Raw genomic sequence first — 72089 nt, forward strand, 5'->3', positions numbered from 1 at the left:
AGCATCACTCTTTCACTGGAGCCAAACTTATTCCTGCTTTTCCTAGCGGTTACCTATTAGACTGATATCTTGGTTTTGTACCTCAGATTCCATATAGGTTAGGTGGTCCATCAGTTAGAAGTGCATATGGTTGCACGTTATAGAAAACCCACCTTAGGAAAGCTTAATCAAATAGAGGTTTCTTTTTCCCACACAAGAAGTCTGGTGGTAGGTGGCTGCCGGCAGTGGTTCACTGATACCACTGTGATTCTCTTGGCTAGCCCCTCATGGTTTCCCTAGGTTTCCCTAGGCATCACATCCACAATCAAGGCAGACATCACAGAGGAGGAGGCAGCATCAGCCAGATTTGCCCCCCTTTCTCAAAAAAGCAAAATCTTCCCCAGGAACTTCCCAAAAAACTTACGTTTACATCTTATTTGCAAAGAAATATGTCATGTGGCCACTCTAGCTGCAGGGGGGCTGCAAACGTGCATATTTAGGTTTTCCAGCCTCTAGGGTAAAGGCAGGCAGGGGAGAATGAGGCTGGGAATGGAAGTAGAGTTAACCAACCCAGTGTCTGCCACAGATCGCATGCTTATTGTTCTTAAAGGATAAAGAGAAAATAATGTGATTATCTCCTAATGAAGTAGATACTTGAACTGACCTTGAGCATTAGTACTTCCACTTGTGCAGGCTTATTGGTGATGTTTCAGCTATGAACACAAGTCCTGACACTGAACCCCAAGCTACAAGAGAAATTCCAACCCAAACGTTTAACATCAAGCTCTGAAGTGTAGAGAGCTTAGAAGTTATCACTCCCAACCTTACAACCAGAAAAACATTGAGCCAACAGAAAAGCAATGACTTTTCTTAGACCCAGAGAATGGAGGTCACAGGGCAAACTGTCAGCCCCAAATGTGGAGAGAGGTGAATATAGATAATCACAACAGAGATCTAATTACCTGAGGCAGAAGCCACTGGAGCCAATTATTGGTAGGAATACTTAAATGCTGGTTTTGATGAATTGCTTGAGGCTGAGTGTGGACTAGCTGAAGTTGAAAACTCCTGGGGGACGAATCTTGGGGAAAGGCCTACATTTTCAAGGGTTTTGCCTACAGGTACCACCCCCTCTCCAGGTTCTCAGAGTGAAGTTCAGAGAAAAATTCCCTGTTGTGTGCAGGAGGATGGAAAGCACAACCATTTTGAAATACACGCAGTGTTCTCCATAACAAAGGCCTGCCCTCCAAGGGAAATTACCTTACCAGAGCCCTTCCTAACATGGGGGAGAAGCTGAGCCAGTGTAGTCCCCTCTAACCTTTCTGTGTCACCTAAAGGGAGAAAAAAGAAGCTAAGAAGTGCTTCTGAAGATCATAGCCCAGGGACTCATGAGAAACCACGCAAGCAAGAAGAATGAAGCAAAATATTTAAAGTGTTGAAAGAGGGGGGAAAAACTAGTATCCTGTAGCCAGTGAAATTATCCTTCAAAGGTGATGAAGAAATAAAGACCTTTTCAGCCAAAGACTGAGAGAAATGTTTAAAAAAATAGTTAAAAGTTCTTCAGACAGAAGGAAAATGACACAGGTCAGAAACTCAAATCTCCATTAAAAAAAGGAAGGGTTTTGGGAAGGGATAAACGAAGATAAAATAAACTTTTATTTTCTCCTAATCTTAATTGATCTAATAGACCTATCTTTTCAAATCACTAATAGCAACAATGCATTGGTGATTATGGTATATGGATAAGTGAAATTAAATGGCAGGAGAGACAAGTGAATGGGAATACTCTTTAATAAAGTACCTGCACTACACATAAAGCAGTATAGTGTTATTTGAAAATAAACTTACAATGAGATATCATCTCACACCAGTCAGAATGGCCATCATCAAAAAATCTAGAAACAATAAATGCTGGAGAGGGTGTGGAGAAAAGGGAACCCTCTTGCACTGCTGGTGGGAATGTAAATTGATACAGCCACTGTGGAGAACAGTATGGAGGTTCCTTAAAAAACTACAAATAGAACTACCATATGACCCAGCAATCCCACTACTGGGCATATACCCTGAGAAAACCATAATTCAAAAAGAGTCATGTACCAAAATGTTCATTGCAGCTCTATTTACAATAGCCAGGAGATGGAAACAACCTAAGTGTCCATCATCGGATGAATGGATAAAGAAGATGGGCACATATATACAATGGAATATTACTCAGCCATAAAAAGAAACGAAATTGAGCTATTTGTAATGAGGTGGATAGACCTAGAGTCTGTCATACAGAGTGAAGTAAGTCAGAAAGAGAAAGACAAATACCGTATGCTAACATATATATGGAATTTAAGAAAAAAAATGTCATGAAGAAGCTAGGGGTAAGACAGGAATAAAGACGCAGACCTACTAGAGAATGGACTTGAGGATATGGGGAGGGGGAAGGGTAAGCTGTGACAAAGCGAGAGGGAGGCATGGACATATATACACTACCAAACGTAAGGTAGATATCTAGTGGGAAGCAGCCGCATAGCACAGGGAGATCAGCTCAGTGCTTTGTGACCGCCTGGAGGGGTGGGATAGGGAGGGTGGGAGACGCAAGAGGGAAGAGATATGGGAACATATGTATATGTATAACTGATTCACTTTGTTATAAAGCAGAAACAAACACACCATTGTAAAGCAATTATACCCCAATAAAGATGTAAAAGAAAATAAAAATAAAAAAATAAAAATAAATACATAAATAAATAAAGTTAAATTAGCTGTAAATATATATTGCAAATTCTAGGGAAACCACTAAAATTTTTTAAAAGAAGTAAACTGATATCCTAAGAGAGAAGAAAACATACACATCATATAAATTGCTCAATTAAAGCCAGAGAAGACAGAAAAAGAGAGGAAGATTAAAAAAGAACAAGTGCAGGGCTTCCCTGGTGGGCAGTGGTTGAGAATCCGCCTGCCAATGCAGGGGACACAGGTTTGTGCCCCGATCCGGGAAGATCCCACGTGCCGTGGAGCAGCTGGGCCTGTGAGGCATGGCTGCTGGGCCTGCGCATCCAGAGCCTGTGCTCCGCAACAGGAGAGGCCACAACGGTGAGAGGCCCGCATACCTCAAAAAAAAAAGAACAAGTGCAATGAATAGAAGAGTTACAAAATGGTATATTAATGCAACTATATGAATAATCACTTTAAATGTGAATGGTCTAAATACATGAATTAAAAGATGGAGACTAACAAAGTGGATTTAAAAAGAAGATACAACTATACATTGTTTAAAAAAAACTCACTTTAAATATAATGACACAGCTAGGGGGATTTCCCTGGTGGTCCAGTGGTTAAGAATCCATCTTCCAATGCAGGGGACACGGGTTCGAGCCCTGGTCGGGGAACTAAGATCCCACATGCCATGGGGCAATTAAGCCCATGCGCCGCAACTACTGAGCCTGCATGCCACAACTAGAGAGCCCATGAGCCACAACTACTGAGCCCATGCGCTCTGGAGCCCACGCGCCACAACTAGAGAGAAGCCCGTGCATCGCAACAGAGAGCCCATGTGCCACAACGAAAAGATCCCGCATGCTGCAACTAACACCCAACACAGCCAAAAATAAATAAATAAATAAATAAAATAAATAAAAGACACAACTAGATTAAAAGTAAAGGGGTGAAGAGATACATACCATGCTAACACGAATCAAAGGAAAGCTGGATTATCTATGTTAATTTCAGATAAAGCAGGCTTCAGAGCAAGGAACATTATCAGAGATAAAGAAGAGCATTACATAATGATAAAGAAGTCAATTCTCCAAGAAGACATAAAATTTCTTAATGTATACGCAGCCAACAAGAGTGTCAACATCTGTGAGGCAAAAGCTGACAGCTCTACAAGGAGAAATAGATCCATTGTTATATTTGGAGATTTCAACACCCTTCTGTCAGTAACTGATAGATTGAGCAGGCAGAAAATCAGTAAGGATATAGTTGAACTCGACAGATCCATCAATCTACTTGATCTAATTGACAGCTATAGACTATTTCAGCCAACAGTAGGATACACATTCTTCTCAAGTTCACATGGAACATTCACCAAGAATGGTCCATAAAACATACCATAACAAATTTGAAATAGTAGAAATCATACAATGTCTTCTCTCAGACCACAATGGAATTAAACTAGAAATCAACAACTGAAAGATAATTGTGAAATCCCCAAATATTTGGAGATTAAACAACACACCTCTAAATAACACATGGGTAAAAGGAGAAGTTTCAAGAGAAATTTTGAACTAAATTTAAAAAATACAATTTATCAAAATTTATGGGATACAGCAAAAGCAGTGGTTAGAGGGAGATTTATATACCAGCAATGAACAATTGGAATTTGAAATTAAAAATACAACACCACTTACAGGAGCACCAAAAAAAATGAGATACTTAGGCATAAATCTTATAAAATATGTACAGTATCTATATGAGAAACACTACAAAACCTTGAAGACAGAAATCAAAGAAGATCTAAGAATGATTAGACATCCATATGCATTTTATTTTGTGCATATAAAAAATAAAATAAATAAGTCTAGACACAGATCTTATACATTTCACAAAAATTAACTCAAAATATCCGGATCACAGACATAAATGTAAAACACAAAACTATAAACTTCTAGAAGATGACAAGGGCGAAGATCTAGGTGAACTTAGGTTTGGTGATGACTTTTGGGGTACAATACCAAAAGCATGATCCATGAAAGAAAAAATTGATTAAGTTGGACTTTTTAATTAAAAACCTCTACTCTGTGAAAGACTGTTAGGTGAATGAAAATACAAGCCACAGACTGGGAGAAAATATTTGCAAAACACAATCTGATAAAGAGCTGGTATCCAAAATATACAAAGGACTATTAATACTCACCAATAAGAAAACAACCCAATTTCAAAATGGGCAAAAGATCTGAACAGATACCTTCTCAAAGAATATATACAGATGGCAATAAGCATATGAAAAGATGTTCAGCATCATAAGTCATTAGGGAATTGCGAATTAAAACAACGAGATGCCACTGCACACCTGTTAGAATGGCCAACATCCAGAACACTGACAGCACCAAAAGTTGGGTTGGGCTGGCGAGGCTGTGGAGCAACAGGAACTCTCATTCATCGCTGGTGAGAGTGCAAAATGGTCCAGCCACTGTGGAAGACAGTTTACAGTTTCTTAGAAAACTAAACATACTCTTACCATGGGATCCAGAGATCACACTCCTAGGTATTTACCCATATGAGGTGAACACTTACGTCCATACCAAAACCTGCACATGGATGCTTATAGCAGCTCCATTCATAATTGCCAAAACTTGGAAGCAATCAAGATGTCTTTCTGTAGGCGAATGGATAAATAAGCTGTGATACATCCAGACAATAGAATATTATTCTTCCCTAACAAGAAATGAGCTACCAAACCATGAAAAGACATGGAGAAGCCTTAAATGCTATTGCTAAGTGAAAGAAACCAATGTGAAAAGGCCCCATACTGGATGATTCCAACTCTATGACATTCTGGAAAAGGCAAATCTATGGAGACAGTAAAAAGATCAGTGGTTGCCTAGGGTTAGGGGGTCGAGCTGATGAATAAATAGGTGGAGCCCAGGGAATTTTTAGGGTGGTGGAACTATTCTATATGATACTATAATGGGGGTGCATGACATTATGCATTTGTCAAAACCCATACACTATACAACACAAAGAGTGAACCTTAATGTAAACTAATGTATGGACTTTGGCTAATAAAATATATCAATTTGGCTCATCAATGATAGCAAATAAACCACAGTAATGCAAGATGTGAACAATAGAGGAAACTGGGAGGGAGATACCAGGGGACTGATGTGCGAACTGTCTACTATCTGCTTGATATTCCTGTAAGTCTAAAACTGTTCTAAAACATAAAGATTATTATTTATTTTTTTCTAATATCTAGTTCAAAGGAGACGTCAAAGTGAAGTGAGATTGTCAGAGAACGTGTCATGAAAGAAGTGAAGCTTTAGCTGGCTCCAAGCGGGTCCATAGGATTTCTAGAGTTGGAAAGGGCAAAGGGCATTTTAGCTGGGATTGAGGCACAAAAAAGATTCAAAGGGCTCAAATTTCGAAGGAGCAGGAAATAACACAGAATAAATCAATACAAAGACAACAGTCAACAATTTAATGGAAGCTAGGGGCCAAGGCAAGTCTAGAGGTGCTGAAGCATCATTCCAACATCGGATAAATATAAGCACAGGAACAGATTTGACCCAAGCTGCATCCTCAACACATATTCATTCATTTCATAAATCAGTAGGCACCTGCTATGTTCCAAACACTGTGGTAGGCACTGGGGACAAGCAGTGAATAAAAGAAACAAAAATCTCTGTTCTCACTGAGCTTATATTCTAGTGATAGGAGACAGAACTTACCTGATGTTTTCAAGAAATAGCAAAGAAGCCAGTATGGCTGGAATGGAGTGAAGGGAGGAGGTAGAAGGTGAGATCAAGGAGATAACAGAGGCCAGTGGGTGAAGGGCACTGAGGCCAGAATTAATAAGGACTTTGGCCTTTACCCTGAGGCATTTAGGGTACAATTGGAAGGTTTTGAATAGCAGAGTGACTTGATTGACACCTGAATAGGGTCTGTCTCTGTGTTGAGAATAGACAGGATAAGAGTGGCTGCAGGGAAACCAGCGAAATTGTTACAATAATCCAGGTAAAAGAAGATAGGGACTTGGACCATGGTTTTAGCAGCACAAGTGGTGAGAAATAGATTGTGGACTCTGAAAGGATTTGTTGATAGATTCAACGTGTGAGAGAAAGAGAAGGTCAAAATGACCCAGTTTTAGGCCTGAGCAACCACCCTGAAGAAGGGGTTGCCAGTGAGAGAGAGAGAGAGAGAAGAATGTGGGAGGAACAAGCTGATGAGTGGGGCTGAGCCTGTGTCTGAATTCAGCTGAGCTGAGACTCAGAGTTAAGGGGGCAAAGGCGAAATCATAGCACATACAGGTAGTGAGGATAGGCATGCATTCATTCATCCAACATTTCCTAAAATCAACCACTTTGAATGTGCCAGGGACACAAAGATAAATAAGACGTCTTTCCTGCCCGTAAGGAACTAACAGTCCAACGAGGAAAACAGAAATATAAATAAGTGATGCTAGTATATTAAGCATCATGGGTGACATATTCAACATTTACCAAGTCCCTGCTATATGCCAAGCAGTATGGTGAGGAAGCAGGAGGTGTGTACAAAGTTCTTTAAGAGCACAAAAGAAATTCTTGCAAAGGTTTGTAAAGACATTCACAAGGATTTTCACCACAGTGTGACATCAGGGAGTTGGCAGTAACCTAGACGCCCATCACTAGGGAAATCACAGCAATGTGGATATAGCTCAAGAACGCAGTGTTGAGTGAAAACAGTGGGAAATAGAGATTTACAGCCCAGCACCATCTTAGTAAATGTAAAAGGCGTACATAAAACACCGCATGTCTTAAAAGATCAAGGATCTATATCAAACATATTGCAGCTTGTGTCTAGAAGAAGAATGAGAGTGGGTATTGAGAAAGACGGGGACAAATAATTTAAACAATGTAAAATAATATAAATAAGAGAGGGGCCTTGCAGGGACTGATGATGACAATGTGCTGAGAATTGAGGAGCAAAGTTAACTCTCTGCACCTGAGATACAAATAACAAGCTAATGGGAATCCAGCCAATAACCCTAATGAGAAGAATATTCAGGGGGCCAAGAAGCATGGGGAGACATTGAAGGCATGAAAGTGCATCAGCGGTTCAGGGAACACCACCAGGTTTAGTGCAGCTTGTAGTGGTTATGAAGAGCTGGTACTATTTGAATATTTGAACAACACCCTACACATGGAAGGTATAACCATTCTAATCAATCTGTCCCCCTTTACTACACTGGGGTTAAAGCTCATGCTCTGCTCTGTTTCCATGCAGCCAACTGGTGAGATTCTCTTTCAGCCTCATTGGAATCTTTGCATCTTGTGACTACTCCAGAAACCCTAGTTCAATAGATCATCCCTGTTTACCATGGCCTCAAGGAATGTGGCCCTTGATCTGAGGCTTTCATGCTGGAGTTCCACCAGCAGCAATGCTGCTGCTCTGGCTAGGAGTGGGGTGGGAAGGGAACTGGAGGCCCAAGGATGCCTCGCATTCTGGGGCACCTGCCTGGGGCGGTTCAACCCGCCTCCACCAACTCTGTTGGTCACATTCCAGCTGGAGTCATTTCCCAGCTCTGACCTATGTCTCACTAGCACTCAGCACGGTGTCTGGCATATAGTAGGGGCTCAATAAACTTCTCAGTTGAATACAAGCCTTCCAAAGGAAACCTAGGTCAAGGTGGATACAAGCAGGACGCAGAAGCAGGAATGAGAAAGAACTGGGGTTTGCTGTACTATGGAGGGTAAAGGGAAAGAGCTGCAAGAAAACAGGTGCACAGGCCCTTGTAGACAAGTCGCCTCTGGTGCACAGTGGACATACAGTAGGCGTGAAATAGTAGGGAAATAAACTGTAAAGAAATTAACAAGTGTTTAACACATTTTCTTTTTTACGTATGTCAAGTAAAAGTATGAAACTGAATCGAGAAAAGGGAAGTATGTGGGTCAGTGCTGGGTCTGTGGAAGGACTAACACTTCCAGAGGTCCTGACACACTCCACTGCCCCTCTGAGGACACAGAATGCATCCACAGGACGGCCCAAAATCTCTTGGGGAAGGGAGGGCGTTACTCTCACCTTCAGCCTCTAAGGGTCACACAAGCCTGAGTCACCGCGGTTGCCACTGTCACTAGTTCAAAGTCTTCTTCAATCTAATTCTTCACCTTCATTCTTGTCCCCCACTCCACCTCCAGCTCAATTAGGCTCTGCCCCACTTTAAATAAAAACAAAAACAAAAACACCTCCAACCTAAGCCAGCCCGGACTTGGATAAGTGAACACACTAGTTTGCTACGGGAGGCCCTTTCCCACGCCTCGGCTTGCCCCCGCTAAAGGAACGGGCGCCCTGGTCCTCGCCAGGCGACGCGAAGCGGGGCGACCTGTCTCCGCCCTTCCCGCCTTCCCGCCCGCCGCCGAGCCCGCGCACGCCGAGCCCGCGCGCCTTACGTTCGGCCCGCCCCCGGTCCTTCCCCAGCAGCGCGCAGGCGCGCGCTTCTGGGCCCGCGAGGGGAAGGAGGGCGGGGCCGAGGGGCCGAACCCTGAGGGAAGAGGCGGCGTCGGTCATGTGATGCGGTTTCACTGTTTACACGCGGAGCGGCCGGAGCTTTCGGCCTCAGTCAGGCGCTCAGCTCCGTTTCGGTTTCACTTCCGGTGAGGGGCCGCCTCAGAGCGGGTGGTTAGCCGACGGCGAGCGCAGGCGGCGGCGGTGACTGCGGCGCCGCTGCCGGGGGGCGTGCAGCAGCGCGGCGGCAGCGGCGGCTGGGCCTCGAGCGCCCGCAGCCCACCTCTCAGGGGCGGGCTCCCGGAGCGAGCAGGGCGGACGAGAAGATGGAGGAGCTGGTGGTGGAAGTGCGGGGCTCCAATGGCGCTTTCTACAAGGTACTTGACTCCAGGGCAGGCCCCATCTTCGCCCTTCTTTCCCTCCCTTTTCTTCTTAGCCTCGGCCGGAGGCAGGCCTGGGGCCCTCTTCCCAAACGCCGCGCCCGGGGCCAGGGCGCGCTCGGCGGGATGTTGTTTGGGAGGGAAGGAAGGACCGGACTTCGGGCCTGTAGGAAGCCCCTTGAGCCCCGCTGCCTTTCCTGTATGAGGCCCCGGCGCCTGTCGGAATGAGAAGCGGGCAAGGAAAAGAGGGTGCCCTTTCGGGGACCGAGCGCCGGCAGGGAGAGCTGGGGATGGGCGAGGGCCGACGGCAGGTAGGAGATACGGGCGGGAAGGGCCGGTATCCGCGCGAAGTGGCGGTGACGGCTTATTTCTGTTTTCTTAAATATCCTCTCCCAGTGGGATCCGGGCCTGACGTGTGGGTAGTTGCCGAGGAGCGGGGGGCGCTTCCGTCAAGCCGCCTCCTGCCTTGCAAAGAGGGTTTGCCATCTCCTTTGGCTTCTCTTTTCCTGTCCAGCATTGGGACTTCGGAGAGCTCCACTGTTCTGGGCGAGCGGTGTGAAGAAAGAGTAGTAAGAAGCTGTAGTCGGTACCAAATCACAATGGCAACTGATTATTAGTGACCTTTCTTTGTGGATTTCAGAAAAGATTTTAGGTTCAAAAGTTTCAGGAAGACCCAGACATATCCGAGTAATGGTTTAAAGAAGTTGGTAATCTTGAATATTCGTGGCCCCTCCTCCCTTGTTATAAATGTGGGCAAATTCAGGAATACAGATGCTTCAGCGTCTAAAAACATTGGCAGCTCTGCTACTTAAGAAAAAAAATTAACCCTCCAAAGGCCTGGATATATGCCATGAAACTTCAGGAAATTATCATTATTGGGGAATTTTTTTAAGTGAGTGGAAATAATTGTTCTGTGCTCCAAGGGCTTGACTATCTCCTCTGTGTAATGTTGCAGTGAACTGCATTGTTGAGGTTTTAAATAGGCATGCATGGTTTTGCTGCGGGCTTTTCTTTTTTTAAGTTACACCATTGCAGATCTTACTAATATCTTACATTTTCAAAAGGAGGCTTAAAAATATTTTCATATGTCGGTAGTGCGTCTCTTGGTCCATACTTGCTGTAGATCTAGCAGTCTATAAGTTCTCATTTCCTCTTGAATGTCTCTCTATAACTTCTGTAAGTAATGTCCCACCTTACTACAGTATCTTGGCGACAGAAGGTGCATATAGAAGGAAGCATGGGAATTAAATATTGCCATTGTCCAAATGCAATTCTTAAATCTATATAGGATTACATAAACGTTTCAAACGAGGTATATAGGAAAATAAACATTGACTTAACTATATATGTGTTTACCAATTTTATGGAGATATTTGGAGATCAATATATTTGATGAGTGAGTAAAGTATGTAAACTGTTCCATACTTTTAGCAAAATGATGCAGTCAAAATTCTGGTTGCATTTTTTTCAGTGATCCATATTCTGCTGGTTAGTTTGTGTAGAATCGTTCTGCTTCCTAGATTGGTAGTTTTACTCACTAGATTTGGGGCACTAACTGTAATAAATATGAGCAGGGGCTAATGGTTGAGCGGTATTCTAATAGATCTGTGATATTAGCTTAGATTAGATGCCACTTACTGTCTTTTAGTGGAGTTTGCTTGCTACAGAGGGCAAGTAGTACATCGTGGTCTTGAAGGATATATTCTGTTCGAGCAACCTGTGATTTGCTTCTGTGATTTTGCTTGCAAACTGACGGGAATATAAGAAAGACCCTCTATGTCTGCTCTTAATCTCCCCCTATTTTTGTTTTTTAACGAAGTTGCTTAATTTGAAGGTGAATAAAAGGAATGGGTTGTCCCTTAGTTCCTTGAGGGGAAATATTAAACATGAACAAACGTGTGCAGAGAAATTGCTGTTATGTTTATTTAGTTAAGGTTTTGTTTTTTAGAAAACCTCAAATGGTTTGTATTGGTAGAAAAATAGTTTCTATAATGAAAAGGTTTAAATTCTTATAAGGCTCAATATTGATGTGAGTTATAAAAGTAAAGCAAAAGTAAACTGAGTTACTTGTCCAGTGGGATGGGCAGAAAAGATGGGAAATAAAGATGAATAAAAAATGAACTATTATGGAGAAATGTTACATTTATGAAAAAATTGGGAACCTGGGTTCATCGGATTGATTGAAAAGGCTTAAAGAACTAAACAACTCAAACAGCTTCAGTATAATTGAATTCAGACTTTGATTTGCCTAACAGAACCACCATATTGTAAGGTACAGTTCTCCATCTTCTGAGCACATGGTCCAAATTTGCAGTATAAACTGGGTAGAGTATATGCTGGGAACAGTTGGGTTTTTTCCTCTAAAAAATTAACTCAAACTTAGGATTCAGAATTACCAGAACCATGAAACCTAAACCCTAAGGTAACAGCTCATTTCTATTTTTCCCTCTGGTGTTTATTCTTAAAAACTCGAAAGTTGGATTTAGTAACTGTCAGAGCCACTACTTTTGTGCTTAGGTATTTCTTTGACTTAGAAAAAGTCATGTAATGAAAATTTTCTTCACATTTTCTCTGAAGTCTTCTGTACTTCAAGGAAGTAAATTGTTCAGGTCAACCACATGTTTTTTTCTTCCCAGTCTAAATTACCTTTTTAGTGTTTAGTATCTTTATGGAAGCATCAGTACTCCCCTTTTGAGTTGAGCATTTTCCAACTTCATACTCACACACTCTGAAAACCTCCAGATTATTCATTAAATGTAAAATTCAGTGGTATAAGAATTGGCTTTCTGATTCCTGCCCACTATGGGAATGTGCTTCCTGAGATGACTACAATCGTGCTTTTAACTGTTAACAGGTGCTGAGAGCTCTTGAGGTGCCAGGCAGGGTTCTAGGTGCTTTACCTCTCTTAATTTGTTTAATCACCTCCCACAACCCTGAGTTACCATTGTTATTTCCAGTTTATAGATGAGGACATAGATGTACAGATAGATAAGGTAAGTGAGTTATTACTAAGTGTCAGAGCTAGTAAGGGTCAGATCTGGGCTTTGAGATCAGGTAATCTGACTTCCTGAAATGATGAAATTTAGCTTAAAGAAATGAATTGGATTGGATTTCCCGCCCATTTTTGTAAATTTCATTGTAACTTTGTATTTGTTACTGTAATAATGCCTTAGCATTATTTTGTAAGTACAGTTGCAAGGATATTACCATTGACACAAAGACATCACAAAATATTGAGCTTATGTATTAGCTTCCTTTTTATTAACTCTTGCACCTTGACACATTACACTGTAATTTTTCATATGAATGCCTATTAATGAAAGATAAAGTTAGAAATCTTTAATGCTCCTATGAAGTTTGCTTTTGTTACATTGGGAACACATAAGAACTGAAGCATTCAAAAGTTAGAATACATAAACACAGGAAAATTAATAACTCATTTAATACTATTCTCTCTATACCTGTGTGTTGTCTTTGCGTCAAGGTGAACCAGAAAGGATGCATTTTTCTCAGAATTTGTGGTAAATGCCCAAGTGAAGGCGAGTATTCCTAGTCATGCACTGTGGTTGGAAGAATTGTTGATGAGGTTTATTGTACTTTTCCCTTCCCATTGTTCATTCTCATACATTGTTAGTTCCCACATTCAAAGGGCGGCAAAGCAATAACTTGCTTTATATGTGAAGCCTTGGGTTTGAATCGTATTTTATCACATTTCATATGTCCTTATTGTCTATCTCCTACAGATTTTCTTTAGGAGGGATATCTTGCAATGCTTTTAAGTTTTCTCTAATGAGAATTATCAATGCACTACATGTGCTGTCTTCAGTGATAATGTAGTAGTTGTGTTCATTGGTGGTCAGGGGCTTACATTGAAATTTCTCTGTACAATCTAGGGTGTGAGGTGTAGTGGGAGAGTAAGACTTCACCCAAATAGGGACAGACTTTCTTTTAGTTTCAGCAATCCCGGTGATGTAATGTTTGACTTAGATATCTCTAGTCATTACACACTTTGGTTAGTATGATTTTATGATTGCCTCTTTGGCCCAGTTGCCAGGTGGGGGATCCCATAATGATTTTTTGATTTTCTGTTTATTCCCCCTGATAAGGAGCCTGTGTCTGTCTTTTTTTTTCTTTCTTTTTTTCATTTATTTATTTATTTTTGGTGTGTTGGGTCTTTGTTGCTGCACACGGGCTTTCTCTACTCTTCATTGCTGTGTGTGGGCTTCTCATTGCGGTGGCTTCTCTTGTTGGGGAGCACGGGCTCTAGGCATGTGGGCTTCAGTAGTTGTGGCACATGGGCTCAGCATTTGTGGTTCGTGGGCTCTAGAATGCAGGCTCAGTAGTTGTGGTGCACAGGCTTAGTTGCTCCGCGGCATGTGGGATCTTCCCAGACCAGGGATTGAACCTGTGTCCCCTGCATTGGCAGGCAGATTCTTAACCACTGCCCCACCAGGGAAGTCCCACTGTGTCTGTCTTTAACTGCACTTTTAGCGCCTTTCTCAAACCCCAAAGATTTTCATCACTTTTTCTTCTGAAAGTCTAAATAATCTTTTAGTATTTAGTATCTTTGAGAAAACAGCCTTTTCTCTTTCTATCCTAATTTTTAAATCTTTTTTAAAGTGTGCTTTTGTTGAGATGTAACTTTCTCAGATGCAAGAGTGTTTATGGTTCTGCATCTTTTATAAAATATGCCCCTCTCTGCTTTACCTCTCATTTATTTAGTGCCAACTATGTGCCAGCCATCGTGCTAGGCACTAGACATGTGTGATTTCATTATTCACAACAGCTTTAGGAGGCAAGTCCAGTTCCCCTGTATCCATTCCTTACTTACACAGACAAGGCATCTGAGGCCCAGAGACCATTTATTGGAGAGTCCCACAGCTGTTATGTCTTAGATCCAAGATTTTGAACCTATCTCTCATTCACAGCAAAACTCTTAACCACTAAGTTTACTGACTCTTGTAAGAGCCCTAGCTCTCATCCAGTCCCATACAGCTCCCTTCTTGTATTCATTCAAACCCATTCAGTTGCCTTCTTTGGTAACCAACCCCTCAGGAATCCGCTGAACCTGTCTTCTCATCAACTTTGCTTGATGTAGATAGGTAGAGAGCACAACAAAACATAGTTTTCCCAGTTGTTGGTGGGTGGGGTGATAATGCTCCAGGGTGGCCAGGGAAGGGAAGGGTATGAGTGTTGGGGTAAGGCAGGGGCAGGGCCGAAAAGGAGGGTTGTTGGAGAAAGTATGATGAGAAGCAGAAAGGTGGGACCTTTGTTGGAATTTTAGCAAAAGGCCTCAGGAGTCAGAGGAGACCTTTGCAACCTGAGTTTCTTTTATTCCCCTTATTATAGCAGCAACAAGAAGGTATTCCATGCCTTCTGTATTCACATAATATGCAAACAGTGGCTAAAAATGACTGGTTTGGGAACAGTCACGCCAACATCCATATACAGGTAGGCCTCATTAACTCGAGGCAGTGGCCGCCATAAGCTGTGATGATTACTCAAACCATTTTTGACACTACATCCGGAATTGCTTTTAGTGTCTTTGAAAACTTGGAAGCTTTTTGTTTGTTTGTTTGTTTGTTTTGGTTTTTAATTGTCACACAGTTGCAGATCTTCCTCCTTTGAAGGGACGTTTAATTTTAGGAAATAGGTAAATGTAGTGAATGAGTGTGATTAAACTGTACAATAACTTTTTGGCAAATAGAAAAAAATTAAAATAGAGCAATGAAATAATGAGACTAACTTTTAGAGTGCTTTCAAGGTGGATTTGAAAACAGTCCCCAACATTTGTAAATGTTTTAAATCAGTGCTATCCAGTGGAACTTTCTGTGATGATGGAAGTGGTCTCTACCTGCGCTGTCCTCTACAGTAGGTACTGAGCCCTGTGTGGCTTTTGAGCACTTGAAGTGTGGCAAGTGTGACTCAGACTGATTTTTAATTTTATTTAATTGTACTTAATTAAATCAAAATATGTACATATGACCAGCAGCTTCTGTGGTGAGCAACAGCACGGTTTTAGACAAGGGCAGTAGTACTGGAAAGGTACCTGATTTAGTGAGAGCAGTTCTTCACCCAGCTGTAACAAGGTTCTCTTAGCTGACTAAAGGACTTAACGTTTTCAGCATATAATATACAGTAAAGAACTAATACTAGTTACTGCCAAGGCATGCAAACATAAAATTTTAGACAAGGATGGAGACAGAGCAAAGACATTTTTTGGTAAATAAGGGATTAGCTCCTGATAGGAGTCCCACCCTCAAAAAGCAGATTGTTAATTTGGTATTCGCCATCATGTAAACACAAGGGAGAAGTTGGGGTGGGGGAGTCTGTTTTTCCTTTCTCCGTAATTTGTGGGACTTACTTTATAGAACTAAACGTCGAATTCCTCCAACTTTAACTCAAAATCAAGCCTTTCTGTTGCTGAAGTAATAGGCAAACCCCTGAGAGCACTGGGGGCATGCGCCCTTATAAAATCTAGTATATTCTGAAATATCATGGTCAGTATTAAACTAGAGTTCTTGAAATACTCTGAAGAGAATGGGTGTGATTTAAATATGGCTAAGGAAAAATAAGCAAGATCAAAATGATAGGAAGAAAATGTGGATTTCCCCCCCCCCACTTTAAACCAGCAACTATAAAGATACTCATACATGCTTAATTTAGAAATAACAATTTAGCCATTTTGAGTATCGCAAGAACACCTAGATTCCATTATAGTCCACCTTGATCTTACAAGGAAACTGTCTTCTAGCATAGCTTTGCATTTATTCTTTTGCATGTGGATATCCAGTTGTCCCAGCTCCATTTGTTGAAAACAGTGTTCTTTTTTCCCCATTGAATTGTCTTGGCTTCCTTGTCCACAAAGGATTTACTTCTACCGCACCCCAAGCTGTTGCTCCAGGTCTAAGCCTTTGCTCCTGCTGCCCATTAGGCCTGCTGGGCCTCCCCATCCTCCACTCCCTAAGTTGGATAGGAACCTCGTCCTCTTCTGTTTGTCTTTCCTGACCAACATACTACCACCCCACCACCCACATACCTTTCCTCCGAGGCTAGGATAGGAACCCCTTAGGCAATGATCCATGATAATACCTATTCATTGAACCCTTAATAGGTACTCTGAAGTTCAACAGTAAATAAAAGGCCTATATCGCCCACCCTCAGGAAGCTTACTGTTGGTAGGAAAATGGGCAAAAGACTATAGTGGGATAAGTTTATAGTGAGGATACTCAGAAGATGCTATAAGAATGTAGAGGATAGAATTTAACTTAGTCTTCTGGGTTTTCCCATAGCAGCTGACATCTGAACTGAATTGTAAAAGACCAGTAGGAGATAGCTAGGTGAAAATAGGGGAAGGACAATAGGAAAGAAGGAACAGCAGCATGTACAGAGAGGCCCAAGTAGTTTAGCACTGCTGGATCACAGCCTACAAGGATGTGAAAGATGAAGCTTGGAGTGGTGAGCAGTGGGGCCAGGTCACAAAGGGCCTTTTTCAGGCAGAGGAGTTTGACCATAATCCTGCAGACAGGGAGAAACCACGAAAGGACAGAAACATGTACAGAACACATTGGAGTAAGAAGCTTAAATCTCTAAAGCCATTTTAAAATGAATTAAGATATAAAGCCCCTTGGGTTTCTTTATGCTTTATTCTACTCCTCTAATTGTCAAAACAAAAAAAAAAACCTCCTTTCCTGCACCTATTAAAAACTTAATTTTATAGAATTATGGACAGCATGCTGATTAAAGAATTCTTGATAATTAGTTAGCTATTACTTGTGTTATGTCCTTCTGCAGATTATTAGCAATTGCGTCATCAGATTTAAAAGATTTAAACCTCTGTACTTTATATTACTATTTCTTTTTTGCCAAGTGCCTGCGAGATTGAGAATTTAATTAAACTCTGGTAATTGGACTTTTAGTGGTATTAGCAGCACATTGCTTTTAAAGAGAACTTAGTGTACTTGTGCATATATAGATTTGAGGTTATATTTAGTTATTTACTATTGTATTCTCCTAAAATTGTATTAAGGAGAAAAAGATAGGTTACAACAGATCTACACTGACTGGTATATAGCTCTGGAACAAGTTTCTTAGTTTCCAGTACTTCTAGCCTGAAGTATACCTTCAGCTTTGCATTGTAATTTTCAATTTACTTGTCTGTCTTTGTCCTATGACAAGCTGAACTCTGGAGCAATTCTTTGTGTTTTATTTTAACTAATGAGTATTCCTAGGGCCTAGCACATAGTAGGTATCTAAATATAGATGTGATTCATGAATGAGTGATCCTCACAAACTGACAAACTTTCACTTGAAGCTTCATTCTGTTGTTAAACATAAAATGTTTGGTATCTGTAAAGTGTAACTGAAAACAAAAATGATGTTTAAGCTTAGAAGTTAATTTAACTGTGGTGGGTTTTTTTCTTATAGGCATTTGTAAAAGATGTTCATGAAGATTCAATAACAGTGGCATTTGAAAACAAGTAAGTGTCTTGATATAATTTTAATATTTAGGTTCTTTAATATTTTATGCTAATTTTTCCTTTTACTCCTCATTTTAAAAAATTCAAGTGTAGTTTGAGTGTTTTTCAGGAATGGATCTTCATGTTACTGACCAGGAAGTTCGTGAACAACTCAATATTAAACCAGTGGAATGACTGTTCCTGCTAATGACCTCAGAGATCCCTTTTGTATAATCTTGATCCTTACACCTCAGTCCCCTTGAATGTGAAGAAAGAAACCAGATTCTTCTGTATTAGTAACTGTGGGTTTGAATAGGAATATTTGTAAATGTTAAAAGATGAAAATGAATGGATTCACGGGTACTGGGAAAGTCGATGTGAGTTTTGTAATGTTAAATCTAAAATTGATGGTTTTAGTCATCTGGTATATTTTATTGGAAATAATTGTGTTTGCCCATTAACATTTTTATCTGTTTCATATGTTTATAATCATTAATAGCAGTAACTGATCGTTTCTGCTTTCTTCTGCTAGGTGAATAAATAAAAATACTTAGAGGCCTAGGGACATTAGCTATACAAAGGCATCAGTAGTATAGATGTTAGCATTTTATTGGGGGAGACAGGTCTCTTGACTGAATTTTTTTAATGCTAATAACGGCTATTTTCAGAGTAGCCATTCAAGAATATAAAGTACATATAAACTCCTTAACCAGAGTATAGATGTGGTCATGATCTTAGGATTTTACTGAACTCTGAAGTCTGGCCAACAATTATAATGTTTGGCTTTTATTTACCAAGAGAAATTAATAGCGTATCAAAAGCAGATTGCAAGTCTACAGAGAGAAGAAATAAATTAGTGGTTGCTTAATGGCTGGTGGGGGATGGAGAGCCATAGCTAAAGAGTATGGGATTTCTTTTTGAAGTGATGAAAATTTTCTAAAATTGACTGGTAATGGTTGCACATATCTGGGAATATACTTAAGCCCATTGACTTGTATATACACTTCAGTGGATGCTTATATGGTTATGTGAATTATATCTCAATAAATCTGTTAAAATACAGTATCTGACCCAGACGTGCTATAATTAGAATGTTAGCAGAATCTTGTAGCTGCCAACAGGGCAAAGTACAGTTGACCCTTGAACAACATGAGTTTGAACTGTGTAGGACCACTTATATGTGGATTTTTTTCAGTAGTAAATACTACAGTAGTGCACGATCCAGGGTTGGTTAAATCCGTGATGCAAACCACAGATATGGAGGAACTGTGGCTACGGAGAGCTGACTATAAGTTATCTGTGCGTTTTTGACTGCACAGAGGGTCAGCATCCCTAACCTCCGAGTTATTCAAGGGTCAACTGTAGTTTTCTCGGATGCCTAAAACGCATTTAGGGAGATAGATAAAAGAATTTAGAGTATCCAGCCCAATTCTCAGCTCTAGACAAATAGTCTTGGTCCCAAATACAAGTTTGGATAATAGAATACCTTTCTCTGAATACATAGAGCCAAAAGTTCCAGAATGTGCCTCTGCGTGATTATCCATGCATTATACACTAGATAACAGCATCACACCTCTAACAGAGGAATCTTTGATAACTTGGAGAGTAATTTTTTGTCTTGTACTTATACTCTTATCTGCTTGCTTCCATCACTAGGTAGACACTGTTTCCCATAAAGGGAGAGTTATCTTTATTTGCTACTCTTTTAGTTTCTCCTATAGTCCTTAATCTAAGGTATTAAGCAAACACTTATTTCCTCTGTGCATTCAAGAATGTATCTGTATTTGTTTATACAGTGATAGATCAGTTCTCATTCGTTTTCAACCAGATTTTTACTATAAACTTAAAATTATTCTTTCTGTGGACCTCCTAATTGTCTGCTGTACCGTAGCTGTGTACAAGTTTCTCTTCTAGCTGTCATCCTGGGAATTTGAAATAGATCAACTTTTTCCTTGTGTTTGTGTAGTATGTATGAGATTCAACACTGGGTTTGAGCATGTCACCAGGATTTGATAGGTCCCTACCAAAGTAGTACTTTCCTTGCGTTTCCTTTTTGTTTTTCTGGTTTTTTAAAACAAACAAAAAACAGACCTGATGTTTTGTAAAACTTCAGACTATATTTACCCTTTCTTTCCTTTCAATCATAAAGAAACTCCTATAATACCACATTATTTTAGATGCTTTCTTTTTGCCTTCCACATTTCGTATTTTTTGAATAAAAAATTTGATTTTTGTCTCTATACTTAAGACAAAATAATTCTTTGGAATGAAGAAACTTTATTATTATATGCTTTACAAATCAAATTTAGCAATGAATCTTTAACATGTTAAGTCATTGAATTCAGTAAGTATATTAAAAAGTTTTTCTGAAGTAAAGACTTTTGTTTGTTTGGCCACGTTGCACAGCTTGTGGGATCTTAGTTCCCTGACCAGGGATTGAACTTGGGGCCCTGGCAGTGAGAGCACCGAGTCCTAACCACTGGACCACCAGGGAATTCCCTAAAGACAATTTTTTTTTACATTTCAGAGTTTTCAAGGGTGTATAATAATACAGAAAAGGGGTTCAGTGTAATATAGGCCCTAATCATATTTCCACAAATTCTGACTTACCTACGCTGCTATCTTATATAATAGCTCTTCTTAAAAAAAAAAAAAAAAAAAAAAAGCAGTTTTCTCAGTAGGATTTTATTTAGAGAGCCCTTTAGCAGAAAACCCAGAAATGACTGCTCTAGCAGTTGAATCCTCCAGTGTTTCTGCAAAGTTTATCTTTTAATATTCTATATCATTGTAGATATAAAAGAATAATTTGGTGTTTTTCAAAATTGTTCCACGTAACTTTAAATTAAAAAACATAGGGCTTCCCTGGTGGCGCAGTGGTTGAGAGTCTGCCTGCCGATGCAGGGGACACGGGTTCGTGCCCCGGTCTGGGAGGATCCCACATGCCGCGGAGCGGCTGGGCCCGTGAGCCATGGCCGCTGGGCCTGCGCGTCCGGAGCCTGTCCTCCGCAACGGGAGGGGCCACAGCAGTGAGAGGCCCGCGTAACGCAAAAAAAAAAAAAAAAAAAAAAAAAAAAAAAACATAGGCAACTTACTGAACTCCTATAGGCTGTCTCCATCGGGTTTCTGTGGTTTAGGAGACCCCACCAGGCCAGTGCATTGCTGGTACGTCATACTGATCAGCAGCCATCTATCCATGGCAAGAACTGACCACCTCGCGGGATCTAAAATTTAAAGGGGGAAAAGTGAGTTGTGACTTGCTAATGTGCTGACTGCCCCATTTTGCTTGGGAATTAGAGGGCACTTAGGACCAGTTTCTGTGGTCATCGGAATGTGGTTACGATTCCTTTGCAAGTGGAAGTATGGCGATGACGTTACTAACACTTACTGATACTAACGTATTTAAGCATCAAAGGAAATTGCTGTTGTGGCCCTAAGTTTAGAACTCTTAGAGGTTGAAATTATTGGAAGAAAGACTTGTTTGGAAAACTGTAATGTTGATCTATTGTGTTTAGAGAAATATTCCAACTAGAACTACAAGGCTGCTGTGCTGCATGCAGAGTTTGTTGAAATGTGTCTATATTGCCATTGTGCCCCACTCGGCAGAACACTGACAGTTTTAAAGCACTTGCTTCTTTAAACTAGAAAACCAAAGGGTCACACTTAACCAAAAGTTGATGGCAGCATGGTCATTGTTTCCATTAAACCAAAAAACATGTTAAATAATTGCATTTGCTTATTTGCAGCTGGCAGCCAGAGAGGCAGATTCCATTCCATGATGTGAGATTCCCACCACCTGTAGGTTATAATAAAGATATAAATGAAAGCGATGAAGTTGAGGTAAGTTTCCCCTGCCATCAAGTTATTAAGCACTGAAGAAGGGGGAGCATTTAATTTGCCTGTGCCTTTTGTATCCCTTGTCTTTAACACTTTTCAATCTGCATTGAGAATTATAGCTCTGATGTATATGTGCTTTTGACTGCTCCATCTTAATAATGATTGGAAATAATACATTATGGATGCTTAAGTGTGGCTGCCTGAGCAGCACTCAGGGTGCAGCTTTGAAAGTCACCACTGATTTCCTTTGCCCACTAGTATTTCTTTTCCCCCTTCCCTCATTCTCTGAATCTTTTGTTTGAATAATATATTGTTAGTTTACAACTGTGTCCCCATTCTAAGTAAAATGGGTTAGGAAAAAATCATTCCTTAACGATAGAGCAGCATCCTAGGCTTGCTTTAAGTAGCAGAAAATCTTCCTGGGATATTTGTAAAAACTCGTCTGCGAGTTTTAGTCTATACACATACAGGTAAAACATCTTTTCACAGGAGATGCTATGAACCAACTGCTTATGTGCCATTGATGTCTGACCAAAAAGTGCTGTGGAGATGTAGCACATTGACAAAAACATTATATTTATGATTTCTCTAGCCGCTGAGGACTGTTGTGACACTTAAGGCACTTGGGGTCTGCTTTATGTTGTAGTTGGTCTATATAGTATCCTTTTCTTCCTCCCTGTTCGTGTACTCCATTTTAAGCTTCTTCTCTTCTCCACGATGCCTTGTTAACAGTTGAATTTCATGAGCATTTGTGGTATGATGGAAGCAGCTAAGAATCCATTTGTACAGGTCAGGTAAGGTGTACTAGGTCCTTGAATTCTTAATTCCTGTGCTAGGTACAGATGGTCAGTGAAACAGAAGAGGCCCCAGCCTTGACAAGGTCACATTCTAGTGAGGATAGCTAATATTATGGCAGTTGTAAGTCCTAGGAAGAGAAAAAGAGGATGAAAGGTGATGTAGGGGCAGGAGTGCTATTTTAGAGAGTGCTCAGAGAAAGTCTCTGGATGTCCAGGCCTGTGTTCTTTTCTCTACAGCTTTATAGTGGAAATAGAATAAAGTGCTATTTATTTACCAAAAATATACTCAGTACTTACTAGGTGAAAGGAACTGGGCTTGGTTTTGTGACGGATCCCAGTAGGGAGCACAAACAGTGTCTGTACTTGAGGACCTTTAGCTGTTCACTTCCCCAGGAGACTACGAGCTTCCTGAAGTCAAGGACCAGGACTTTTGGTCTGTCTATATCAGAAGGCCTCATAATAGTGTTTGGATGGATAAAGGGGACTGTTTTTTCTTTTTTTCCCTCTCAACTGAGTCACATGACAGCTGGTAACCAGTGAGATGCTCTTGCTACAGTGACCTCACTAACTGAGGTTGTCGCTCTAGCTAGCGCAGAGCTGAAAGGAATTGATGGTCTCAAGAGAGAAATGTAGGTTAAATCAAGTTGTACTGAGTCACTGTATTGTATAACCATTAACTTAGGTCTTTTGGTCTGTCTGTACCACAAACGCTCATAATAGTGATGAATAGAGGGGACTTTTTTCCCAACTTAGTCACACAACAGATGGGAACCAATGAACCACAGTTGCCAGGATGACCTCATTGTGTTACATAACAATTAACAAATAACTGAGGTTATTTCTCTGGCTAGAGCAGAGGTGAGAGGAAGTGTTGGGGGCAAGAGGGAAAGGAGGTTGAGTTCAGTTGTATTTCATCTTTGTGTTGTGTAACTATTAACTTCAGTAGTAAAAGGGAGATGAGAGTCGGAGCCTTGAGTTGCCGGTCTTCTCTCCTTTCCTCTCCTCCCCATCCTCCTCGTCCTCCCTGTGTTGTCTTTCTGCTTCTGAGTATTTCTGTCTCTCTCCATGTGTCTCTTTTCCTATTAACCTTGATTTGCTAGTGTCTTCACAAAAGGTTCCGTGCTGCACATCATAAGTGAACTGTGAAGTGGTCGCCAGAGAGATCAGTTTAGAAGAACTGATCCACAGTGTGTGAGAGCAGGAACGTGGTATCCAGAGGATTGCCAGCGTGGAGTTGTCCATTTTAGTGGAGAGGGGACAGGAGACCAGAGAGTGACCAAGGATCTGTCCGTTTAGTTCCCAGGATACGTGAATGCCAGGTGGTATCCTTAGTGAGCTGAGTAGTCAGCGGCCTTACCCATTCAGTGACCATGCAGCCAGGAAGTAGGCCAGGGTCAGTAACTTCCAATTTGTTATTTGCTTATTAGAGTAAAACAAAAACAAATCTGTCTTTACATTTTTTAGATACATTTTCATAGCTCTCAAAGTACCCAAGGAAAGTATGCCCAGGTTTATGAATGGTCATCTTTTCTTGAGCATTCATATTCAGATTACTGAGGCAGCATAGAGAAATAGGAAAGCACTTTTTACAGGACTCTCCCAGGTAATCAGGTAGTTTCTGAGTGTGTGTCTATGTCTAGAAGTAGGGGTGCAATCTGGCTTAAAGTCTACAGCTTATGGGCTTGAAAGACACCTAAGGTCATTTTAAGAAATTTTCCTTGATGTCTGATAATTTATAGATTTCTGAATGATGTTAATCATGAAATATTCTATGTTGTAATTTTTGTGTAGGTTTATTCCAGAGCAAATGAAAAAGAGCCTTGCTGTTGGTGGTTAGCTAAAGTGAGGATGATAAAGGGTGAGGTAGGAAAATGCCTATTTAAATTTTTTTTCTTATGCGATTTCCCTTTTCTAAAGCCAGGTATACTACATTTCAGTCTGGATTTCTGTTTGAAAGTAATATCTAACTTGAACATTTTATTTAAATGTTTACATGTTCAGTATATTTCGTGTGTTTGTTAGTTGATCAAATAGTTTTTTTTCCTCTAGAGAATTGAAAAACAACTGAATAGGTATAGCTTCTTGTTCTTACTTTAAGCACTGTGACCAGGAATGACTTTCATTTATTTCTCACAGTTTTATGTGATAGAATATGCAGCATGTGATGCTACATACAATGAAATTGTCACAATTGAACGTTTACGATCAGTTAATCCCAACAAACCTGCCACAAAAGATACTTTCCATAAAATCAAACTGGACGTGCCAGAAGACTTACGACAAATGTAAGTTGGTATGCAAGAAAAGGCTGAGAACTTAGAGGTGCTATGCAATTAATTTAAAAGAATATAAGTTTTCAAATAATAGAAATCAGTGTTTAAATTCAGTGAACTTTGGCAAAAATGGTTTGCAAGAGTAGTGAAAAAAACATGTTTAGCTTTTTCCAGTTATATAATCAAGCCAACATTCCACTTGTTTAAACTTACTTGGTTACATACATGGCTAATGTACATTTGTTTTCTAAAATACACATTGTTCATAGAATTTTAAGATTTTGAAACTGGTTAATACAGATATTCTGTCCTAAGTCACAAATCAATTTCTAGGCAATGGAGATTTGTCCAGGTTTTTTCCCTTTTAGCTAGTATTTTCAGATAAATATGTAACAAGTAGAGCTTAAAGAAGCTTCAAAAGGTCATCTCTCTTATAATCCTTGATCTGAAGTAATGCTTAAAGACCTTTTAGAGAAGAAATTCCTTTTTAAAGATTTCATCAAGGGCGTATATTAAGTTTGATTTGGACATGTCACACCTTAGATAAACAGTAACTTGTATTTCACAATACACAGAAATCCTGCTTCTTGATTATAGAGATTGCATATGTATGTTTGTGCCTTCTGATTCTTAATCATTTCCTTCTCTCCGTTCAATTGGTCAGTACTTTTTCTTTAGAAAAGAAACAGCAAAACAAAATTGGGTATCCTGTAGCTATCCGCAAGAGTGTTCAACAGTTGACTCAAGAAAATTAGTGACCTACCATATGTAACTGAAATCAGGAAGCCTGCAGGGGAGAGTGGTTCCCCTAAAGATGTCACCTCTGGTCATCTAAGACCACCAGTAATCCCCTAAGAACATAACTGGTTTTTTCCTTTCTCTGTAATCTTATATGCTTGACTGGCCTGAGTATATCAGAAATGTACAGCAAAGGAACTAAACTGTTAAATGGATAGAGCATATTTTGCATAAATCAAGTTTAAGATGAATCTACAGTTCTACTAAGTGCAAATGTCTCTGTATATATTTGTACCAGTAGTTGGTAATCAGTCATCTGAACTTCACAGTGGATATTGTTTTTATTTCTAGGTGTGCCAAAGAATCGGCACATAAGGACTTTAAAAAGGCAGTTGGTGCCTTTTCTGTAACTTATGATGCAGAAAACTATCAGCTTGTCATTCTGGTGAGTGTGTTTGAGTTGTCTATTTTTGGTGTATTTCATTTAGGGCATTTGCTTTGATAATAATGATGTTGATTTATATCCTTTAGTCTATCAATGAAGTCACCTCAAAGCGTGCACACATGCTGATTGACATGCACTTTCGGAGTCTGCGCACTAAGCTGTCTCTGATACTGAGAAATGAGGAAGCCAGTAAGCAGCTAGAGGTATGTGGCTTTCCCTAGGGATGGTTGTAAGATTATCTAGAAATAACTGTGTGTTTACAAAACTTGAATATGGGCAGCTTGTCCTTTATTTATTGTTTCTTAGCAATTCCTTATATTCTATATTTTGAAAAATTAAATTGTACAGTGCATAATCGTACTAAAATTTTTATGCCTGAGGTTTCAGAATTAAGCAGCAGTTTATGTATGCTAAGGAACTTCTGGCCAGCTCACTTTTTACTAGAAGTTCATCAAAGCTGCTAATAAAATGAAGCAATGCTTCTTCCATATAACATGTTATCATTAAAGTACTAGAGAGTATTTAAATATCTAATCATATTCCTTTCATTATGTATGTTTATCTCTGTTTAAAAGGGTATAGAACTTCTTCATTCTAATTGGTTGTCACTCTTTAAAACTCCTGTCTTCAGATTCCTGCCAGAGGCTATTTCCCTAACTTACTATTTCGTCTCTTAAGGTGCATTTTATCTACTTTTATTAATCCTCCAATAATTTCCATCACCATACATTTATTTTCATTGATAACTATTTAGTACTTCCATCCATTACCATAGAAACTAAATGGATCTTAGTTTAATGTGCCAACTGAAGTATATTATTGTCAGATTCCAGAGTTCCTCATCATTATTCATTTCGTTAGAGGGAAAACACCATGCAGTTGAAATAGTAAAGAAAAAAAGGAGTTCCAAACTGCATTTTAAGAGAGAAGGTGACTACTACTAAAGGCTGTATTCTTGTAAAACCCTGTGAAACGTGCCACCTTCCAATTTAATATGTGATCGCTGAACTCTCAGCAGGAGAGGAGACATTCATATCTCCTTCTGCTACTTTGTTTTCCTTACGGCCATATGGAGGTCTATTTAATTTGTTTTTACTCTCATTCTTTCTTGATGTCCCTGTGTTCACAAGTTTGTGGTTTCTTTAGTGATTCTCTCATAGCTTTTAGGCCAGAACAGCCTCCTTACTTTCATTGTGAGTATTGTGGAAATATACTCATTTACCTCTTCTTAAACATCTAATTCTTCTTAAATGGTCTGTTATCAAACCTTTGGCTTATCATTTATCAGTGAATTATCAATTGAAAAGAATGAACCAGGTGAATGAACCAGGACTCAAAAAACATGACCTCTTGAAAAGTCCTAGGAATATTTGATACATTTTGTTGCTCTAATTTACAAAAAAGGATTTTATACTTTTTAAATTGTTTATAGTAGTTACACTCATTCATTCAAATTATCAGGTATGTTGAATAATGAGAAACTAGCGTGCATGCCTGTCTTTTCTCACTACTAATATTAAAGAGATCCACATATTCAGATACGAAATTTCCATTTTTCAACATGAGCCACTAATATGTTTGGTTTTCATTAATGGCATGCTAGAACTAAACATTAAATTTTGATAATACTATCTAAAGAGAGTGATTATCCACAAGTTTGAGGTGTCAGTATAACCTAGTTCAGTCATCACTGAATATTTGAAAGAATTCATCTTACTTGTGGATCCAGATCACAAGGTCTTACAGACTCTGATCTCATTTTAGGTTGCAGGCACATATGTAAGATAAGCTGTAAATCTTTGATACTCTGTGATCATTCAATTTAATTACTATACCAAAATTTTTATGATTCCTTTACTCAGGTTGGGGGTAGGGGTGGGAGGGTGTCCTTCTAATGTCATCGCTTCATCAGAGGACTATCTAGGCCCACAGTATCTAGTGATAAGTTATGTAAATGGCACTGTTTCTAGAAAAAAAAATGTATGCACACACACACACACACCAATATCCTTTAATAAAATGAAATGAAACACAACATTGTAAAGCAACCATACTCCAATGAAAATGAATTTTAAAAATGAAATGAATACAATTTTCTGTAAAGATGGTATTTAAATTTTTTTTTTTTACTTAATTAATATTGAGTCTGTCAGACCCAGTGAGCTGGTTTTTATTTGGGAACATTTGATCTGCTTCTTAAGTATTACATTGATGTCATTGGTTAACTAAGGCAGCCTTGCAAATAGGTTTGCAAAAGTTACCTTGGAAAATTGTCAATAAGCCCTTTCCTGTTAACAAAAATATATCAAATGGCATAGACCTTTAGTGACCTAAAAAGTACTTAACACTGTGCGAAATATTTTCTTAAACCTCTTAGTTTCCAAGTGAAACTGATTTATAGGTCCCTGATATACAGGGTCAAGATAATTTACATGGCTGACCTAAATACAGTTGTCTTAATAGTCGATAAAGCATACAAATCAGATGTGTGTTTCTCTTCAGAGTTCAAGGCAACTTGCCTCAAGGTTTCACGAACAGTTTATCGTACGAGAAGATCTGATGGGTCTAGCTATTGGTACTCATGGTGCTAATATTCAGCAAGCCAGAAAGGTACCTGGGGTCACAGCTATCGATCTAGATGAAGATACCTGCACATTTCATATTTATGGGGAGGTAAATATCTTACTAAATAGTGTTTTTCTAAAATAAAAAATAGTATTTTAGCTGGCTCATCTTTTTTTTTTTTTTTTTTTTTTTTTTTTTCTGGCTCATCTTTTGTTGATTTAAATCTTTTCCCCATTTTTATTAGGATCAAGATGCAGTGAAAAAGGCTCGAAGCTTTCTGGAATTTGCTGAAGATGTCATACAAGTTCCAAGGAACTTAGTAGGTGAGTCGGCGATTGCTTTTGACACACACTACAAAAGCAAAAGTTAGGTAAACAGTTTATTTATACCGATAGAATTCCATTTTCACTCACTTGGGGAGTCATTTAGCTGAAGCTTAGTCTTTGAAATAGTCTATTGCTACAGTGTACAAAAAATATTTGGTAAATACAGTCAAAGATTACATTTTCAGAAGGTGTGCAAAAGATACTGCATTTCTAGTTCAAACCTACTGGTCCCTGGAAGGATAAATTTTGCACAGCCTCTTCACTATATGTATTTATATCTTAAATATGTTTTTTTCAAAATTAATGACATTTGGGGGCTTTTTATAATTTGGAATAGACTGGTATTTGATCTCTCTAATGGGGCTATAAAATGATAGCACTCTTCATTATCTCAGAGTTGAAGATCTGAATATAGGTTACTTAAATCTAATAAGTTCCAAAGCTAGAAGTAATTCCGAATGTCTCTAGGGCTTTCTGCAACGTCAACAGTAATTCTTCATTTTGACTTGAGTTGTTTCATGATCATCACCAATCACGAGTACCAGCAAATACATGGGAACTCTTTATCTTTAGTAGAACATATCAACAAAGTGCAGTTTTATCAAGAATACTACATATGTTTTAAATTTATAAATAAAATTGGGACACACTGCCTATATATTTAAAAAATTTTTAACTTGATATCATGACTGATTATAAAAACTAATGCATGCCCTTTGAAATGTTTAAAGGAGAAGATAAGGACTTTCTATGCATTTTTTTCACGTACTTTCAGTTCTACTTAGCCTGCTCTTTTTGTCAGCATAGAATTATAAACGTCTTCCTATGCCATTAAAAAACACTTGGAATAGTATTTTTCTCCCAAAGACAATTAGTTTGAAGATGAAGTATAAAATACTAGTGAAATAATGCAGAATTATTTTCTCAACTATATACTACAGACAACTGAAGAGCATGACTATGTAATGTTATTGAGGTAACTTGCACACCAGTTGTGTGTATGGGAAATGTGTGATTAGTACCATCCTGGTTACCTCAGGATAAGTGGGGTTGTGAATGATATTTATTTTCCTCTTATTTACAGTTTGTCAAGCAATTGCATACATTTTATAGTTAGAAAAGTTATTTTAAATTTAGAAATTCTTAGAAAATATAACCATTATACAGTTTTTTCAAAAATTACTGAATAAAAACTTCTGTATCAGATTCACGAAAGTTCATTTTAGAGATGGCTTGATGATAGGGAAAGGTCTTGGGTGTAGGTGCTGGATCCAGATTTCAGCTCTACTTCACTTTTTGGTCGCTATTTGGCCTTGGGCAGCTGACTTAGCCTCCTTGAGTCTACTTTCCTCACCTCTAAAACAAATGTGATCATAGTGTCTACCATATAGGATTGTGATAATTAAATAGGAAGATATAGATAGATAGTTATAGATAAAAATATAATTACATAAGCTCTGGATATAGTAGAGGACTCTGTAAATGTAGTTCTCTTTCCTTCCCCTATTCAAAACAATTCCAGTTCGGTACAGCAGAATTATAGTAAGCTGTCAGTTGGGAATTGGAAATAACTATGTAATGTAGAATTGGATTATTTGCTATTAAAAGTAGATTCTACCTGTGGTCTTACCTAAACAGAAGAGGATCCCAGCAGTGACCTTTCACCAGAAAGCCTGATTTTCATTTTGTTCCTACCTAGAAAAATAAGACAGTTCTGTTTTAGAGGCTGTCTCTTCCAGCACTGGGAATGTTGGGAGTTTTCAGAAAGCGTTTTTGTATAAAATTTGGCAAGGCAGATCTATAGGGAGATGTCTAATAAGTATTGTATGAGTTTTCAAGTCCCACAATATGACTTATGATCTCTCTTATTTCCCACAAACTCTCTTTGGTACGTACACTGATTTATCTTTCTTTTCTAAAAATTTGCTTGTTTTTCACCCACTTTGACAGTGAATTGGTCTAATAAGTGTTATAGACATAAAGAAAAAAACCATGAGAAGACTCTCTCCTCCCTCCACCCCTTTTCGTTTGAAGGGAGGAAGAGCTGAAATAATTGACAGAAAGACCTAACTCAGGAGTCCTGATTTAGTGGTGTCAGTCCTTTTCCCTGACCACTGACCAGTCATGCAGGTTATGACCAGTCAAAAGAGGTTATGGGGGTGAGTGAGGCTGGCACACACAGCAAGAGTGCCAAGGCTATGCTGATTAGAAGAACCACAAGGTTGTGCTTTGACAGGGCTTTCCCTGCATTCTTATTTAGGATTGGCTCAGCAAATTTTCGATTCCAGTTTTTTCCCCATCCCTACCTCAGGTGAAATGGTGGGGCAAGCACATGATGGGCGTGGCCAGTGCTGGGTGCTTTAAGAACCTTGGGAGAGCCCTTGGAATCAGATGTAATTCACATGTAGATTTCTAGAATCAGTTGTTCTTAATATTTGTAATGTCTTGCTTTACACTAATGCATGATGATGGCTGTGAAAGCAGTCATTTCCCAGTTAAGTATATGATTAAATTTTATAAAATGAGAGAGAATCGAGTGCCGATTCATTACTGGTATTTGAAGTCTTTGGAGTTTTAACAGATGATACTGATAAAACTTAATCTTGAATTGGTTTTAAGCTTTTCCATTGTAGTTTTAAGTTAAAAGTGTGATTTCTTAATCTTTTACTCTGACTAATCCCTTTACCTTCTAACATACTAATATAATCTGTGAGTAATGCACAAGAGTAGTCCACTAACACATTGGCCTGAAGAATGTGTACTTTTAGATGTACTTATAGCTGCTTAAGCCACTTTTAAACTTAGAGTACCTTTTATAAATATGCCATATAAAATTCTAAAAATATTTGCCATGGGCAAAGAAGCAGATTTAAATCAGGTACAGATAGAATTGAAATTGTCAAAGAACGAAGCGAATGTATTTTCTACTATCTGTCCTTTTCCTTAATTCCTTTTATAGAACTTTGCAGAAAGAATGATACACGCCACTATACCTGAACATTTAAAATATGCCCTTTTATGCCAAATAAGAGCCTATCTTTGAACTGCCTTAAAAATTCAAAATTGCCTGTATCAGTTCACAAGTATTATCAGTTCACAAGTATTAATCAACTCTAATACCTGACCAGAGGAGTTTGAACAATGATGACCTCATAAAATGGAAAGCCAGTTTGACTCTGTCTTTCTGAAAAGAGTCTCTGTTTTGGTTTTGAGATAGATAGACAGACAGACAGATACGGAGGAAGAAAGAACTGAAATTATATGAAATTTTATACGTATATATAAAATGTGATCGTTTATGGTGGGGTGTGCTTACTGGTTTGAGGTATGTGTTTTTAAAACCAAACATGAATTATTCATTTCTTACCTTAGGCAAAGTAATAGGAAAAAATGGAAAACTGATTCAGGAGATTGTGGACAAGTCAGGAGTTGTGAGGGTGAGAATTGAAGCTGAAAATGAGAAAAATGTTCCACAAGAAGAGGTATGTTTCTAGTGCGTATGTTTCTGGTTTCTCTAATAAAAGTAAAAGTCTTTTATTGTCTTATTTGACATAGTAACTTAGAGGCCTCCGATATGCACATAATGTGAATGTAAAAAGTCTATCAGGCATTCCAGTTAATTGCAGTTGTAGATAACGACCTCTGTTTATTCTCTAATGCTGTGATTGTGGATTAGTAACTTTAACCCCTTTAAGCCTTATTTCTTGATCTTCAACATGAGTAATCACAAATGTAAAAAAAAAAGTCTGAAGCACTCTTCACATATTACTTAATGTTCCTGACAGAGACAAAATTGGGACACTAGTTAGGTCTTCTGGCTTTCATCCTTTGGCTTTTTTACTTTGTGTGTCTGCTTATTTTGTGTGCTTTACATTTTTTAAAGTATTTGGGGCGGGGGGGTAAGGGTGTGCTCTTCTGTACAATGGTACTGTTTAAAATAAAATCCTTTCAAATTGCCATAATTTTCACATATTTCATAATCTTTTGTCAAGGTTCTTTTAGCTGAAGTTAAATCTTTGTGCGTTTTTACTGCATAATGTTTGCATTCTGTAAGTTTGTTTACCAAGCCTGTTAATAATAGCTTCTGTTCTTAAAAATATCATTGATACAATAATGGAGCTAAATAAAGTCTTAGAAATTGGTCCTTTTTTTTTCTCTTTTGTGTTTTTCACCAAGGAAATTATGCCACCAAATTCCCTACCTTCCAGTAACTCAAGGGTTGGACCTACTCCTTCAGAAGAAAAAAAGCATATAGATGTAAAGGAAAACAGCACTCATTTTTCTCAGCCTAATAGCACAAAAGTCCAGAGGGTAAGAAATAATGGTCACTTTGAATTATACTAAAAGTAATTTCTTCAGCCCAAATGTTACAGTTGGTGTTTTGGGTATTTTCTGTGGTTAGGCTCATAAGGCTACTCATGCTATATTTGTTTCAAATCTGATTGCCAGCTTATGAGATATTACAAACCAAAGTGATAACTACTTTTCAGTTTATTCACAGTGACAAATCTTATGCTGTAAACATAAAATACAGGGTTGCATTCAGTGGTCACATTTTTCTTTTGAGGGTGGACTTTTATTTTTTCATGCTGTAGCTCTTGAAATTTTACAGGTTGTAGTAGCTCAAAATGTACCCTCTGTTAGATGCATAAGTTACTACTTAAAACCATATTTTTAAAACTGACTTTCAATATTTGAACTAACCTAATTGTTTAGAAATGGATTTAGAAGTCCTGCAGTGAAAGTCCTGCGTTCAGGCTTCTGTGTATCGTTTGTTATAGTTAATGACATCACTTGCATTCCTTATACTGCTTTAGGTGTTAGTGGTTTCATCAACTGTAGCAGGGGAATCCCAGAAACCTGAACTCAAGGCTTGGCAGGTAGGAAAACATTCCTTGAAAAATAAATTTTAATTTTATATTTTAATGTTTATTCCCCTGGTTAAGAAAGACTACAAATGATCGTCAGAGTTGGGGGATGTGGAGGAGTGTCTGGGTTCGTGGACCCATTGTCCTGGGAAAAAGCTCATATTCCTTCCTGTTGCTTATAATAAGGGCCTTTCTTTCACAGTCCCCTGACCAATATCACCTCTTACCACTCCTCTCCCTTGTACTTGAGAGAGGCTTGAGCCATACCTGAAGTACCTAGAGTTCTTGAAACACTACTCTGCCCTCTGTTGCTTCTAGACGTATGCACATGTTTCCTCTGCCTGGAGCACTCTTTTTCCTCCAACCTGCCACCTTGCTTTGACCTTACTCCTTGTGCAGCTTTCCTTGTATACTTTCCATAGGTCCCCTCCCCCTGACGGGCTCAAGAGCCTTTCCCCCTTTCATGCTCCTGATGTGTTCGCCCCTATCGTAGCGCTTACTACATAGATATTTACTAGTTATCTAGTCACATTGTTAGTTCCTTGAGGGCAGACACCCGCCCTCAACCTGGCCTGTGAGAACTGTTTATGGGGAGAATATTATGACTCACAAGAGATTAAAAGCAAAAATGCCATTTTGTAAAAAGAAATATAACCGCAAGTAGATTGGATATTCCTCTCTGCTGGGCAGGCCAGTTCTCATCCCAGAACAGGAAATCACTTTTTCCTGGTGTCTGCTCTTGCCTTTCTTTGTCGTAATTTAACCATTCTGGTCCATTAGTAATGTGCTTAAATTAGAGTGGCATTTGGGTACATCAACAGTTTGGAAATGTTGAAAGAGAATTTTTTTTCATTATTTGCTCCACCGTTGATCAACTAAATCTGTGACATAGGATTTTCAAGCTTATTTTGGTCATATGTGATCCAGGGGGAAGGGCGTAGCATTTCATCGTAGGGCATTTTGGAAAATAATATGGTTAACTGCTTTGTAACAAAGTTGGGGAAAAAACTCAACTGTCAGAAATGTTTTTGAGAAAAAAAGATCTGAGTCATAGGCCTGATTGTTTCCATAGTTCATATATTTTTCAATCAAAAAAAAATCCATATGAAGCCCATGGGTTTTCAATGGCACCTGATTCATTAGGTGGTTGTTGTTACTAGGAAGCAGTGCCTTGCTTACCAGATGGATGTCAGTCTGCAAGCAGTATTTCCTAATTGTTTAGTTTTGTACCCTATCAACAGCCATGTTCACGTGGAAGGAAAAAGAAAAAACCTATTTCAACCCCACATGCATGTAAGACTCTGTGTACTGAGCGCAAGCAAACAAAAGCAGCCCAGCGGTACCCACACCTATCAAATGAATGCTTTTTTTTTTTTTTTTTTTTTTTTTTATATGCGGTACGCGGGCCTCTCACCGCCGCGACCTCTCCCGTCGCGGAACACAGGCTCTGGACGTGCAGGTGCAGCAGCCACGGCTCACAGGCCCAGCCGCTCCGCGGTATGCGGGACCCTCCCGGACCGGGGCACGAACCCGTGTCCCCCGCATCGGCAGGCAGACTCTCAACCACTGGGCCACCAGGGAAGCCCTGAATGCTCTTTTTAAAAGGGTGATACTTGTAAGCTTCTTGGCTTCTCACACCTAGAAATTTCACCTAGAGAATTCTAATGTATCTACATCAAAGCTCCTGTGTGCTTTTCTTTAGTCACTTGTGAATATCAGTAACCATGTGAATTTCATCAGTAGCCGAATATTGAATTATTCTTAACTTTGAATGTCATAATTGCCAGCTATTAGTTTGCACAACTGGCCTAGGCTTCCCTATAACTGTGACAAGAAATAGTTTTTTTCTCATTTGTACTGATGGGCTAGAAGTATACATTTTTAGTCTACTCCATTTTTAAAATCTATCCTTATAATAAAGTAGTACCATAGATCAAACTTTCCTGATGATTCAGTCCTTTACTATGTTCAGAGCGCATTATGGAAGTATATTGAAATGCTAAATTTTATGCTTATGGATGTGCCTAGTTTTTCCCCCCCCCACAGAATAATTACTAAGTGCATTTTAATTTCTTATTCTTCTTGTTTGTGTTTTGTTTGTACTCTGTTGACTCAGCTAGCAAAGTTGGTTTAGTTTCTACTTTTGTACCCTGGTATCTAATTTTGAATTATTTTTTAAAGAATTTGATCTAGATAAAATCTGTAGTAAATGAATTAGAGTATTTTAAAGTATTTGTTTTGTTTATGCTTCTCATGTTAAAGCTGATATAATTTTGAGTTACATAATTTATGAGTTTACCAACATTTATTAGTAGTGTTTATATCATAGTAACCTGATGCATTTAAGGGTTGCTATACTGATCTGTCCTTATACACAGTAGGTGGGTAAAATTTACCAACTACTTTTGTTTTTAGGTATTGGTTTATATTTTCAACAAACTTTCATGTACTTACTGTTTGTCAGACCCTGTGCTAGGGATTTAGTCATTATTTGCATTTTTCAGATTAATTCACCATTAATTTTATAGGATTATTGTTGCCATTTCTTTTTCAGGGTATGGTACCATTTGTTTTTGTGGGAACAAAAGACAGCATCGCTAATGCCACTGTTCTTCTGGATTATCACCTGAACTATTTAAAGGTGAGGACAGGAAGAACTTTAACGTTGAAACCTTTTGCACTAAAATATAAAAACTCCATAGTAAGTCTTAAAGCAATTTTCATACTAGCCTGTACATGATAATCAAAGACCTGTAAAAGATAATAGAAAAAAATGTTCATTTCGTTTAGCTTATTATATTCCTTCTGAAAACACAAGTCAGTTTTCCATCATTATAAAATTAAGGACCAGTATCCCAGTTCTCAAGAAACTCCCCTATTTCCCATTATTCTTCTGTTAAACCCTTATACTCACTTTAGACAATCCTGTCAAAAATACATTTCATCCCATTGATCCTTTCTAGCCCTTGTGAGTTTTTTCCAGGACAAATTTCGTGTCTGTAACACTTGCCTTTGTTGTCCCTTTTATGTCATTTATCAAGGAAATCCCAGAGTTTCATGAAGTCCTCTGTTTAAATGTTTACCCTTCGTAATTTTCTCTATACTCTGTTATTACAAAATAGAAACAATTTGTATTGTTTTATAAATGCACATTTTAGTTAGTATTTGTACGGTTATGCCTCCTCTAGCTTACAAACTGGAAAGCAGGAACCAGGAGGCTGCAAGGCGTAGCAGAAAGAGCACTGGATTGGCAATCCAGTGATTTGCTTGTGGTCTCTCTTCTGCCATGAACTAGCTCTGTGTCTATAGGCAAATCACCTCCCTAGACTAGGTGCTTTTTAAAATTTCTTTTGGCCAAATGTTCTGTAATTTGATAAAATAGAATTTCACCCATGTCACTTTTATAATTTCTTCTTTGTATCCATATGTATCAAAAATATATTGTAACTGGTACTAAATAGTATTTTTAAAGCAATCCAAGTTTCTATTTTATTTATGATGCTATCTTAATAAGAATTTTTGGCTGATTTCTTAAAGAAATAAAATTAAATAATTTATAGTTATATGTAAACAAGGAAGAGAAATAGGCACTTCTTATCATTCTTATGGTGGTCAGTTAATAATTGCAAGTGGGGAGGTTTCATCCAGCAAGGTTTGCATGGATAGGATACCCCATTGATTTGCTTATTCACTTTTGTTTTAAAGTGTGTTTTATGTGTAATCTGTTGTATGTGTTTTTCTTCACATTCTTAGCTTAAATAATTTTGAAGACCTGGAGAGTTAGGGTTGCATTGTATCAGTCCCTTGTTCTTTTGACTAATGTTCTTCCTTAGATCTTTTGATTTATTCTTCACAGTTGAGTTGAATATCTTTTTTGGTTATCAGCAGCTGTCCTGTTGCTGCCATTCTTTCCATCACCAGATCTTCCCTCGAGTGGGCTTGGCATCTCTCACCAAAAGGTGACTGATTTGCCCCAGTGGGATAACCTGGACTACCATTCTGTGCAAGATACACCCATTCCATGAGCTCTAACTATACTTTTGGAGTAAGCCACTCACTCAGCTGCAGTCTCTTCTTTGTTCAAGTCCTCTGTAAAACAAATTCTGGTTCAGAGCACAGATGAAGCTCATCTAGTTTCTTACCTGCCCTTTTCCTGAGGCTGCCATAACCAAGATTTTAGGAACCTAGCTTTACAGAGGCTTCCCCAGTGACTGTTCATGTGGACGGTCCCTATGACGGTGTCTGCTTGACTGAGACACCCAGTGCTACTCTAGTTGTGGATCCAGTTCCCTATAGCTAGTAAATAGATGCTTATGGGTAGATTGGAAGAAGGGTTAGAATTGAGACTTCATCTGGATTTGACAGAACCCAGCATATTGGAAGCATTGTGTGTGAGGGTCTGTTAATGGACCCCAGGTGTATATTTTGATCAACTGACTATACTGTTCGTCATACTTGTTCTAGCAGAGTTGTAGTCTTTAAGAGGTTTTCAAGGCATGATATAAGATATCCAACTTGTTTTTGTCAACTATTAAATAGTTCCCCTATATAAGGAATATAAACATCTTCAGTTCATCGAAGATAATTGTTTAATTGTATAGTCACGTCCAAAGACCTGCCATAGTATATGTTCTTTGAAAGCAGAAGATGGCCCAGACTCAATGTTTTGTTAATTAAGATATTAAGTGGCAAATCTATTTCAATTAAGATTATTTACAATGTGTGATTTTTAAGGTTAGCTGGTTAAACCTTAAATGTCATTTATCTGTATTCATACGTTTTAGAGTTGTTTTATTCAATATCCTGTTATCAAGAGGTCCAAAAACTAGCATATTTGTGCCTTAGCAGATCTATTGGATAATAGTGCCAAATTAAATAACTTTAAATTCTATCAGTATAATTTTAATGCTCAGTATTTTTGTTATATCTCTAATTCTGGACATCAATAATATGTTATCTATAGTAAATTTATTTTTAAGGAGACCATTCAATTTCCTGATAATTCTGTGTAACAGTGTTTACTATAAATTTAGAACTGAAATTGAAATATTTCCAGTATACTTTTTATCTGATGAAAAGGAGAAAGGTATTTTTAAGTAAAATGTCAAACTATTTTTACTGTTATCTTGTATATTTTAAATAGGAAGTAGACCAGTTGCGTTTGGAGAGATTACAAATTGATGAGCAATTGCGACAGATTGGAGCTAGTTCTAGACCACCACCAAATCGTACAGATAAGGAAAAAGGCTATGTGACTGATGATGGTCAAGGAATGGGTCGAGGTAGTAGACCTTACAGAAATAGGGGGCACGGCAGACGCGGTCCTGGATATACTTCAGGTACAAACTAAGCATTTTACTCAGTAACTTTATCTGTTCCTAGACTTAATAGCTGCTAATCTCTAATACTCATTAGAACCCCATTATAACAGTTTCTCACTACATGGTTTCCAATTCACAGTGCGTCAAATTGTGTTGCAAGAGACATAGAGTAAAAACCTGATAATAACACATAGAGTTCACAGGGCAGGTGTGAGTCTGTCCACGTTCTGACTGGGGATAAATCTGCTTAAGCCCTTGTACGTTGATGACTTTCCTAAGGCCTTTCCTGATTTTATTACTGTATAGCCAAAACTTTTTTCATTTGTGTACTGTGGCTCATTTTTCGTCAGGCATGTGCTGGTCATACTTGCTGGATGGACTGTGTAAATCAGGGGTCCGCATCCTGTGGCTCGTAAGGTGATTTTGAGTGGCATAGCCAAAGTCAGCCCTAGGCACAGTCAAGAAGTAGGCGAAGCTTCTCTTTGCCTTCTCAGCTCTTCTTTCAGCGCTTCTTTCTTCTCTCCCAGTACCTTTCATTGAACGCTGTCCCACTGCCAGTGCCTACTGTCTTTCTTGCTCAACTGTGTATCTACTATGTAACTTGCTTATGATGGTATAAGGTATAATCCATCTCACAAATATTTGCATTTCAAAAAGGAACTCTTTAAGATGGAAAAGCCTTCAAGATCCACAGGAATGAAGCTATAATGGTGAAGCTATAATTGGTCATTAGCTCCAACAGAGGAAGAGAGAGAGGTAGTAGAGCTGATATTCTGGAGTCGGGGAGAGAGACACCTACTCCTAAGGCCAACCTTGAACCTAACCCCTAATCCCTCTCCCAGCAGTCTGTTCTTTATGCTGTTGAAGTCCCCCGTCACCGTGGAGCTCTTTTCCCCACTCCCATCCCTTATGTCATTAACCCAGCCCCTCAGGCATAACAAGTTTATTACAATAAATCCTTTATAATGATCAATTATTCCAGTGGGAGTGGGAGGGAAGGTTGTGGACCACGCATCAGGCAAGCATATCCCCATTCAGCTAGGTCCAATCCCTTATCACACAAGAGACCCTTCCCTGAGATAGTAGCCATGGTGGCCACCTTTGCCACCCTCTCTGAGGTGACCAAAATGTATGCATTCCCCTCTGTGCCTGGGCCAAACCTCGTTAAAAGGAACCCTCTTTATAGAGGTTTCGTTGATCAAGGTATTGCATTTAACTGTTGTAGACAACTTTTCCTCCAGAGAGCACAGATGTTTAAAGGAGCACAGCTGTTTAATGATGTGGCATACTCAGGTTTGAACTTAGATGGCTAATAAAATCTTTTATTTTTTTTAATGAGAACCAAAAATGTTTAAAACAAAGATTACCTCAAATATTGTGGAAGCCTTCATTTTGAATTTAAGATAATTTGTTTTACAAAATGGAAGGTGATAATACTCTTTGGTGGGCTTATAAATTGGGAAGAGTAATGGATTACCCCTGAAACGTCTCTGGAAGCTTCTGTTAACCTAACTTTTTTTTTTAAGTCGGACAACGGTATATAACTTTTAACTCTCGATAGGAACTAATTCTGAAGCATCAAATGCTTCTGAAACAGAATCTGACCACAGAGATGAACTCAGTGATTGGTCATTAGCTCCAACAGAGGAAGAGAGGGAGAACTTCCTGCGCAGAGGAGACGGGCGACGGCGTGGAGGTGGAGGAAGAGGACAGGGAGGAAGAGGACGCGGAGGTGGCTTCAAAGGTACAGAGGTTTTCATTTGTCAAGAAATGAAGGTCAGTTGTAAAAGCCATCTGAAGTTCTGTGAAAAACCTTGCTGATTCAGTGATGTATTACCAAGACCCTCATTTCTCTGGTTTTGTACTGGTCACCATGGGAAAGGCTCATGCAATCGGCAATATTAGACAGCCTTCCTTTCCCTCTGGTTCACATAGAATAAATATATGAATAAACACTGATAACTAGTTTCACCTCTTCTGGTATTCTAAACATCCCAGTCTGATCATTAGCTCAGGTTGACCTGTAACAGCTGATGCAGAATTGTGATGCCTTAGAAATATTTTCTGTTCTTTGGTAGCATGCTAGGTTATTAGCCAGTGTGTAACTGGAATCACTAGGTTGTTGATCCTATGTTAGATTCTGTGGTGGATCTAAATAAATTGAGGATGTGGGAACAAAGAACTTCCAATAAGCATGTCAGAATCAGTGACCATCGAACCTTTTAAAAACGTCCCTATAGGAAACGATGATCACTCCCGAACAGATAATCGTCCGCGTAATCCAAGAGAGGCTAAAGGAAGAGCCGCAGATGGATCCCTCCAGGTAAACCTGTGTGCCTCTTTCCATCTAAATTGTTTGAGTTACAGTACTTTGAGATGTATGAGTTTATTTTACTTGATTTTTAAGCGTGTTCAAAGGTTGTGAATTTGGTACATTGAAATATTTTCCTTTCAACACTACATTTGTGGGCAGTCTTAGTCCTTTGCGACAAGTACACAAAGAAGATTTCTCGAGAGAATATGCAGTCTCAGTATTTCTGAAGACTTTGCAGCCTCAGTGTGACTTCAATACCACATTGGTGGTCCAACCGCCCCCCCACCCCCCCACCAACTGCCCAAGAAAAGAAACATCCAGGAATGAACCAAGAGAGACTTGCGTCGGCCCTGTGGGTCCCTCCTCCCCTGAGTTGCTTGGATAGAGTGTCCTCTTTGAGTGGAAAGTAAGGGAAAAAAGGTGTCTGGCTCAAGGGTAATAATCATGATACACAGGGCTGATGACACTCAGCTGGTACTTGCTGAATCAGTCAGCTGCTTATATACAGCCAGCCTCTATTCTGAGAACCCCATCTCAAGTGGTAATCACCTGTGCCGAACCCATTGTTAAGTAATTTGGAAATTACCCCTGAGCGTGTCCAGACAGACACCTTTGCTGAGTGCTCTGTGTGTGTTTTATCTTACTTAATCTTTCAGCAGCCCCCTGAAGTGTAAAAAGTTTTATTATTCTGTTTTATAGGTGAGTAAACTGATGTTTAGAAAGATTGAATCACATAGATGGCATACGGTAGAGTGATATTTGAATACTGGTATCTAATTCCCAGAACCCATGTTCTCTTCTGCTTTAATTCTGAAGACTTAATCCAAGTAGTTAGGGTTCCTTCATGCCTATGGATTGGTTTGGGACCAATACCCAAGATTAGTGAGAGATGATTTTTAAGGGCAGAAACTCCATGATGGAGTATTTCTTAGAATTCATAGTGGTTGTAAGTAGGTGTTAACCGTTGGCTGGTTCTTAAGGACCAGCATAGAAAAGACCTTAGACATAGATAGAGATCGATGAAATAATGCACACATATGTGCCTTACAGAGATGTAAGGCATTTATGTACCAGTTTTATAATTCCGCTCTTCACAACCCAACAGTTAAAACAGTCACCCAGGACCAACACTTAAACACGCTTTGAAATTACAGCAAACCATTTTGGGATTATATGTCACATTTGTACTTGAAGCAGATCAATATTTGTAATTGTTTTAGGCCCATTTGTCAATATTATCTTCCTTTTTTTTTTTTTTTGTTTTTTTTTTTTTTTTTTTAATTTTATTTATTTATTTATTTATGGCTGTGTTGGGTCTTCGTTTCTGTGCGAGGGCTTTCTCTAGTTGTGGCAAGTGGGGACCACTCTTCATCGCGGTGCGCGGGCCTCTCACTATTGCGGCCTCTCTTGTTGCGGAGCACAGGCTCCAGATGCGCAGGCTCAGTAGTTGTGGCTCAAGGGCTTAGTTGCTCCACGGCTTAGTTGCTCCGTGGCATGTGGGATCTTCCCAGACCAGGGCTTGAACCCGTGTCCCCTGCATTGGCAGGCAGATTCTCAACCACTGCGCCACCAGGGAAGCCCCTTATCTTCCTTTTGTACAGCATCTAGAAGTCTATTTAGCAGTGTTTAAGTGTTCAGTGTTGGCACTTAAAATATTGCATAAATCTCAGAATATTATTTTTTAAATTGTATTCATCTCTACACTCTTCCTGGGATTCCAGTTCTTCCACACATTAGTGTCTTCAAATTTCCCTGTACCATTCTTATTCTTCAGAGTTCAAGTTGTATGATCATCTGACTTGCCTTACTGAAGGCAAGTAAGTAGCCTTACTGAAGCTACTAGAAACCAACGCTCGTATTTTTTTTATTGTAAGACAGTGAGAGCCCTCAGTGTAAGGAAACTTAATTATACTCATGATAGACATAAAGATGTCAACTAAAGCTTAGAAAAAGACATGGTAGGATTGTGAGTTTTTATCTAACTTTGGACACAGTGAGATGACCAGTGTGTTCCAGTTAAAGAAGAGTGTTTTAAAATCAGAAACCAAATAAAGATCCTACCTGACCATAATTTCTTGCACTTCTTCTATTCTCACCCCCATATCCCCCTTTTAAGATGTGGAATTTACCCTTCGGGCTTAAATTTCTCATCAGGCCAATTACAGATTACAGTAGGATATGGTCTGTGTATATAACAACTGTAACTTGTTTTAGATCAGAGTTGACTGCAATAATGAAAGGAGTGTCCACACTAAAACATTACAGAATACCTCCGGTGAAGGTAACCGGCTGCGTACGGGTAAAGATCGTAACCAGAAGAAGGAAAAGCCAGACAGCATGGATGGTCAGCAACCACTTGTGAATGGAGTACCCTAAACGGCATAATTCTGGAGTTATATTCCCTATACCATTTCCGTAATTCTTATTCCATATTAGAAACTTTGTTAGGCCAAAGACAAATAGTAGGCAAGGTGGCACAGGGCATGAAATGAACACCAGTTCTGTTAAGAATTTTATTTTTTGTCATATTGGCCATAAGCAACAGTTTTCAGATTTGCACAAAGAAACAGATCTTAAAATTTTGAAACATTACTTTTTTTTTTTTTTTTTTTGTGGTACGCGGGCCTCTCACTGTTGTGGCCTCTCCTGTTGTGGAGCACAGGCTCCGGATGCGCAGGCTCAGCGGCCATGGCTCACGGGCCCAGCCGCTCCGTGGCATGTGAGATCTTCCCGGACCAGGGCACGAACCCGTGTCCCCCGCATCGGCAGGCGGACTCTCAACCACTGCACCACCAGAGAAGCCCCTGAAACATTACTTTTAAGTAATTAAGTGTACTTAGCACTTCAGGACAGGATTTTCTTTTGGTTTATTTTTTAAATACCAAGCAGTGGTGTTTTTCTTAATTTGGACCGTTACCCTGCATTGGGTGATAACTCACTGGTACATTTCAGTTTTTCTGAATAAATAGCATTTATGGTAATCATATTACACTTCTGTTTTCAGTCTCATACGGAAGGCCAATGACATTTCATGTCCTGTGTCAGTTTATGTTTTGGTCCACTTTTCCAGTATTTTAGTGGACCCTGAGATGTGTGTGATGTGACGTTTGTCATTTTCATTAGCAAAAAAAAAAGTTGTATGATCTGTGCCTTTTTTATATCTTGGCAGGTAGGAATATTATATTTGGATGCAGAGTTCAGGGAAGATAAGTTGGAAACACTAAATGTTAAAAGATGTAGCAAACCCTGTCAAACATTAGTACTTTATAGAAGAATGCATGCTTTCCATATTTTTTTTTCTTACATAAACATCAGGTTAGGCAGTATAAAGAATAAGACTTGTTTTTGTTTTTGTTTTGTTGCACTGAAGTTTGACAAATAGTGTTATTGAGAGGGATGTGTAATTTTTCTATATAGACAGGAGAAGAAATAACTGTCTTTGCATTTGAGAGAGGCTAAAACATTTTCAGCTAGGAGCAAATCTTCCTGGTCAAAAGTTAGTAGGATATGCCTTCTCTTTGGCCTGATGACCAGTTTTAAATTAGAGCTGTTTTTATTCTGTCCTCCCCATGTTTTGTGAAGTTTTTCATACTTTAATTTCAAGCTTATTTGGGGGAGGTAGGAAGGTCATTTCCATGTGTGCATAATAATCCTGTGAAGTACAGGTACTTTGTCTAAGAAACAATGGAAGCAGGTTAAATGTTTTGTAAACTTTGAAATATTAGGTCCAAATGTATAAGCAGAATTGGAAAGCAGACTAGGATTGGTTAACAAATGATACTTTTTTTCTTTAGTTTTTTGACGTGTTGGATTTTGGGTTTGAGTCTCTCTTTTTTTTTTTTTTCTTATGAACAAGATTTACAGAGGAAAAATATGTGAAGGACCTTCACTCTAAGATGTTATATTTTTCTTAAAAAATAACTCCAAGTAGGGGTACCACTGAATCTGTACAGAGCCGTGCAAACCGAAGTTCTGCCTCTGATGTATTTTGTGGGTTTGTTTCTTTGAATTTTCATTTTACGGTTACTTTTCCTTGCATACAAATAAGCATATAAAAATGGCAACAAACTGCACATGATTTCAAGAATATTAAAAAGTCTTTTAAAAGTATTGCCAAACATTAATGTTGATTTCTAGTTATTTATTCTGGGAATGTATAGTATTTGAAAACAGAAATTGGTACCTTGCACACATCATCTGTAAGCTGTTTGGTTTAAAATACTGTAGATAATTAACCAAGGTAGAATGACCTTGTAATGTAACTGCTCTTGGGCAATATTCTCTGTACATATTAGCAACAACAGATTGGATTTTATGTTGACATTTGTTTGGTTATAGTGCAATATATTTTGTATGCAAGCAGTTTCAATAAAGTTTGATCTTCCTCTGCTAAATTGACGTTGATGCAATCCTTACAAATGATTGCTTTTAAAATTTTAAGATAGGAAAAGAAATCTATAAAGCGTTCTGTTACAAAATGTAACTGTATTACCATTGGAAATTTCACATGTCATAGGAAGTTAGCCGTTATCTACCAACTTTCAAGAACTTGATCTTGTTTAATAAGGTGAAAAAAGTCAACAAAATGGTACAGAAGCACATTGTGCCATTACAATATGCACTAAGTCTCTTTTTTACAAAGGCTGAATTCAGCAAGGCGCTAACTTGCTTAAATGTGAATTACTAACTTCTAAAACTGTAATTTGAGTCACATGTTTTCAAACGGAGTTGGAGTTTATTCATATTACAATATTTGTGTGCTAAACGTGTATGTTTTTCAGTTCAAAGTCATGATGTTTTTAAAATCTTATTAAAGTTTCAAAAATCTGAAGATTGTTTATCTAGATGTAAATTTTTATTAAAAAGTTGCACTTATGAAAAAGCAAAAAATTAGTCTGACAGATGTTTGCTCCTGGTCTTAAATTTCTAAAAATAACAAAAATTAACGATGGGGGGAGGTATTAATCATGCAAAGCATACATTATGCCTTGCAAATAATCTTTTATGTGCCCTTAAAAAGCAGAAAAGTAGATATTTGAAAATAATTCTACATATCCCCAGTTAGAGAATTTGAACACATTAATTACACAGGATGCTACTAAACCGTGTGAAACACATACTCCTGTCTGAGCACACATAAACTTACCTTGCCATTTGGAAAATATTAAATATGTCTATTTTGAAAAATAGCAGCCATCCTCAAGTAACTTTGTTGGGTTTTCCTGGTTTCACATTTCAGTGCTTGCTACACGTGGACAACCTATTGGTGGCAGCAGGCTTGAGACTCAACTTGGCTCACTCAGAGGCATTTCTCCCATCTGACCATGATCATCCTGTTCCTGGTGGTTAGGAATATAGTGCCTTTTAGAGTCAATATACCGATTTGATCACTTTTGAGCCAGTTTGGTTCATGGCCATAAATAGCATCTTTCCCTCATGACCCTCTGATGCCTCTGATAAGCAGTTATTCTGAAATAGCCATTACCAGATGCTAGTCTTGATTGCTCAGAAGGCTTAATGTGTACCAGTATTTAAATTTTGATCGTCTTTCCCTGTGTGGGTTTATCTAGGGCTGTTTAAAAATTTTATTGGGGTCTATTTAGAGATTTACTTTCCATTTCTCTCAGAACTTTCCATGAAGAAACGGGGAAATCTGTATTTTATGCTGATGAGTTCTATGTTAATGGGAGAGGCATTAAAAGTCTTTGCAAGTTGCACTTGCTAAATGATTAAAGATAGGCTTCAAAACTAAGTGCCTAAAGGTCTTCCCACCAATTTCTATATACCGTATGCTTGATTACAGGTCCAAAACTGGAAGGAAGATGTAAGTGTCAACAAAAGATGGTTACATGCAATCCTGAGAACCTGGGGTATATCATCATTATTCAGTATCATACAGAATATAGATGGTTTATGGTAAGAGGAGAAAAAAAATTCCAGTGTTATTTTTGGTAAATACTAAGGCGTCTTTGTCAGATTTCCTTGGAGATCAAAACCTGTAAGGTATTACATCATAGAACAGAGTACTAGTGCTCAAGGAATATATATCATTAAAAGTTGCAAGTGCAGCATGGATACTACGTGATAAAAAGGAACCTAAGGAATTATGCTGTGAAGAGGGAGGAATCAGGAGGTAGATCCCACACTTGACCGGGCCGTAGACTAGCTCGGTGGTTGCTGGAAGAGTCATGTCACCTCTCCAAGTTCCAGTTTCTTCATGGGTTAAGTAAGTGGTTGCTAAGGTATCCTAACTCCAAAGTCGTATATGCATTAAGAAGGTATTCATGTTCTATATGGAGAAAACTACAGAGTAATTGTTAACGAAGCACCCACCTGATTTCATCTGGTTCTCATTAAATATTTAGTGAACATTCACTATATAGCAGGCACTTCACAGGCTTCTTGGGGATAGAGATAATATTTCAGGCCTTCAAGAAGCTCAGTGTCGAGTGGGAGAGCTCAGTGAGTCAGTGGGCAGTTCCAGCACATGGTACAGTAAGTACTAAGATGCACAGGGTGAGGTGGGAGCACATAGAAACAACCCAAATCGGGGTGGCGAGGAGTCAGTAAAGGGCTTCTCGGGTAAAGTGAAATCTTACCTAAGACGGAGGACAGGTTGGAGAGGTTAGCCAGGATAAAAAGGGCTGGGGCCATTGATCTAAGCATGAAAAAGTCAGTTTGGGAAGCTTCCCGAAGCTTCAGTGTGGCTAGGCCACGGAATTTGAGGTAGAGAGTGAGAGAGGTGAGACGAGAGATACGGCCAAGGAAGGCCTACGTGCCATGTTAGAGGTTTGGCTTTCGGGCGCCTTTGAAGGGTTTTAAACGAGATCAGATTTACACTTGAAGAGTGTGGAGGGACAGGCAGGATTGCCCACCACTCCAGGAGCCTCTGTCAGGTCGCCTGGAACCACCTAGCAGGAGGGACTGGACCCACATCCAACTTCCTGGAAGTTCCTCTGCCCCACAGTCCAAATCCAGCTTCCCAAAGGTCACAGGTGCTAGCAGGCTGTGTTCCCAGACAGCTCCCCTGACAGCTGGCATTTGAGCCCTGGTTTGATCCTCTGCCTGCAAGGCCACCACCATCAGCGTTGCCCTGTGGAAAGGTAGACTCCCAGGGAAGATACACCTTCCCCTGGAGCCCAGCCCCAGGGATGCAGCACGCGGGGGCCGGCCTTTGCATGTGTCTCTGCGGGAGAGAATGGGCGTCCACGTGCCTCTTCTTCCTGACCCTTACTGGTAATTTTCCCTCATTAAAACCTTCCCCTCTTGCATGCTGGTGTGCTGTTTGCCTTCACCCACCGAGTCACACAGATCGTGCCCCACATGAGTGCCCCACATGAGGCAAACTCCACTTGGCCTTTGGGAAACTGCAAAAGGGATCAACTAAGCCATACGAGGGCTGCACAACACCCCTCCTAGGGCTAGTGGTGGGAGGCCTAGCTGAGCTGAGATCGTTGGTGAACATGTTGTTTCGGCCTTGGTCTAGGGCTATACCATATGCCACAGAGGCTCTGGAAAGTCCTCCATGTGAGGCAGATAGAGACTCTTCCATCCCTTGGCCCTCCCTACAAGTTAGTCAGCCCTGTGAGCCCTAAGGGAAAAGAAGTTGACAGAAAAGAGCCCTTGGTCTCAAGTGCCACTGGAACAGTAGATGCAACCTAACCTCAGACATGAAACCTGGCACTGTGCAGTGTACCGCCCAGGGACTCATTAGGCAGAGGGTGAGGGATTGAGGTCCAGACCGAGGGGCTTCAAAACACAGGGAACTGGACTCCCAACAATAGTCACAGCAGTCCCATGAGGCTTGAACGGCTTGCGTGATGAAGAAGCTACACCCATGAGGTAAGTGGCACTGAATGGCCAGCATTTGAGGTTTACCACCAGATTTCCATTTGCTGAATGAATTGGCTAGTCCAGCCAATGGGGAGAGAGCACATGTGCCTGCCCTGGGCTTGCATCGGATGCTCGGGGAAATCAGATTCACGTAGCCACAAAGAGGAGACTTCCCTACTGAGGTTGCAGCTGCTTTGAGGCACGTTGGCACTATAGACCGACGGTATGAAAATCCTGGGCGTCAGGGATAACTTGCGAGCAAGTGACCTTAATTCAGAGAACGCTGGAGAAGCCAGTGGGATCTTACATGAGCAGGACGTCCCTAACTTTGCTGCTTCTACCCGGGAGTGAGGGATGGGATAATCCTTCGGTGCTGATTTAGGCCCCACCCAAAAGAGGAAGAGGAGATAAGGGGCCCTGTAAAAGTTGCCCCAGGACCCAGCAAAAATGAAAAGACCGGAGGCGAACAACTCCAACTCCAGGCGTCCTTCTGAGGCTCCCTCAGGCAGCACTGTTATGGCTCTGGGCCTTGAACAAAGGGATTGCTAAGGAAGGAGAGATGGGAAAAACCAAGAGGGTGGTCAGCTGATAAACAACCCGACTCACTCTAAAGAGGTTGCAGAGAGGAGGTAGGGGTGCAGGAAACAAAAATGAATGATTTTTGAGCGGGCATCAAGGAGACCCCTATGGAGAGCTGACGCAAGGAGATCCTGGGTGATGAAGGCCGTTAGTTTTCCCCACTACCTGGACAGCAAGTCTCCAAAGCCGCCTCCTGTGTCCTTGGAGAAGGGTGCAGGGGAGGAAGCGAAGCAGTTAAGCACACATTAATGCAGTTAGAATGAGACTCCCCAGCCCCACAGGCCTCTGTGCTACCCAGGAGACTGATTTTCTAGCCCGACTGCTAGAGGGCCCTTCAATCCAGATTTGAGTCCCCTCAAGAGCAAACGGCCTGGGGGCCAGTCCTCTGCCCTCGTCATAGGGATTGCTGAGTTTGTGCCCTAGTCCATGTCTTCCGGAACATAGGTGCAGGGAGGATTCTGCAGACCTGCCAGCCACTGGAGCCCAAGGAGCTGTCGGTCTTGGACCCGATGGGTCCACAGTAAGTTTCTCTGGCAGGATTTGAGACTGGTTTTACTTAAACCCAGAGACTTGGCAGAGTTGCTTCAGATGCCATTGGCCCCTTTGATGGGACCGTGCTCATGGTCCCTTTGTCAGACTGCAGGATTGGTACAGACATGCTGGGTTCCCTCAACCCAGCACAGTACCCTCATCTGCCGGGTGGGTGTGGTCATCGCCATCCCTCCTGGTGACCACAGAGCCTCTTATATTTTCAAAGCCTGCCGGGATTGTGCAGCTGAAACAGTATCAAGTACCAGTAGGTGAGAAAGACAACCCGCAAGGCTTATTCCGTTGCCAGGAGGGAGTGGTAGCACATACTACCTTCCAACTCCCAGCCTGTGTAGCCAGTGAGTAAAGCCAGTGTCTGTGGCCCCTGATTGCAGATCATTGTAGCTTTAATAGTGGCCGCCATGTCACTCAAAGCACTTGATATACCAGTAGGTGACTGAACTGACTGCATCCATTACTGGCACTCAGTATGTGGCCGGCAGCTGCACTGTCCGGGCCTTCAGCCACTAGCCACATGTAGCTGCTGAGCGATCAAAGGCTAGTCTGAATTGAGATGTGCAATTCTCAGTGTATTTAGAATGCATGTATTTAGAACGGATTTTGAAGACTTAGTTTGAGAAAAAGAATGAAAAATACCTATTTTTTATATTTAAGTGCTGAAGTGTTAATATTTTGGATCTATTGGGTTAACTGAGCCATGTTAGTAAAATTAGTTATACCTGTCTCTTTTTACCTTTTTTTTAATATAGTGACTCCTAGGAAATTTAAAATTACGCGTGTGGCTCACATTATACTACTCTTGGACAGAATAGCCCTAGACATTGCTCACGTTCCTTGCTCTAGATTTCTCCAGGAAGAAAAAACAAAATTATTTTGTTTTCACTTGGCAGAGCAGGGAGCTCACTTTTACTGTCCTACCTCAGGCATGTCGAACTTCCCCAGCAATACTGCAATATATCAATAATACGTTGGGAAAGCCCATTCCATTCCACTGATGACAGTTTCCATAGTGGCGCCCAGAGGAAGCTTTTCACCATAATGCGTGCTCTCTAAGCGCAAGTGGCAGGGCCTTGAATGAAGGTAGAAATCGGAGCCAGGCCACTGAAGTGCGTAAGTTGGGGGCTATCTGAGCAGCAGCCCAAAGAGATATTCCACAAGCTAATAAGGAAAAACTGCTGACCTTTCAAACACTAACTACACAGAAGGAGCCCTTATCGCCTGTTTGGCCTCTTCGGGTATTAGAGGCAGCACATCCTGCACATAGGAATGTTACTCAAGAATCTGTAAGTCACCAGACGGGTAGCCAGATTCGATTGGGGACCCCAGCAGTAAGCAGCCACAGAAGCAATGAAACAATACCAGCTCCGCCCCGCCCCCAACTCATTCTGATCCCTTGGAGTTTTAATTATCTGTGACCAGTCTCACATCTGATGTCTCTTGACAAGAAGACTGCCAATATTGGGGGTGGGTCATCTCACCACTACTGGATGGTACATGCGTTGTGAATGACAATTATTGGCCCTGTTGGGGACAGATTATCTCACTGAAGGGAAAAGTGTGACTCTCAGATCCAACATTCCCAACCTGCTAGTGGGGTTGTTACTGAAATCAATTCCATCAGATGGGTGTCTCAGTGATGGTCCAGTTGGGAAAACAGAAATCACACCAGTGATTTTAACTGAGAATTTAATACAGGGATTGGTTAAACAGACCTTAAAGGACTGAAAATGCAAAACAGAAGCATTAAGTTTCCACAGAGGTGGGTTCTGCGGGAAGCATTTACCATCCTGAGGCCTGGGGGAACAAAGGGAGGAGGCTGGGATGGTGAGAACCCAAAGGCTCAAAAATGAGGGCCACAGAGTTAAAACCCAGATCTCAAGCAAAGGGGTACTATCAGTCGGTACAGGTACCTTGATAACATGCAGGCAGACCCCCATGTGGCTGGGCTTAGAGCACCGAGGAGACGTGATAATGCTGGTTCTGAGAGCGGGGCGGGGAGGCGGGGGTCGGAATCTGGAAATTGGATTCAGCAGCTGCTACTGGAGCAAACTCTTCCTGCCAGAGTGAAGAACCATGGTCTTCCAGTCTCCTTCTAGAGCCTCTTATTGGCAGGCCCTAATAGGCAGCACCGGCAAAGGAGCAATGTGGTGTGCAGAATCCCAGCCCCAGCCTCATAGAGTAGAGTGTAGAAGGATGGTTTGGAACTGAGATACGGTAGCTTAATAATTGACAAAGTGCAACAAGCCGAAAAAAATGCGAAATGGAAATGGTACATCCAACTGGGGGTCAAGCCAACTGCAAGAACACGTGGCTGCCCAGCCAGTAGGTACTGAGATGGCCCTATTGCCTGCTTTGCCTGAGCTACTGGCTCGAGTGGGCCTCAACTTTGAGACTTGGTACCAGACAAGGAAGCCTGTTTCACTGATGGGTGAGCAAGTTCAGTGGAATACTGCTAAGCCATTTGTTATGTGGTGATAAATGCTGACAACCCCTGGCACTGGCTGCTCTGCACATTGTGTGGAAGTGCAGTACTTTTTTGGTAATAAAGCATTCCACTCTTCAATGAATGAAATATCCCTTTACATAGACTCAGGGGCTGCTGCTAATGGCCTCACTCTTTAGTCAGGTCACTAAGCCACGCAGGACTATTAAAGTCATACCCTATAGAAACAAATACAACTCGCCCACAAGCTCAGTTAATAAGTCCCATATGCACTTGTCTCCTAGAAAAGAGCACATCCTGAGAAAAGCAAAGCATCTGCAATGAGAAACTCATCCGGGCCTGTGAGCCATCATAGCCGTATTGACCTACGGGATCCATATCCAGACCCACCACAGTAACAAAACCACCATGAAGGGTTGTCATTTGACATACAAAGAAACTTCTGGCACCCCCAGAGCCTGTGTTTGGTGGCAGCTACACAAGCATGTCATTCAGGGTTAGCTTGGTCATACCGCAAAAGACAGGACTGGCTCACACTGGCAGATACACTTCACAGCCCCCCTGCCCCTCCATAGTCTGGACACACTCTCTAGGTATAGGGTTGCCGCCCACCTCCTCCAATCACATAGCACACATAAAGTGAAGGCTCTGACGGACTACCATTGCCACATGCCAGAGAAGGTCAATAGAGACTTCAGACCATGATGCAGATCTGACATCTATGAAGGAAAAGGAAGGAAGGAGAATTGGGTAAGAACGATCTTAGACTATAAAGCAGTTCCAAATATCGCAGGCAGATGGAGAGTTCTTGAGCCGAATCTGCATTAGTACCTCCACCGTGCTCAATTACTGACCGCAAGTAGTCTATAGGAAATATGGCCTTGGCACAAACACAGTGGTGGATCCTGCAGGGCATCACCATGGGGCTATCAGGCAATCGTGCTCTCCACAACGGACTGGAGTGGCACACTTGCCTGGCTGCCATACTACATAATAATAATTTCCCTCCTTTTTTGGACCTGCACTGACCATGCTGAGTATCTAAGAAGATTTTACTGCATGGATCACAGAAATGTGGATAAACACAAATTTGGAATGGCACCTGGTGTCCTTTGCCACTGGGCAGACAACTCTGACGTTGGGTTTGCCACACACCTCCTCTGAAAGTCGGGGGACACTTCTGTGATTTTTATGCTGATGAACAAAGTCGCCTTTGTCCTGAAGCCATCTTCCTTCATCTGAACAGACTGCCTTGGGTAAAGGAATCGTTAGCCCAGGTCTCTGTGCGACTTTTCATTCCAGGATAGAAAATCAGGTCTGGTTCATTCCTGAGGGTAGCTCACGGGCCCCAACTGGTGAGGCACGGACAGATTCAAACCTGTGAATCAAGGAGAGCACTGAGGAGTGAATAACTTCTCCGTTTTCCTAATCCAGATATGGACAGACTGTACCCGTCTGGGGCAGTGACCATAGTGCCAACTATCACAAAGCTAGATATGTCACCCCCAACTTCAGTTGTCTGTGAGGGATCTTATCAGCATCCCACTATCAAACAATGCCTCAGGTATCACTTCTACCAGGCAGTGGCCTCAGCCACTGTTTGCCTTTGCCTTCTACACTCATGTGTCCATATCCTGTGATGTCCATGCTAAATGGATGCAGAGGGTCACCTTGGACCCAACTCAAAGCAACATTATGTGCTTCCCACCCACTTCCAGGACTAGATTTTCTGTGTGCTAAGACAGCCTCCCTTGCCTCCACTGCCTCCCACTTGGACACAGGGTGACCCTCTTCGTGCGGGTAGCGACACAACTCTTCGGTATTCAAAGATCCAGTGGGCACAGTCTATATATGCCCAGCCTCTGGTGCAATCAGTAGGCTGTCCTTGGGGGCATTATGGACGCAGTTCATCACCATTTTACATGCATTTTCCCCCATCAAGAGGTGTTTCTAAGGCTCACCTGGGAGATTACCAAAGAGATAGCTGGGACTTTCTCTACCAAAGATACTCTTGCCTCCTTGCCTCTGATTGTGTCGGATATCTGCATAGCTTTGGGTTATTTACTGACTAGACAGTGTGTACTGTGGCCAACTTCTGGCTGAATACCTCACTGCGAGCTGTAGGAGCTGGCCACAGGGCTCTAAACCACTCCCCATCTAAGCCCTGGGATCTTTTTCTCATGGCTTGGTCTGGAGTCCATGACTAGAGGTTTCAGAAAACTCTAGTTTCCATGATGAACTTTGTACTCTTATTTAGGAGCCTCCTTGTTTCACAACATCTTCTTTGCCATCCTCACCAACTTCAGGAACCCCACTGAAAAAGCCAATCAATTTCCGTCCCCAAAGGTCTCACTGTGGGATACTGACAGAACTCGAAACCACCTACCTCCTCTTACTAACACTTGGGCTTGTACGTTATCCCAAGTACACCTATTATTGTGCCCATTCTCCATGATATAGTGGTATTTTCTTTAACTCACCTTCCAAAGATAGATTAAAAGGGGGCAGGACTGGAGGCAGGGAGGCTAGGATGTTGGAGTAATGAGCCAGTGCAATGGCAGTGAGAATGGAGAAACGTGGGATTGCTATGATATTTAGGACATAGAATCAGTGGGGCTTAGTGATTATTACTTGTGGGGGAAAAGGAGAGTGAAGAAACTAGCATTATGATTTACAGATTTTTGGCTTTAGTTATAGCTTTCTTTTTTAAAATTTATTTAATTTATTTAATTTTGGCTGCATTGGGTCTTTGTTGCTGTGCACGGGCTTTCTCTAGTTGCGGTGAGCGGGGCCTACTCTTCGTTGCGGTGCGCGGGCTTCTCACTGCAGTGGCTTGTCTTGTTGCAGAGCACAGGCTCTAGGCGTGTGGGCTTCAGTAGTTGTGGCATGTGGGCTCAGTAGTTGTGGCTCCTGGGCTCTAGAGTGCAGGATCAGTAGTTGTGGCGCACGGGCTTAGTTGCTCCGCGGCACATGGGATCTTCCCAGACCAGGGCTCGAACCCGTGTCCCCTGCATTGGCAGGCGGATTCTTAACCACTGTGCCACCAGGAAAACTCCTATAGCTTTCTTTCAGAGGAAGGGAGATTTATTCATTTAACTAATGTTTATTAAACATATACCATGAGTCAGGCAGACTTTGGCATTTGATGCTGGAGATACACAAGAAAAAGACATTGGCAGACAGAAAAATTAGCATGAAAGATAATTACAGGGACAAATAGATATGTGCTTCCTCATACGATGCACAAGGGCACAACACACTTCAGTAGTGTTCCAGCTAAAAAAATTGATACGCTGAATCTAATCATGTGGAAACATCGGACAAGCTTACAAAATGGACATTTTACAGAATAAATGGCTTATGCTCGTCACAACTATCAAGGTCATGAAAGACAAATACTGAGGGACTGTTTGCAATCAAATGATACTAAGAAGACATGACAGTTAAATGCAATATGTGATATGGGATTGGCTCTTGAACCAGAAAATCTTGTTGTCTTTTGTTATAAGGGATATTATTGGGAAATTTGGCTATGAATAAAGTAGATTACATAGTAGGACAATGCTAATTTCCCAGTTTTGAGAATCGTACTATGATTACATAAGAAAATGTTCTCTTTTTTTAGAACTTTTTTAAAAATAAATTTATTTTATTTATTTATTTTTGGCTGCATTGGGTCTTCGTTGCTGCGTGCGGGCTTTGTCTACTTAACAGCGAGTGGGGGCTACTCTATTTTTTTTCTTTTTTTTGGCGGTACGCGGGCCTCTCACTGCTGTGGCCTCTCCCATTGCGGAGCACAGGCTGCGGACGCGCAGGCTCAGCGGCCACGGCTCACGGGCCCAGCCGCTCCGCGGCATGTGGGATCTTCTGGGACCGGGGCACGAACCCGTGTCCCCTGCATCGGCAGGCGGACTCTCAACCACTGCACCACCAGGGAAGCCCAAGAGAATGTTCTTTAAAAAAAAAACAACAAAAAAACACATGAAGTGTTCAGGAGCAAAGGGCTGAGATATGAGCTGGAAGAAGCTCTGAGCAGTAGCATAGTTGCTGAGCAGGCTTAGGCTCTGGGCTTACACTCCCTGAGTCCTAATCTCAGCACAGCACAGCTCTTTACTACTTATGAGCCTTTGAGCAAGTTTTTAAACTCTATACATTAAATTTCCTCATCTATGAAAAACAGATGATGTTAATAATAGTACCTACCTTACAGAAATGGTATGAGAGTGAAATCAGTGAGTGTATGTAAAGCACTTAGACCTGTGTCTCGCATGTATGTATGACCAATGTTGGCTGTATTTAAGCTATTCTGCTCCTGTCCTGGGAATACAGAGAGAAATGGGACATGGTTCCCTTGTTCAAGGAGCCGCAGTCTAATGGAAGAAATAGAAAGGTTAACGGATAATAATAATAAAGCCTCGTGATGAGTGTCCTGCTAGGGATCTGAGCGGAGTGCAGCTGAGCCTGGGGCGATGAATTCTGCAGCAGGAAGTCAAGAGAAGTTTCATGGAGAGATGTGGTTAGAATTGGATCACAAGGGGTGAACAGGAGTTTGCCAAAATACACTTTTCCCACTTTGGCCAGGACAGGGACATCAGAAGTGCCAGAGCACAGGGTTCTGGAAAGGGCATTGGGTACTACAGTGTAGTGTAGGCGATGCAGTAGTGGTTCACAGAAGGGCCAGACTCACCTGCCAGGTGTGTGTGGGAAGAGGGGCAGTACTGGACTGCCAGGCAATGGACATATAGGTTCAGACCCCAGCTTAAATATCACCTGTAGCCTCAAAAAGGTCACACAATCTCTCTGAACCTCAGTTTCCCCTAACAATGGAGATGTTGACACTTACCTCAGGCCTGTAAGGAGGATGCATGTAATGCGCTTCGCAGGACGCCCAGCACATGGCTCATCCTCAGTAAAGGACAGCTGTGTGTAATGATGCTGCTGTTAGACGTTTCTAGGGGTCACCAAATTTCCTGGTTCTCGCTTCCTTCCGGGCACGTGCTTCTCTCGAGTGCTGCGTGGCCCTGTAACTTCCTTTGGCCATTGAGGTGGAAAGAGAAAGGCTATGTGTCATTTCTGGGCCAAAGCGTTGAAGACCAGGGCCCTGTGATTCTCGGCGCTCGCTTCCCTGCCACGGCAATTTGGAAGCTCAAGTGCAGGTGGTGGCATGACAAGGCAGTGACACCTCTGTCAGGCCAGGTCTCAGTGATGACAATGATCAGAGTGCCCCTGCCAACCTGTGGCGGGCAGGTAGTGTAAACAAGCAATAACCCTTTGTTGTTTGAAGGCACCAAGATTGCCATTTTATTCTCTTTAGCCACCCTCAGAAACCCTGAAGGACTGGGGACTTTTCTAGACACTTTTGTGTCCCATGCCAATTCCAGATAGGGGAAAACAAATTCTCCACTCTCCCGCCTTGTTGATGGGGTGATAAAATTGGATGAGAGGTTTGGAAGCATGTTTGCATAACAGACAAAATTTAACTCAATGTAAACAAAGAAAAACCACTAGAAAGATGTCTGGCTACTTCAGTCCATCCTGTCCTGCAAGAGTGAGTGGAGGAGGCAGTAAACATGGATCAGCTCTTTCTCTGAATCAACTGTACTTCTATTTTTCCCATTCAAGCACCAGAGGATTAATGATGTTATAACCTGTCGTGGTCTGAGCGCGGGTTGGAAAAGCATTTCCAGACACAAGGCAGAATGTAAGGAAGATAGAGCTTATTAAAGGGAAGGGTGGCTGCAAGAACAGTGGGCCGACTTGCTGGTAGCCAGGGAAAGTCGACAATGAGCATGGGTTGCTTGTCTGTTTTTTGTTTGTTTGTTTGCAGCACGCGGACCTCTCACCGCTGCGGCCTGTCCCGCTGCAGAGCACAGGCTCCGGACGCGCAGGCCCAGCGGCCCTGGCTCACGGGCCCAGCCGCTCCGTGGCATGTAGGATCTTCCCGGACCGGGGCACGAACCCGCGTCCCCTGCATCAGCAGGCGGACCCCCAACCACTGTGCCACAAGGGAAGCCCTGCTTGTCTGTTTTTATAGGCAGGGAACCTGTAAGTCATCTGCTGACTGGGCAGAGTATGTATACTTTCAGTGTGCTGAGCGGGAGAAAAACGGGGCAAATGTCTTTCCCTATATGGGACAGTAAAGGGACAGGGCATGCTGCTTGGGAGGGCTCTGGGACATTGCAGCGGTCACATTGTGACAGAGTGATAGGAGTCCTGTAGCCCTTTGTTCTGGCAATATTGGCCCTTTGAGTTTATCTTGTTCTTCGTGCTTGGAGCACACTAACCTCACAGGAAAGTATAAGAAGGGGCTCTAACCTGGTCTGAGGGTCAGGAAAGGTCTCCTGAAGAAGTACGGACAAAGATGATGTGAGATACACACACACACACACACACACACACACACACACACATACACACACACACACATTGGAATATTATTCAGACATAAGAAAAAAGGAAATCTGCCATTTGTGACAACATGGATGGAACTTGAGGGCATTATGCTAAGTGAAATAAGACAAATACTGTGTGATATCACTTATATGTGGAATCTTAAAAAAAAAAGTGAAAGTCAGAAACAGAAACAGAGGATAGAAAAGTGGTTGCCAGGGGCTGGTGGGTAGGGGAAACAGGGAGATGTTGGTAAACTTTCAGTTGTAAGATGAATAAGGTCTGAGGTTCTAATGTATAACATGGTGACTATAGTTGATAACACTGTATTGTATAATTGAAATTTGCTAAGAGTAGAACTTAAATGTTCTCACCAAAAAAAAGAGAGAGTTGTGAGGTAATAGATGTCTTAATTAACTAGATGGTGCGAATCTTTTCACAATGTATGTATATATCAAATCACCACGTGTACACTTTAAATATCTTACAATTTTATTTGTCAATTATACCACAAAAAAGCTGGAAAAAAAATAAGTTGGCTTACTAGAACAATGAAATCACCTAGTAAAAACCTAGCTATGACACCACCTAGGAGAAAACACCCTGTAAGTTTGTGGTGCTGTCTTGCAGGATGTGTTGTGCACTCTGAACCAGGACCAGTAATCAACATAAGGCACTGTTTGTCCCAGAACCAGAATACGTGGGGCTAAGGACTAAGGGAGTGATGGTGAGAATGATGCCTAACGACATGCTTATACAGATGTTTGCACTTTGCTTCTCATTCTCTGATTTCTGCTATTTTAGAAGATTATTATTCAAGAGAGAAATATCTCTTTCAGGGAACACAACAGTGGTTCCACTGAATTAGAAGCTGAAACTTCCACCTTATGCCACTAGGCAGGTCCGCCAAAAAAAAGAATTACTATGTCGGCTAAGGTGATTGATCCTAACCATCATTAAGTACTATATATTAATACATTATAGGAATGAACAACAATTTGTTTCCATTTCCCTACTGAGACATCCTTTATGTTGCTTTCATTATAACAATGAATGCCCTTGTACATGTTGTTTTGTACACATGGGTGAGAGGATAGATACCTAAAAGTGGAATTTGTGTGTCACAGAATATGTGAATATTTAACCTTTCAAGTTGTGGTCAAATTGCTGTCTTAAGTGGTTGTATCCATTTGCACCTCCACCAGCAATGATTGAGTTCCCATTTCTGTACATTCTTGTGAGTATTTATTAATTTTTGCCAATCCGATGAGCATAAATTATCTCATTGTTGATTAATTTGCATTCCCCTGATTACCTGATGTTGAACATCTTTTCATGTCTGCCTATAGTGATATTTAAAAAAGTGTCAATTGTCAATTTTCCACAAGAATGGTAGTTACATTCTGAGCAGTGGTATGTACCATGTTGTGAAGCAGTCCCTTGGATTCATGCTCATGCAACAGATTTTCCTTCCTAATTAGCTCTAGGTTGACTAGTATCAAATTTAGTTCCCTTGAAAATATAGGATGAAAGAGGAAATCCAGGGCAGGATTTAAATCTACATCTGACAATCTACAAAGTGGATGGCTTTTTGTGCCCTGCCCCCCCAATCTCGAATTAGTGTTTTGTAAACCAGGAAGTACTCGGGCTTAATCTTAGAGATTTTGTCCCCGAGTTTTTGTTAGTAATGTGTATTTCTAGCGGCATAATGTGGATTGCTCACGAGTATTGCATTGTTGCCATAAACTGCCATGCCTTGCCTGTTGACAGCAACCCCAAACGCTACAGTCAAGTACGAGTCACAGCAAGCCAGAACTGGAAAGAATCTTCACAATCAGTATGTCCACAGCCCATTATTTGCAGAAGGGAAAACTAAGGCTCAGAGAGCACAACCCATGAGGTGGTAGAGAGCTGAGTTTCCAACCCGTGTGCTCTAGCTTAATCCCTGAGCCCTCAGGGCAGCTGCGTGGTACCTGGTCATACGGTCATTTTCCACGGGTTCTATGACATGAACAAGTTTGCTGTTGGGAGGCAATTGTTCATGGGTCTCTCGAGTGTCTGAATGTCTAGGGGAGCTTTTGTCCTTTAGTCTCTGACCCAGTAGTCTTGCATCTTCTGCCAGCATTTACAAAACTGTGGCAGGCTGCCTTGTTACTCAGAAGTACAGTAAAATCTCAGACACTTTCCTGTTCCTTACAGTTGAAGGCAGTAATTTCAAAAGCTGTTAATACAGGCGTCCTCTGGTCAAATTAATTTTGGAAAAGCTGAGGCCCTCCCTCCCCAAAAAAAGATTAAGAAAAGATAAAAGGAAAGGAAAGCAGCTTCTTTTCCTGCCGGCTCCTTTAATAAACTAAAGAGCATTATGAATTGCTCCTAGATGTGGTGGTAGAGTGGAGTGCGCTAAATTTCAAGAATTATTTACATAGGAAAAATTCCTTCCTCCTTCCCCCTATGGAATGCTTATTAACATTGGAAAGAACAATAAAAACAATAGAATATGATTAGTAGAAAACCATTTGGAAAGCCAGAGTAAAATGTAGTAAGAAAGATGGAAATGCAGTTGAAGGGGGTCGTTTCACATCCCTTGAAAACTAGACGGAGGTAGATGAACAAGTGTTCCAGCATCATCTACAAAGTGCTTTTGCAGATGTGCCCACACAAAGCGAGTTAATGGCATTTTGCCCAAGGGTCAGATTTTAGAGTCAAAAGGGGACTCTGAGACAACGCTGTCTTATTTTACACGTGTTGCACTAAGGCACAGCAGAAGGAAGGCACTTAAGGCCACCCAATTCACTGGTGACAAATGATGGGAATCAAATCGAAGTGTTCTGAGTCGCTTTTTTGTGTTCCTCACACACTCCTTGTCCTCATATTGTCCTATTGTTTCATTTATTTGTGACTCAACCTTAAGGTCTCTAAAGACAAATACGATCTCGTTCCACTTAAGAGCTCCTACCACAGTGTAGCAACCTATTGAACATCGACCACATTCGCGATCGTCACTCTTCACATCCAGTGCTGCCCATCACACATTCTGCCATGATGGAGATGCTCCTTTTTCGCTCTGTCAGATACGGTCGCCTGAGCCATGTGTGGCTACCGAGCACTTGATATGGGGTTACTGGGACTGAGGAAGAAGGGATTTCTTAATTCCATTTCATTTTAAATAACGAAAATTTACATTTAAAAAGCCATATTTATCTGGCGGTGCTGCAGTGATTGCCTGTGGTGACCGTAGAGTCTATAGTGGTGTCAGAGGACTGAATTTGAGGAGGAATTAGCAGCCATGGCTGGAGTATGATTCCAGCGAGGCCATTTAGTTGATGGGTGACAAGCAGTCCCGCTACTGGCTCAGGCCTTGGGAGCCCCGTTCATTCATTGGATAACGTTTGACAAACCCTAGAAGGGGCAGGCCTTGAGCGGTGCATGCGCACAAGCCACCAAAGCCGGCCATTACGAAGGGGCGAGGCCTGGGCCCGGCACGACGGCCGCACGTGCTGCCGGGGGTATCACGTAAGCGTCACCGCCCCGGGGGCTTCTGGGTACCGGGCGCGGACTGAGCGGCAGCGTCTCAGCTTACCGGGCCCTCTGAGGCATGCCTTCCAAGGGGCAGTTGGCGCGGGGGAGGAGACGGCAGAAGACTCGGGCATTGCGGGCGTCGCACCGCAAGCAGAGCAGTTGTCAGGCGGGGAACCAAGAGAAGAACACGGAGATGCTGTCGTCCACTAGCGGCAGTGCCCCCGAGCACCAGGCCATCATGGCGGACAAGCCTAAGCCGGGCCCGCAGGCGTTTCTGTGCGGCATCCAGGCCTGCTACTCTCTGGTGAAGGTGTGGGCCTGCAGACACTCCCGGCTGCTCTTGTTTGGCGTCTGCGCCCTGCTCGTGCTGCTGTGCTACTGCTACCTGAGTGCCAGTGAGTGCCACCCGGGGTACACCGGGCGAGGGCCCCTCAGGGGGACGGGAGGGTGAGGGGAGGGCGCCGAAGGGCGGGGCTCTGCAGGGTAGCGCGAAGGCCATCCGTCTCTCCCACTGCGTCTGCCCTCCCGTCCGTCCGACGACAAACAGCCTCCCTCCTTATCTCCCTTCAGAAGCACCTTCCCTCCCTTCCTCCCCACTTATCCTCACAAAACCCTACCCCCTCACCTCCCGCCATTTTTTAAAAAACGGAGGTGAAATTCTCGGAACCTAAAATTAACTGTTTGGTCGTGAACAATTCGGTGGCATTTAGATATTTAAACGTTGAGCAGCCACCACCTCTATCTCATTCATCACCCCGAATTCAAACCCACACCCACCGAGAATGCAGTTACTCCTCATTTCCCAGCCCCTGGCCCCCGCCAGTCTACTTCTGTCTCTGTGGATTTGTTCTGGACATTTCCTAGAAATGGGAACATAGAATATTTGTCCTTCCTTGTGTCTGGCTTATTCTACTTGGCATAATGGTTTCGGGAGTTGGGCATGTTGTATATGTATTGGTACTTCATTCGTTTTTACCGCCGAATACTATTCTGTGGTATGAATATACTGCATTTTGTTTATCCATTGATCAGATTGATGGGCATTTGGGCTGTTTCCAGTTGTTGGCTATAATATTGTTATGAATGTTCATGTACAGGTTTTTGTGTCAGTATGTTTTCAGTTCTCTTCGGCATATACCTAGGAGTGGAATTACTGGGACGTATGGGGATTCCATGTTGAACTGTTTGAGGAAGTCCCAAACTTTTCCAGGGTGGTTGAGCCATTTTATATTCCTACTGACAGTGTATGAGGGGCTCCATTTCACCAGTGTTTGTTACCACCCCCTCTTTTTGATTATCACCATCCTAGTGTGAGTGAAGTGGTATCGTATTGTGGTTTTCATTAGTATTTCTGTAGTGACTAATGATGTAGAGCATCTTTTCATGTGCTTCTGGATATTTGCATATGTTCTTTGCAGAAATATCTATTCAAATCATTTGACCATTTTAAACTGGATTGTTTGTGGTTTTGTTATTGAATTGTAAGAGTTCTTCATATACTCTGGATATGTGATTTATAAATATTTTCTCTCATTCTGTAGGTTTTCTTTTCACTTTCTTGGTAGCTTTTTGATGCACAAAAGTTTTCAATTTTGAGAAAGTCCAATTTTATCTGTTTTTTTTTAATTTTGATACTTGTGCTTTTCATGTCATATCTGAGAATCCATTGCCAAATCCAAAGTCATGAAGATTTATGCCTAGGTTTTCTTTTAAGGGTTTTATGATTTTAGCCCTTATATTTAGGTTGTTGACCCATTTTGTATTAATTTTTCTTTATGTCATATGTTAGGGGTCTAACGTCATTCTTTGGCATGTGAATACCCAGTTATTTCAGTACCATTTGTTGAAAAGACTACTCATTCCCCATTTAATAGTCTTGGCACCCTTGTTGAAAAGCAGTTGACCATAGACCTATGGGTTTATTCATGGACTCTAAGTTCTGTTGGTCTGTGTGATCATCCCTATGCTAGTACCATACTCTTTTGATTACTATAGCTTTGTAGAAAGTTGAGAAATTGGGACATGTGATTCCTCCAGTTTTGTTCCTTACTCATATTGTTTTGAATATTCAAGGCCTCTTGCAATTCCATATAAATTTGAGGACTAGCTTTTCCACTTATGCAAAAAGGCCCCTGGAGTTTTGATAGAGATTGTATTTTTTTTAAAGCACTTTTCTATTTATTTATTTATTTGTTTGTTTGTGCTGGGTCTTCGTTGCTACGTGCGGGATCTTCAGTTGTAGCATGAGGGGGTCTTTTTAATTGTTTTAGTTGCGGCATGCAAACTCTTAGTTGTGGCATGTGGGATCTAGTTCCCTGACCAGGGGTTGAACCCAGGCCCCCTGCATCGGGAGCGCGGAGTCTTAGCCACTGGGCCACCAGGGAAGTCCCTATAGAGATTGTATTGAATCTGTAGATCATGTTGGGCAGTACTGCTATCTTAAGAATGTTAAGTCTTTCAATCCATGAACATGGCATGTCTTCCCATTTATTTATATCTTCTTTAATTTATTTCAGCAATGTTTTGTAGTATTCATTGTACAAGTCTTTAACCTCCTTGGTTAAATTTATTACTAGAAATTTTATTCTTTTGGATGCTATTGTAAATGGCATTGTTTTCTTAATTTCCTTTTTGGAATGTTTATTCCTGGTATATAGAAGCACAACTGCTTTTTTTTTTTTTGCGGTGTATGGGCCTCTCACTGTTGTGGCCTCTCCCGTTGCGGAGCACAGGCTCCGGACGTGCAGGCTCAGTGGCCACGGCTCACGGGCCCAGCCGCTCCACGGCACGTGGGATCTTCCCGGACCGGGGCACGAACCCCTGTCCCCTGCATCGGCAGGTGGACTCTCAACCACTGCGCCACCAGGGAAGCCCACACAACTGCTTTTTGCGTGTTGATCTTGTACCCTACAACTTTGCTGAATTTATTAGCTCTAGTAGGTTTTTTTGTGAACTGTAAAAAATATTCTGCATATATAATTATTTGATCTGTGAATAGATAGTTGTATTTTTCCTTTACATTTTGGATGCCTTTTATTTCATTTTATGTTCTAATTGCTCTGGCTAGAACTTCCAATACAGTGTTGAATAAAAGTGGTAAAAGTGGGCATCCTTATCTTGCTCCTGATCTTAGAAGGAAAGCTTTCAGCCTTTCACTATTGATTATGATGTTAGCTGTTGATTTTTCATAAATGCTTCTTATCTATTGAGGAAAATCCCTTCTATTCGTAGTTGAGTGAGTGATTTTATCATAAAAGGTGTTGGATTTTGCCAGATACTTTCTCTGCACCAATTGAGATGATCATGTGAGTTTTTTTCCTTCATTCTATAAATGTGGTGTGTTCCATTGATTTTCTTAGGTTGAACCATCCTTGGATTCCTGGGATAAACCCCACTTGATCATTTTGTATATTCTTTTTAATATGCTGTTGCATTTGGTTTGCCAGTATTTTGTATCTGTATTCATATGTGATACTGGTTTGTAGTTTTCTTGCAGTATCTTTGTCTGGCTTTGGTATCAGATTAATGCTGACATCGTAGAATGAGTTAAGAAGTGTTCCATCTTCTATTTTTTGGAAGAGTTTAAGAAGGATTGGTATTCATTCTTCTTTAAATATTTGGTAGAAATCACCAATGAAGCCATCTGCTCCTGGACTTTTCTTTTCAGGGAGGTTTTGATTAGTGTTTCAGTCTCTCTACTTATACTAGGTCTTCTCTGAAAGGTCTTCCTTCCCTAGCCTCCTTTCACAAACTACTAAATCCCCTCACCAACTTACACAAATACCTTTCTTTCCCTTACGAATGACTTCCATCCCTCATTTCTCCTAAGGCTTTTTCATTGTCTCCCATCACATAGTACTAATCTCCCTCACCGCACCACTCAAAGTGCTGACCTCCATCACCTCCTCTCTTAAAGCTCTTCCACCTCTAACCTCACCTTACTAACCCTCCTTACCTCACCTCTCAAATTCGTTTCCCCATCACCTCCCTTCTCAAGGACTTACCTTGCTCAATTCCTCTCACAGAGGCCTTCCCTTCTTTCATGGTTGCCTTCCCTGCCTCCTCTACCCTCACAAATGACTTCCCTTCTTCACTTGTTCCCCTGAAAGACCTCCTTCCCTCCAGTCCTTTCACAAAGTAGGAAATTCCCTCTCCTCACAGAGTACTAAACTCCCTCACCTCCTTACTCAAAGAACTTTCCTCCTTTACCTGTGCTCACAAAGACCTTCTGTCTGTCACCTCACTTGACAAGTCCCTTTCCTCTCTTACTCTCAGAAATGCTTTCCCTTCTTCATCATCACTCCGAAAGTTCTTCTTAACTTTCAGTCAAGGTCCTTTAATTCTTCACGTCCCCACAATGACTTTCCTTTGCTCACCTTACAGGCCTTCTCTCTCGTCACTCAAAAGCCTTTCTTCCTTATTTCACAAAACCCTTTACTCCCCTCACTCAAGGTCTTCACTCCCTCACCTCCCTTTTATTTATTTATTTATTCATTTATTTGGTTGTGTCGGGTCTTAGTTGAGGCAGGCGGGCTCCTTAGTTGTGGCTTGCAGGCTCCTTAGTTGCGGCAGGCAGGCTCCTTAGTTGCGGCTCGCTGGCTCCTTAGTTGTGGCTTGTGAACTCTTAGTTGTGGCATGCATGTGGGATTTAGTTCCAGGACCAAGGATCAAACCTGGGCCCCCTACATTGGGAACGTGGAGTCTTAACCACTGCACAACCAGGGAAGTCCCCCTCACGTTCCTTTTAAAATGCCTTCATTCTCTTATGTCACATTGTCCTCTCTCTAACCTACCTTCACAGAGGCCTTCTCTTCCTCAGTCAAAATCCTTCCCTTCCCTTCTTATTTACCCTCCTTGAGACCTTTGCTCACCCCCCTCTCAGATGCCTGTTTCAGCCCTCCAAAGGCCCCCCCATTCTCCCCAGTCACAGGTTTCTCTTCCCTCACTACCCAAAGCTAACTCTCTCCTTCCTCAGAAGTCTTCTTTTCCTCCTTCTACTCAATGCTCTTGCTGCCTCACTTTCCTCACTCAAAGTCTTTCCCACCTCCTCCAGATCTTTCTTGCCCCCCCCACTCAAATACTTTTTCTTTCCCCACAGCCTTCTCTTCTTAGCTCCAAGATAGCCTTCTCAAAAAAAGGGCCTTCTCTACCTTACCTCCCTTGACCTGCCCTGCCTCCCAGTCCCCTCACAATGGTATTCTATCTCCTCCTCCGCATAAAGGACTTGGCTCTCCCATAGTATTCCTCCCTCTCTCCCTCCCTCAAGCTCCAGCTTCAAGCCCAAAGACTTTCCATCATCCCCACCTCTAATCTCAATGACTTCTCTCTCCCTGCCATACCCAGAGGCCTTCCATCTCCTCAGCCAAGGTCCTCCCACAGTCAAAGAAGGAAGTAAAAACTGGGCAGAGGCATTGTTAAGTAAAATGAACAGAGACCACTATACACTGTGTCCCAGCTGCTTGGGGATGAAATTCAGTGTTAAATAAAGTATATGTTATGCATTCTTTTATCAACTATTTTAAATAAGTTAGAAAAATATTATTCCTACTCTTTGAAAAACATTTTAAGATGCCTTTTAAATGATCATCTACAAATCATATTACTTTGAATTATCCATATTTATTTTTCCTACTGTTCATCTAAAATACAATGTATTTCTGAATTAGTTTTACTGTATTTGTAAATGTTAGTTACAAATAAAACTGAGAACCTTACAAACTGAGAGCTTTTTCATTCTCTGAAAACGTAATTTAAGAAACAAAACTATAAATTGTACGTGTTATTTTCTTAGTCCGTGAGTTCTTCATTTTCTACTCCTATTTTGAGTAGAACTGTTATAAAAGGAGAATACTGTTATTCAGTGTGATTTCTTTATTTCCATGAGGACTTTTTCCAATATAGGTTTAACATGTTTTCTCCTAAAATAATCCATGATTCATTCTTAATGTTGTCAGATGTCCCAGATTCTCAGGAGGTAATATGTGACTGGATGGATTAAATATTATTTTGTATTTAAAATGATTTAACTTAATTAATGTAACTAAACTCATTGTGTTATGGGTTGAATTGTGTCCCCCCCACAACAAAAAATATTGGACATTTAACCCCTAGCACTTCAGAATGTGACCTTATTTGGAGATGAGGTCTTTATAGGGGTAATCAAGTTAAAGTGAGGTGGGCCCTAGTCCAGTATGAATGGTGTCCTTATAAAAAGGGGAAATTTGGACACAGAGATAGACATTGTTAGTAGAAAGACTATACTAATAGACACAGGGAGAAAACAGCCATCTATAAGCCAAGGAGAGAGGCTTTCCCTGACAGTTCTCAGAAGGAACCAACCCTATTGGTTGATCTTGATTTTGGACTTGATTTTGGGCTTCTGGCCTCCAGAATTGTTGAGGCGATAAATTTATGTTGTTTTAAGCCACCCAGTTTATGGTGCTTTTTTGCAGTGACCCTAGCAAACTAATACACTGAGGGGTAAAATAATTTGGCCATGCCCCTGGAGTATTGCAGTGAAAGCAGGGCATCTGGTCCCAGAGCTAAAATTTCCCTTCTTTCTAGATAGACCCTTCTGAGTTCTCTTAGACTTAATGCCACCAAGGAGAATTGAGGTTGAGGGATCTGAATTAACTCTGGGAGAGCTCCAGGTTGTATAGTCTTTTAGACCTTGTTTTTAAGGTTACTTTTATGCATAAGGCACGTAGACTAGTAGCATACAGGATGAAGAGAGTAGTAGATCAGGACTAGGAATCTGATCCCACCTCCTCCACCAATTCTCTGTAACCTGTTGGGTCAGCCGTTATTGCACATCCTTTTTGGGGAGATTAAAAAAGAGAGAGAGAAATAAAGATTGACTAATAGGTAATATTTTCAGAATGCTTTAGCTCCATAGGAAAAAACCACGTGACTGGTTTCTATATTATTATATTAATACTTCATTTATCTGTTATTTTGGGGAGTGAATGAGGCAGTGCACCTAGATAGGTCTGATTGACTGCCTTGTACCACACTAGGCACCAAGTTTGGTCTTGCTTTAACCATTTGTGTATGTGGTGTAGTTGGAAGAGCCCTGATCTAGAAGTTAGGAGACCTGAGTTGTCATGATTCTGCCACTGACTTGCTGTGTGACTTTTGATGAGGCATTTTGCCTCTTTAGGCTTCAGTTATCTTGTCTAAAAATTGAGGAGATTTCACTAGACAGGTGTTTCTCCTGCCTCAGTCATTTGTATAGCACCTTCACAATTCTTTGTTATCTTAATGCTATCAGTTATTCATATTTTTCTTTAAATTGCCTCACTTTTTAAATAAATATATTTATTTTAAAAGGAAACTATAGCACCGTTATAAATGGGAAACTGGTCATATTTGCGATTAAGAGAATTATTTATAAAAATAAGTATCGTGAAAACAAAGTAATGTTATTAAATTTAAAATTAGAAACAATTTTAAAAAATGAAAGATATATGATAAAATATTTACTTGTTTTACATTGTACTAAGCACTTCGTGTATGACTTCATTTAATACTCACAATTCTTCAAAATAAGTATCATTCCCATTTTGCAGATGAGTAAACTGAGGCAAAGAGAAGTTTACTGATTTGCCCAAGTTCACCAGCCAGTATGTGGCAGAGCCAAGATGCAACTTCAGGTCTGTTTGAGCACAAGGCCCAGAAAAGACTGCGGCATAGGTAGACCCTCAACTTAAGTCTTAGCAGAATCCTCTTCAAGCTGATACCGTTAGCTACTGTTCACATTCTGTCTCTTCGCCCTTTAATTCAGTTCCTCATCTGAGAGACCTCACTGCAGAGCAGGACTGGCAACATGATTTGCAAAATGAAAATGTGGGGGTCCCTTGTTCAAAATGTATTTTGAATTTCAAGATGATAGCAGAACATTAAACCAAGTGTGGAACCGTTCTAAGAGCCACATTCTGTACATTGCATAGGTCACATGCCCATGAAGCCCACAGCTTTGAGTCTGCCTTTTTTTTTCCTTTGAAACGTAGTTAGGTTGTCAGTCTTTTTTTGGTAACAGGGAAATTAAAAAATAAAAATTCTTTGTGACAGGGAAACATAATTGGTTCTTTACCATTTCTTGCTGCCATCTAGGGATGCTGCCTCCTAGTCTTTTATTTGCTGAGCTTAATGAGTGTACAGATGCAAATTAGAAGCATAGGGGATGGAATTATTCTGCATATGAATAACAGTGGGGGAGGGGAAAGAGGCTGGAGCTTAATAAGGTGAAGAGGAAGCTCTGAAAAGACCTGGGCACTGGCTGTTGGAAGATTTTGGAGAGAGGAAAGGACAGTTGCTTCCAGTAATGAAAGAACAGGAATGTCAAAGGGGATTTTATAAAGGTTTGCCACATGGTAAATGATGTTTGGTGTCATGGTAGTTTTGATATACTAGTCATGTATATTTTTTCTACACTTTTCATAATAAATACCTAAATAGCAAAAATTAAATACATCCATAAATATTCAACTGTGTTCCACCTAAAATCAACGCATGTAATGCTGATGGTACTTACGCCACACTTTGGGAAATAGTGCTCAAGTTAATTTATAAATAATTGTCTTTCAGAGTAGGGAAGAAACCAGTGGTAGAGATCAGGTTAAACATGCTGGAGGCTTTGGGTTCAGGCTGCTGCTGATGGTGCTTTTCTGAGTAAATGTTTAATTGCCTCCTCCTTTTGTACCCATCAAAGTGACCAAAAGATCTGTAATAGTTGAAAACCCAGAGAACCAAGAAGGGTGCTATCTTTATTTTATTTTTAAAAACTTTTTTTTAGTTAATGTGTAGTTTGATCCTGTTTTTGTTAATTTTTAAATTTATTTATTTATTTATTTCGGCTGAGCCGAGTCTTAGTTGCGACACGCGGGATCTTTGTTGCGGCATGCAGGATCTTTTTAGTTGCAGCATGCGGGCTCTTAGTTTCCACATGTGGGATCTAGTTCCCTGACCAGTGATCGAACCTGGGCCCCCCTGCATTGGGAGCATGGAGTCTTAACCACTGGACCACCAGGGAAGTCCCAGGTGCTATCTTTATTGACATGCTAGAAATTTGGAGGGATTTCTGAAAGATAGAAAGAAGGCCAGGCCAGACACTAATGAGAGAAGTTGCAGCAACCCGTGTTTCACTTTAGCTAAAGCCAAGCCTGTCTGGCAGGGTCTAGAGGCTAGGGTACTTTGAGTTGGAGATGAATCTCCATCCTAGAGGGACTCCAGAGAGCACACCCCCTGCAGAAGATAACCTAGTATGGAGACTCAGGTCACTGTGTGCTA

At 40.8% G+C, this 72089-nt stretch overlaps 1 protein-coding gene across 12 annotated transcripts; it reads left to right on the forward strand.

Annotated features, from left to right (window-relative positions):
* The first annotated feature begins 9245 nt into the window (after positions 1-9245).
* FMR1 (FMRP translational regulator 1) lies at positions 9246-45868 on the forward strand. Of its 12 annotated transcripts, none has more exons than XM_032619663.1 (17): positions 9246-9545; positions 17976-18028; positions 21751-21844; positions 24430-24501; positions 24775-24923; positions 26001-26094; positions 26181-26297; positions 28597-28767; positions 28904-28982; positions 32358-32467; positions 33162-33296; positions 33803-33865; positions 36408-36494; positions 38997-39192; positions 40736-40918; positions 41415-41497; positions 43703-45868. In XM_032619663.1, exons 1-17 carry the CDS (start codon positions 9495-9497, stop codon positions 43862-43864), a joined length of 1899 nt encoding a protein of 632 aa, XP_032475554.1. In that variant the 5' UTR covers positions 9246-9494; the 3' UTR covers positions 43865-45868. The 12 variants fall into 12 exon arrangements, with proteins under 12 accessions (XP_032475554.1, XP_032475556.1, XP_032475555.1 ...); XM_032619665.1 differs by having other exon boundaries at positions 43754-45868; XM_032619664.1 differs by having other exon boundaries at positions 40772-40918.
* The last annotated feature ends 26221 nt before the right edge of the window (positions 45869-72089 follow it).

This window comes from Phocoena sinus, chromosome X (genome assembly GCF_008692025.1).
Source record: "Phocoena sinus isolate mPhoSin1 chromosome X, mPhoSin1.pri, whole genome shotgun sequence".
NCBI classification, from domain to species: Eukaryota; Metazoa; Chordata; class Mammalia; order Artiodactyla; family Phocoenidae; genus Phocoena; species Phocoena sinus.

Excerpts from the sequence above, each read along its gene's own strand:
- FMR1 (XM_032619663.1), top strand. The coding sequence starts at position 9,495 with ATGGAGGAGCTGGTGGTGGAAGTGCGGGGCTCCAATGGCGCTTTCTAC. Across the intron at positions 28,768-28,903 it reads CATTTCATATTTATGGGGAG|GATCAAGATGCAGTGAAAAA; the intron begins GTAAATATCTTA and ends CATTTTTATTAG. Across the intron at positions 33,866-36,407 it reads CTGAACTCAAGGCTTGGCAG|GGTATGGTACCATTTGTTTT; the intron begins GTAGGAAAACAT and ends TTTCTTTTTCAG.